This window comes from Vipera berus, assembly GCF_964194415.1.
Source record: "Vipera berus genome assembly, chromosome: 3".
In the NCBI taxonomy this organism is placed as follows: domain Eukaryota; kingdom Metazoa; phylum Chordata; class Lepidosauria; order Squamata; family Viperidae; genus Vipera; species Vipera berus.
The window spans coordinates 52341698-52413786 of record NC_138204.1 but is presented as its reverse complement, the minus strand read 5'-3'; the positions used below and the strand labels follow the sequence as shown (position 1 = coordinate 52413786).

General features: G+C 38.3%; 1 protein-coding gene across 2 annotated transcripts; it reads right to left on the bottom strand.

Annotated features, from left to right (window-relative positions):
• Positions 1–16349: 16349 nt before the first annotated feature.
• Positions 16350–67596, bottom strand: FKBP5 (FKBP prolyl isomerase 5). Of its 2 annotated transcripts, XM_081325213.1 has the most exons (12): positions 67532–67574; positions 45487–45616; positions 45133–45259; positions 44312–44456; positions 40284–40426; positions 35336–35450; positions 28063–28219; positions 27092–27182; positions 26161–26244; positions 25190–25375; positions 22799–23038; positions 16350–21776 (listed from the first exon to the last, which is right to left on the bottom strand). In XM_081325213.1, exons 2-12 carry the CDS (start codon positions 45504–45506, stop codon positions 21672–21674), a joined length of 1413 nt encoding a protein of 470 aa, XP_081181339.1. In that variant the 5' UTR covers positions 45507–45616; positions 67532–67574; the 3' UTR covers positions 16350–21671. The 2 variants fall into 2 exon arrangements, with proteins under 2 accessions (XP_081181339.1, XP_081181340.1); XM_081325214.1 differs by lacking the exon at positions 45487–45616 and having other exon boundaries at positions 67532–67596.
• Positions 67597–72089: the final 4493 nt, after the last annotated feature.

Sequence of the window (72089 nt, the reverse complement as noted above, 5' to 3'; positions counted from 1 at the left end):
CAGCAAGTTTGACACCCGTGCTTTATGGCTTCAAGGTCAAAATCTCTACCCCACCCACCTCCATTTTCTTTTTGTAGCATCTGACCCTTTGAAGAGATGTGAAGCTTTCAAAGGTTTACACTGATTGGGCCCTTTAGATGGATCACTGCAGGGTTATTGCTCCATTATGTGTTAAATGAGATTGTGAGACTATACAAGATGCTCTCAGACATTACAACACAGTTCTTCTGAGATTGAGGTCATTCAAAAGTCTTCACAGAGGAAGCAGATGGATCAAGATTACCTTACAGTCAATCTCATTAGTCATAAACTATAATTAATTGTGACTGATGAAATGCAGGTCATGTGGTTGAGAAATATATGTTTGAAAAGTGGTGCTAGTGCAGAATCTGCCAATAAGAGGTTGATGATGTGAATGATGTCTGCAATCTTCTTTTATGAGATTAATTTGTTCAGATTAGCAATATCAATCTTATGTCTATGCAGGGAGACAGAAGGTAGCTTATCCAATTAAGGCTAGATGTTGCAACAATGAAGGATGATAAACAGGGATTAACTGTGGGGATTGTGCCCACCTATCCATAAAAAATGTGTGCGTAGACGAGAAGGACAATGATCTCATCATAAAGCTGTGAGTTATGGAACAACCTTGTGCAAGTGCCTGTTGAAGGAAGGGTGGGATTGAAATACAAGAAATAATGATTGGGATGTAGATATTGGCCATTTCAACACCAATGATGTAAAGCCTGTTTAGTACCAATGTATCTAGCCATGGTGATGACATTTTAAGACATGATACTTCACTGGAGTGAAAATCAACATTCTAATCTCCGGAGCCACACAATGTGTAAGCCACGGGTGTCAAACTCGCGACGTCACGTGAGGTGTTGTGATGTATCGTGACTTTTTTTTCCTATTGCTGGCAATGGAATAGGTGCGTTTTTGGTGTGACGCATCCGGCCCATGGGCTGGCAGTTTGACACCCCTGGTGTAAGCAGAGAAATTCAAAATAGTGTAGTAGACGCATACGCAGTATGTGAGGCATACGTGAACAATCAAACTAAAGGTTGAATAGGGAGATTTTTCTTACCTGTTTATTAAGTTTCTGAGGTCCAGATTCCTCATTTGCACTAATAAAAGGGGAATAAAGAAAAAAACATGAGGAATTAGGAAGGTCTACTTTAAACTGGAAGCTAAAATGTTTATGGAAAAAAACTGGGTCACTGCACCCTATATATATAGTGAGGATTACATGTGAAACTTGAATGTGCCAGCAGATGGCAGTGCAGACATTAGTAATACAGCACACAAACTGGTCATGCATTCACACTGCAGACAGGCAATCATATAATAGAATCATTCCTCAATAATTACATTTGTACCATACTTCTTAGTCCTTCTGCCTTTCTGAGACATTGATTCCAATCCATGTTCTTCATCCTTGATGTAAGAATATTAGGAAACGGGGTGTGCCAGAATGAATAAGTCCATGTCAAACTCTGATATTTCCACCCTCTTCAAATGTTAGAATGAACCAGTGGTGGGATTCAGCCAGTTCGCACCAGTTTGGCAGAACCGGTAGCTAATTTTTTGTTGCCCAGGCCAAGAATGGACTTCTGGAAGTGGCATCCACACAGAGAACCGGTTGTTCACATATTTGAATCCCACCACCGGACTGAACCTTCCATATCTGATCAACTCTAGCTAGCATTATTTTTATGCCAGATGCCCAAAGTATTGTATGTTGCTGATAGCTTTACCTAGTTTGGAAGCAAGATACCTGAAACATTACTTTCCTCCACATAGACGTTCTCTGGATTTCAAACAACTGGATCTCTTTCTTGCCACTTGTTGGCCATGCTGATCTGTGCAAATCACTGTCACCTATGTACTCTGTTCTTCCTCAGAGGATCTGCATACTATATCAGTAGAAACATATTTGGTGGGGTGAAAACGTCTTGGTTATCTTATTCCAGCTGAGCAATCTTCTACCCAGGAGGCCAGTTGACCCTTTATGTTGGTTAGTGTTTGAACAAACTATGGCTTAATGCAATGTGTAAGCCCAGAAATTGTCTTGGATCCAGGTTTGAGATTTAAGTCAATCATGACTGGTTTGTGTTTTATTTTTAAAGTTAGTTTCCCTAAATATTATTAAGCCTGTTGTCCGCTATTGAAGAATGCTATACAGGAACTAGTGGATTCGAATTACCTGATGACAGTTTTTGAATGAATATTAGAAAAAAATTTCTACCAATAAAAGGAGTTTCACTGTTGAGCTGACAGCCCAGAAACATGGTGGGGTCCCCTTTCCTGAATGTGTGCAAGCAAAGAGTGGGTAGCCCTCTCTCAGGGATATGTGTCCAACTCTATGATTCTATTTTATTTTTAATAGTTGATCCTGGCAATCTCATTGTTGATTATCTTATGTTGCTGCTCTATGAAAGATAATTTAAATAATATTTAAGTTGCCCTGAGCGGTTCTTTTGCAGCAGAAGGACAGGATATAAATAAGACTTTGCAACTCAACTGATGGCCAATGCTATTGAAGAATCATGGGTGTTTTAGTCACAACAAGAGCCAGATGGGAGAAAACTGGCTTATATCATTAAATTATAGATAGAAGAGGGAAGGAGACATATTGTAGAAGAAAGAGGAAATGGCCTTGAAGGACAGGAGGAAGAGCTGCTATTAAGGCAATGGCTGGATAAATGGGGCTTGAGCTCTGGCCAAGAAAGTAAGGTGAGAAAACATCTTAGACAATCCCCTCCCTAGTTCACACAAAGATAAAGGGAAGGAAGGGAGAAGCCACCAGACTTAGTTGTTACAATAAAAGTAGTTCTGACCTATATAACTTTGGTTTCTTAGCCTGGATTGTCTTGTACGGCTTATATGGCTTATATTTATGAGAATATCATATTAAATAGTGCTCAGTATATTTATGTTCAAGACCCAAAATTACAATAATTACAACTCAGGGCATCTTGTTCACTGGGGCTGCAACAAATATTAGAAAAACCATAGTTTTCTAGGTGGAAAAATCTATTGTCATGGTTCCAACAGATGAACTCTTTAAAGAACTTCGAGGCATTGTTTACCTTAAAGAATCTTTATTCAAGTTGCATAGCATCGGCATGTACATGGTCGAAGCCAAAATCTGAATTCCCCTCCCCTAAACACATAGTATCAAAGCACAATTCCCTCCTCTAATTAACAGTCATAAATCACATTCTCCAATTAGTTTGAAATGCAAGCTTTCCCTCCCTTCTCCACCACACTATTTCTTATCATCTCTTATTTCAAAAGCCCCTGAATTGTTATGTCTAACTAACTCCCATTACATTCCTCCTCCTCCCCCAGTATCATCTAATTCTAAGAGTACAGCATAGGAGAGAAAAAGGCTGCATCTCCCTATGTTGTCAAAGCAAGAACATCCGATGTTAGCAGCATTGACACCTATGTCAACAGTTTTTGCTAGCATTTATAAAATGCATTTGAATGATCCAGAGAAATTTGCATCCAATAGAAACTTTTAATAATAACAAACCAGCAAGTTAGGTGAGTAATTCCATATTGCAAATGGGTGCAAACTGAGAGATACTATCTGGTGAATTCATAGCAGAGACAGGGGTCCAACCAGTAATCTCATATCCAGGGAGGGGCTTCTTCTGTTTTAATCCAGCCTTTCTAAACTTGGTACCCCTGAGATACGTTAAAGTACATTTCCCATCTCTAGCTGTCAGCAAAGAATGATAGGACTGATATTCAAAACATTTTGAAGCATGGATCATGGGCATAACACAAAGCAAAATCTGCCTCTTTGCAAACTATCTCAGTTTGCCATGGCTGCACTAAACCAGCACCCTTAAAACTGTACATATCAATTTGGCCTGAAGTTATATATTTTTCTCCCTGGAGTCTATGGAAGCTTATTTAGTAGGCAAGTCAAGTGATCTTTAAGTACCAATAAATGCATGTCCATTCTAACCCTTCTTTTGCTCCCTATAGCTCCAAGGATCGAATTTAAAATAAATCATATTCTCATTTTTTTAAAAAATAGGAGCAAAACATCACAGGATAGCCAAATCTTCTAAGATAATTTAATTTTTCTTAAGAACGTATTTATTTAAGTACTAACACCATTGAAAGAAATTGTACCATCATTGATCTTTGCTATAATCAATGGAAGATAAAAGTAGAGAGATTCTTCAGTCTATCAAGTTGCCTGTCTAGGAAATAGTTCTGAGGTCAGACTGTTAAATGGATGATGTGAAAGAGCAAACTTTCAGTTTAGAGACTGGAAAACTAAACTAGTTTTTCACTCATTTCTCTCACTTCACTCCCTTTTGCTTATTTTGAACTAGAAGAACACATAGAGAAACCATTTCAAGTTAAGATATTACTTATTGCGAATATAATTCATAACGTTGAAAATCTCTAAAATGTTCCTAGATGACTCTTAAAGAGCTTCCTTTTACTTTAATCATGAGAAAGGAGATGTTGAGAAGGACCTCAGGTCCAGTAAGCATCAATACTGTTTGGACTTGCTGGCCAGCTTGATTACTGTCCTCCCCCCATTCTTCCACCCCACACTGCCCCTGACTATTTACTTTCCTTCCTGAGCATACAAGCAAACAATAAGACAGATTTTTCCCCCTTTCCTTGTCCTTTTCCTTCTAGAGAAAGGAGATTGGCAAATTTATAGTACCATAGTCATAAAAATGAAGAGAAAATTCACCCAGAGATGGTGGGTCAACTGAAGCTGTCGTATCTAGGTCTTACTGCATTCCAAAACTGGAACCAGCTCTGAAAGACTTGATAAAATAACCTACTTTCACTTCCAATCTAGATTGCCAATGTCATGTCAAAGATAGTTTATCCTTGCTTAAGGAGAATATACATAGACTTACCCTTCGGATGCCCATACTTCACGGAGGATGTCTGACTGAAGGGGCATCGTAAACAATGTAGAGCCACTAATTCAAAAAGGGAAAGGCTTGGTCTTGGAAAGAACAGCCACTTTTTTTTGCAGTCGTATGGGAAGAATGAAACTTATTCTCTAGCGCCAGCATAAATAAAGCAACGTGCTATAGGATATAGGACTTCAGTGTCTTGTATTTCAAGCCAAAGACTTCACTGTCTCCATCCTGTGGGTGCTCCTTTTTCTGATATTCTTATCACTCTGTCTTTGCAGACCAGCACCCATTATCACATGTTGATTTCCTTCAGAGCCTGAATACACTTCACTGATTCAGAAATATTCCGAAGCAGCGTAAAACTTCAACTCAAGGTTCTTCAGGTAACTAGCGGAGATGTTGGTGGAAATGTAGTGAAGAAAAGGAACTGGAAAGCTAGGGAGATTATTTTTATTCCTTCAAATTACCTAATAGGATTTCAGGGGCTGATGGACTGGCACTAGGCGAATGGGACATCTGTCGCTGCAATTTATTTAAACAGGGCCAAGAGAAGATTATTGTAGCTTTGTAAGATTGTCTGTACTACACCTGTCAAATGCAAGTGTGGAACATGTGCAACTATCCACACTAGTGTTGCAGCTTAGAATATTTTTTTTTCCACATAAATTTCACTGGCAAATGTCTTTGGATGGTAGCAAAAGCAGTGATGGGATTCAGCCGGTTTACACCAGTTCGGCAGAACCGATACCTAATTTTTTTTCGAGTTCAGCAAACTGGTAATGATAAATCTGTGTTTTCCAGAATACGTCTGGTTTTCATTCAACTTCCCTCCAGGCCAAGGGGAAAAAAACCCCTCCCAGAAGTCCGAGAGAGAAACGACAGAAACCAAATGAAGATGCGGTGCCTTCGATCACGTAACTCAAGCGAAAACTAACTGGTGCTTCTCAGAGATAATTTCGGGAATAGACACTTCATCTCTCTAGCTTCCCAACTGGTGCATACGGGAAAGGGGGCGAGGTCACCAAGTACTACCTTTCGGTACATCGTTTTTTATACTTAAAATGGTCATTAGGGCAGAGGACCGGTTGTTAAATTATTTGAACCCTACCACTGAGCAAAAGTGATAGTTCCATAAAATCTAACTCAAATTTTATAGTGCTTACTTGGAAGAAAAAAAAAGCTATAATCTGGTTTAATTCCCTTACAAGTAGCTATCCTCACAATGTATGAGAACCACACTCAACATATAAATAAGATTGGAAGAGCCACTGCTTATTCATAGAAGATCTGCTTTGCTCACCAAAGAACCTATATAAAATACCATAATAAATATAATAATAAATATAATAATAATAATAATAATAATAATAATAATAATAATAATAATCCTTTATTGTCAAAGTACAACATGTGTACACTGAGATTAGCTGAGCCTCCCCCCCCCCGTGCTCTCTCCCCCCAACACACAGGCAAATTGATGTTTATCAAAATCCAGTGGGAGGCATGTCCTAAGATGTTGGAGAACCAATCTTTCGAAGCATTTCATGACTACAGACGTTAATGTAATAGGTCTGTAGTCATTCAGGCACTCAACTGCAGTATTCTTGGGGACTGGGACAATGGTAGCTGCTTTCAAGCATGATGGTACACATGCCGTTTGCAAGGAGATGTTAAAAATCCTTGTCAGGACCCCTGCTAATTGATCGGCACAATTCCTGACCACTATCCCCAGCACCCCATCAGGGCCTGCGGCTTTGCTGGGATTCACAGCCTTCAATACAGCTCTCACTTGGTGTTCACACAGGGTGAGTGGCTGAGAGTCAGAAGGCCGGCCAGCAAAGGCTACGGGGTCTGGTCTTTTAACCTCGTAGCGGGCGAAGAAGATATTCAGCTCCTCAGCCAACGAGGCATCGGTGTTTGCCATGCTCCTCGTGCTGCCCTTATAGTTGGTTAAGTGCTGCAGTCCCTGCCATACTTGCCTCGGATCGTTGTTCGCTAAATGGTTCTCCACCTTTTGTTTGTATTTGTATTGTATGATAGGCTAGGGAAAATTGTTCTGTACTCCAAAAATCTAGCTGATCATTGGATGAAGTTAAGAACTTAATAAGCATTCATCCGAACTTTTGCAGCCCACATCCAATAAATCTATTTTTCTGTCTCTGATTCACTTTTGTTTTGCCAGCTTCATCTCTTCTCCAGCTGTGTTTGAAATAAAAATGGACTATGAAGCAATTTTGAAATAAATAAACAATGCTTTGAGATGGTCAAAAGATATATATTGCAGACCCCATCAATTGAAGACCTCTGACTGGTGGGGTCTAGGAAGACAGCTTCCTCGGCCATTGCCCCTGCCCTGTGTAATATATTTTCACCCAGAAATTAGGCAAGTCCTCACTTTTCTGGTTTTCTGAAAAGGAGTGAAAAAATGGCTTTGTGGCAGTGCATGAGGAGCCCAGAGGATCACACAACCGTGGGGCTGGTTAATCCCCTGAAAGCCCTCCCTTCACTTTTTTTAACTAATTAAAACTAATTTTAACAGTGTTTGATCATTCTTGCCACCTTCTAAATTTTTAAAATTTTATATGCTTCTTTTATATGTTAACATTTTATTGTACAATGTGCAGAGTCCCCCTCTGAGGGATATATGTGGTTCAAATATATGAAAATAAAATAAGTCAATAATCCATTCTTGTGATGAGAGGTTTTCCCATGATCCTCGTGAATGGAGCATATGACTTCATCCTGTACACAAAAGGTCAGCTGCAAATTCTCTTCCTCAAGAAAAGCCATGCTTGCGAACAGAGATGATGTGTGAATTATACAATTACATGAATTACTTGTCATTTTAATTTCACTTCTAGATTATGGTCAAAGAGGAATGTTGCAGTAATTCTACAAAAGAGATGGATAACAATTGGCAGGTTGTCGGCTTTATATGATATGTGAAATTCAAGGCTGGATCCCAACAATAGGGCAAACTGGGTTAAAAGTAGGCACAGTCAGGACAAAAATTACCAGTTCAATTCATTCAGTTCAATAAATATACAAATATTATTGACCCCCAGGTATTCAATCATGCTTGGAGGGATGAGAGTATGCTCCTTAGCTTCCAACTCTCTCTGGGTCTCTAAATGGCAGCAATGGTGATGATTACATGGTTGGGTCTACTGACATTTCTACTGTGGTCATGTTGTGACTTGGGCACGCAATATCCTGAAAAATAGTATGTGGAAACCACAACGGATGCAAAATATAGACACTAGCCTGCTAAATATCTGAAACATATTAAGCCTGCATTTGAAGCTGTCTGGTAGTTGCTAGTTGCTTTTCCGAAATTTGTTGTTGTTGTTGTTGTTGTTGTTAGTTGCGAAGTCGTGTCCGACCCATCGCGACCCTATGGACAATGTTCCTCCAGGCCTTCCTGTCCTCTACCATCTTCTGGAGTCCATTTAAGCTCACGCCTACTGCTTCAGTGACTCCATCCAGCCACCTCATTCTCTGTCGTCCCCTTCTTCTATTGCCCTCAATCTTTCCCAGCATTAGGCTCTTCTCCAGTGAGTCCTTCCTTCTCATTTGGTGGCCAAAGTATTTGAGTTTTAGCTTCAGGATCTGGCCTTCTAAAGAGCAGTCAGGGTTGATCTCCTCTAGGACTGACCGGTTTGATCGCCTTGCAGTCCAAGGGACTCGCAGGAGTCTTCTCCAGCACCATAGTTCAAAGGCTTCAATTCTTTGGCGCTCAGCCTTTCTTATGGTCCAGCTTTCACTGCCATACATTGCAACTGGGAAGACCATAGCCTTGACTATACGCACTTTTGTTGACAGGGTGATGTCTCTGCTTTTTAGTGTGCTGTCTAGATTTGCCATGGCTTTCCTCCCCAGGAGCAAGCGTCTTTTAATTTCTTGGCTACAGTCCCCATCTGCAGTGATCTTGGAGCCCAGGAAAATAAAATCTGTCACTACCTCCATTTCTTCCCCATCTATTTGCCAGGAATTGAGAGGGCCAGATGCCATGATCTTGGTTTTCTTAATGTTTAGTTTCAACCCAAGTTTTGCACTCTCCTTCTTCACTCGCAACAAGAGGCTCTTTAGTTCCTCTTCACTTTCTGCCATTAGAGTGGTATCATCTGCATATCTTAGGTTGTTGATGTTTCTTCCGGCAATCTTAATTCCAACTTTTGATTCATCTAGCCCTGCCTTTCTCATGATGTGCTCTGCATATAAGTTAAATAGGCAAGGCGACAGTATACAGCCTTGCCGGACTCCTTTCCCAATTTTGAACCAATCAGTGGTTCCGTGTCCAGTTCTCACTGTTGCTTCTTGGCCCGCATATAGGTTTCTCAAGAGACAAATAAGATGGTCTGGTATTCCGAAATAGATTCTTACTTTTTCTCCTTATTGCTACACTAATTTTTCATATGCAAATATTGTTTAGAAAAGAAAATATAGTCCCTTTATTAGACATTAGAACACTTTCAATAATGAAGTTATGGGAGAGGCAACAAAAAGGCTCTCTTTTTGGTTGGTTAATTTAGTGTTACGGTAATTTAAAACTAAGAGATAGAATACGAATGGCTAAGAGTTGGCTCCTCATAAATCCCGTTACTTTCTTACCACTGAGGTTTTATGTTCATGTAAAATCTACAGAAAACTTTTCTATTCAGATGGATTATTTGCCAATATTAGGAGGTATTCAAGGAGAGTACCTCTAAAAATAATATGACCGAGCTTTGTTAACTTTGGCTTTTTCTTGAAAAGCTAAGAAAGTTCATATTAGGATGGGAATCTACCAGGAAATCCCAGAGCCATAGGCTAGGGCAAAATAGGGAAAAAAAATTGTATGGAGGCAACAGGCAACACCAACTTCCAAAATCTGGATTGTACCAAGACACCTACATGAATTTTTCTATAAGCTTGATTATTTATCTCATCTTCTCTTCTAATGGAACAATTCTGCACTGGGCTCAAAAGCAAGCCCATAATTAAAAACACAACCCTTGTCTCTGATTAAGTTATCTTAGCTTTGATGGAATGATACTTATCTCCTTGTTCAGTTAATTTCCTGGTTTCATTTCAGGACTAGAGGAATATTTTTCCACTAGGTGGCATTTTACTACTATGGTATTATCCAAATGGCTTTCAAAGAACTAGCTGCAGGCAAGAAAGTAAATTCAGGTTATGTTAGGAGAGGTGATGGAGAAAGCAAAGGAGCAAAATTCATCATTAAATACAGAATAATAATCCCCAAATCTTTGTTGACTGGTATAAAGTTTGTGATATCTTTCAAGCATGCAATCACATCTTTACAAACCTCACCAAGATCATTTTCTTAATGTAATTTGCAGTGCCACACACTCATCACTGTCCTAAATAATGGAAAGTATCTATGGTAGACAACATTGTTTCTTGGAAAAGTATACACTGGAGATTTATGGATTTTTGGCACACATTTTTCATGTTTAATACATAAGAATAAAAAAGCTTGCTTACTCAAACAAGCTAGATTGGGTATGCTGATCCACATAGTGTCATGAATTGGTGCTCTGATGTGCAAGAAATGAACTCTTCCTCTGTGATATCACTGAACTTAATACTCTGGAGCCATTTGCCCTCACAAGGTAGCAGAAAACTTCAATGTGTGGGAAATTAGCAGTTTTGAAGGATATTTTAATGGGGAGGCAAGATAGCTATGCAGTGGGTAGTGGTGGAGAGAAATAAAAACCCTTCCCAAAATGCATGGTGCCAAGTATCTTTCCACTGTGATCATATGTGCATTTTATATAGTTTTACTCTGAGGTCTGGCTTCATTGCCTACAGTTTGAGCAAGGAACAGTTCTATCATATACTACGTTTCTTCACATTAGTCACAATCAGGCATGCCTATTATTGCTTTTGTCCCCCTTATTCTTATGCCCTCACTTGCCTCTTGAATGTGCCACTATTCACAAGATGGTGATCTCACTGAATGATACAACACTCTCTCCAAACTATTCAATCAATCAATCAATCAATCAATCAGAACCGAGCTAGAAGGGAATTGGAAGTCTTCTTGTCCAACCCTCTGCCCAAGCCGGAGACCCTATACCAGGGGTAGGCAACCTCGGCTCTTTTATGACTCATGGACTTCAACTCCCAGAATTCCTGAGTCAGCTATGCTGACTCAGGAATTCTGGGAGTTGAAGTCCATGAGTCATAAAAGAGCCGAGGTTGCCTACCCCTGCCCTATACCATTTCAGACAAGTGACTGTCCAGTCTCTTAAAAACCTCCAGAGATGAAGGACCTTCTGAGGGCAAACTATTCCACTGGTTAATAGTCCTCACTGTTAGGAAGTTTCTCCTTAATTCATGGTTGCTTCTTTCCTTCATTAGTTTCCATCCATTGCTTGTTGTCCTGCCCTCTGGTCCTTTGGAAAATAAGTTGACCCTCTCCTCTTTGTAGCAACCTCTCAAATACTGGAACACTGCTATCAGTCCCCCCCCCAGTCCTTCTTTTCTCTAGAGTAAAAAGGTAAAGGTAAAGGTTCCCCCGCACATGTGTGCTAGTCGTTTCCGACTCTAGGGGCCGGTGCTCATCTCCGTTTCAAAGCCGAAGAGCCAGCGCTTGTCCGAGGACGTCTCCGTGGTCATGTGGCCGGCATGACTAGACGCCAAAGGCGCACGGAACGCTGTTACCTTCCCACCGGAGTGGTCCCTATTTTTCTACTTGCATTTTTACGTGCTTTCGAACTGCTAGGTTGGCATAAGCTGGGACGAGTAACAGGCGCTCACTCTGCTACACGGCACTCGGGATTCGACCCGCCAAACTGCCGACCTTCAGATCGACAAGCTCAGCGTCCTAACCCACTGAGCCACCGCGTCCCTTTCTCTAGAGTAGCCAAACACAAACCCTGCAATCGTTCATGTTTTTGTCTACAGGGCATTAATCATCTTAGTTGCTCTTTGCACTTTTTCCAAAGTTTCAACATCTTTTTTGTAATATGGTGACCCAAACTGGATGCAGTATTCCAGGTGTGACCTTACTAAGGCTTTATAAAGTGGTACTAATACTTCACATGATTTTGATTCTATGCCTCTGTTTATACAACCAAGGATTTATATTAGCTTTTTTGACTGCTGTCACACATTGCTGGCTCATAAAGTAAATGATCGTCCACTAGGACTCCAAGGTCCCTCTCAGAAGCCTTTCATACTAAGAAAATATCTGTTCTGGCAAACCACCAGAAGTCTATTTCTGCCAGCTTTACCAGATAGCCCAGACAGGAAACATGAGCAGATAAAACTAATTCTACTTTATTGTAAAGCTAAGTTAACAGAAACTTGCAAATCTGAAATTACAGTTTCACAAAGACACTTCTACATTGACTGCCAATAATTATGTGGTGTTATTGATCAGTGCTTACAATCACTTATGTCCCAGTTGAGGTTTCATCAAACATTGAGCATTTGGATTAGTTGTTGCAAAAGTGGCAGCACCTTTTGCTATGTGATGAACTCTAGAAATATTGGTGAGAAGCCAATTAATTTGGCATTTCCATAATTATCCCACTGCTTTCTGTTAAGAAATACCACTCTGGTGATCAGAGCCTCCTTTCCTTTCTTTGCTCTTATTTTACTCCAGGGAAAGGGGCTAAAACTATGCTATTGTCAGAGCTGCTCCATTTTGCAGCTATTTTAGCCTCCTATCTTGGTCCAAAGGCCAGCAATCTAAGTTAGGCAGAGCTTAATCCCCTTCCTGGATTTAAATGACACGCTGTTCTCTGTTTCTATAGAAATAACAGCTCAGTTCATCTAGTTTATTAGGCAGACAATGCATGTCGTGGCAAATTGACCTTGGTAAGGACAAAACATGATCTCTCCTCGCTCAGATAGGAGGAAATTTCACTTCTCATTTCAGTCTTACTTGCAGTTTGGGTGCTTATAATCCATGATGCTTTTGTTATTGCTAATGGCTACAAATGACTTTGATTAATTAAATTACATGTTTCAAAAGTACCAATATGCTATATATCAGAAATCATCACGTTCTTTCAGTGTCAAGTTAAACTGACGTCTTAATTTTCCAAAGCTGGTTTGCCTCGACTTCCCTTCTCTAATAAAATTCTTACTTCTGCTTCTATTAGGTCGTACACCGTGTTTCAACTGATGTCTGCTCTTTTTAAGAAAGCATACATTACCAGATTATAGTAGTGCCTTGTTGTTAAGAATTGGTAGATGTATAGAAAAGCAGAAAGCATGACATGCTGAGAAAAAATGGTCAGATTTTATTTTTATTATTTCATACAAATAGGGGTTAAAATGGTTTCCCCAAAACTTAAGTGCTTTAAGTCACTGTAACAGGTATTTTGGGAAGGTCTTACCTTCCAAAGATACACAGATTTCTAGATCATGCTTGGAACAACCCATCTGTGTGCAAGGTATAAACAGTATGCTAATTTAAGCACCACAGAACTCAGCTTCCTATTCAGTTATGGGTTTAATTCTTAAAAAAACATTCTTTTAAAGAATTCAGGTTTGTTAATTTCTACTCAGCACAGCCATATTCCACTAGAAAGATATTAATTTATTGTGCTATATTTTTATAAGTCTTATAGGGTGATGCTACTCTACTGCTATTTTATAGGTTAAAATTCTATTGGAAACATTCCTTTAGCCTCTCTTGCTGGACAGAAAATAAGCTAGCTAATTAACAATATGCATCTGATCAATTATTTTGGGTGGATTTCAATATGAAATGGGATAATATTTTATAAGTTAGCTGTTTTCTTTACGACATTGACTTCCATTTTTCAGCTAGTATATGATGAATTACAGATGGATATGAAAAATGACCAAACTCCAAGAATTATGAATGAAGAACCTCACAGAATGAAGACCTATTATGTATTTAAAGAGCAGGCATAGCAAATATGTCATCAGTAATCTAAGTCCAACTTCACAAGCTTTCGGTCAAGCACCAGTTCAACCATCACCCTTGCTTTTTCTCTCATACTTTGGGTGAACTCTCCATTTCCTTTAACGTGGCAAAAGTATATTTAAGTTTTCTTGCTCATCTATCTAAAAAGTAAATATTTAAAAAATAAGTGCCAAATAGTTCTGGGGCAATGCTCATGCACATATGTGGTGGCCACGGAGGTGCCATTTGACAGAAGAAATAGCAAAGTTTGCAATTTGCAGAAATGCTTTGCGAAAGATTTCCTTGTAAGAAAAAATAGATGTAGGTTCCTTATTCTAAAAGGAATCTACAAAAGGGGGGGGGAAACTTCCACTGACTTAAGGCTGTACTGTGGTTGTATTTCTTTCTTTCAACTACCTACAGGACAGCCATGTTATAATTTATCATTGTACGCTTCTATTGCCTCCAGCAGCATGGAAGAGAGAAGACTCAGATATCCCCTTGAGTAGCAATACCTTAAGGCCAACTAGGTAAGAACTAAATAGACTCTGTAAGCCTCTGCTTTTATAGGGAAAATTGGAGCGTGAGGGGGGGACACGACACCCAAATAGCAATCCATTGACTTTATGGTGGTGGTGGTGGTGGTGTTTTTGTTGCATTTGCATCATGGTTTGAGGGCACTTCAGAATAATATTATTTCCCACCTCTGTTGTTTCAAAAGCTCTTTGAGATTTTCAAGAAAATATTGGGTAGAATTCATTGCCTCACTAAAAGGTAAAGGTAAAGGTTCCCCTGCACATGCGTGCTAGTCGTTTCCGACTCTAGGGGCCGGTGCTCATCTCCATTTCAAAGCCGAAGAGCCAGCGCTTGTCCGAGGACGTCTCCGTGGTCATGTGGCCGCCATGACTAGATGCCAAAGGTGCACGGAACACTGTTACCTTCCCACCGTAGTGGTCCCTATTTTTCTACTTGCATTTTTACGTGCTTTCGAACTGCTAGGTTGGCAGAAGCTGGGACGAGTAACAGGCGCTCACTCTGCTACGCGGCACTCGGGATTCGACCCGCCAAACTGCCGACCTTCTGATCGACAAGCTCAGCATCCTAACCCACTGAGCCACCGCGTCCCTTCATTGCCTCACTAGAGACAGTCAATTCCCTCTGAAGAAAGGAGCTCTCTGCTCCGAAGTTAATAGCATATTCAGCTTTTTTCTCTAAGTGGAAATCAAAACACTGGTTATTTTTTGCACATGCTAATCCATAAACCATGAGTAACAAACAATAATGGCTGTGTAAATATCACAAATTAAGCCAACACACACACACAATTTAACATGATGCCATGATGCTGTGATTATAAACAACGCAGTAATACATCCTGTAAGCTTGATTTAATTTTTGTATTAGCTAGCATACTTGGTTAATCAGAGTTTACAGTTTCAATGCTGGGCACAGCTTTCAGTCTTCTCTCCCTTGAGTGGCCTTTGTTTTCATTTCTGTCCTGGAGACAAAAGTTCATTAAGGAAAAAGCTAAAGAAAAAGCACATCAAGATAATGTTTGATGGGCCACATCTGCATTCACAGGAGTTGAAAACCTCCCTCAGTGAAAAGGGGATGGATGAGGAATATGGTGAGGCCCACAGTTTCACTAGGCAGTCTTAGCAGATGTTTTACTTATTGTACCTTTGAGTTAGTGTTGACTCCTCGCGATTGTCCAGACAAACCCCTATAATTTCCTTGACGAGATTTTGGAAGTAATTTACCATTGCCTGCTTCCTAGGGCTAAGAGGGTATGATTGGCCCAAACATATCCAGCTGATTTTTTGCCAAAGGCAAAGTCTGCAACTCACAGTTTTTTCTGTTTCTAGATTGATGCCTTAACCATTATACCAAACTGGTTCTCTTCTTACAGTAGCAAATGTAAAGTAAGGTAAATGAATAACAACACAAATATAAACAGCCTGGCTTCTCAAAAAAAGCAAGCAACACAGAACATTGGCATTGTGTGTCTTCAACTGGGATTCAGCTTCCATTGTTACCCTGTGCTTTCTGTCACTGAAGTGTCAATTGTGTGATTAGCAAAGGAGATGTTCCACTTTAGCAGTTTAAACTGTGAAGGACTGTTTTATATTTTCCCCCCCATACGTTTATACTATTAAAATATGTTGAGGTCTCTCACATATCAATCTCTGAAACTTGGGTATTTTAAACTAACTGCAGTCTTCCATCTTGCTGAGCTCCAATATACAGCTTCTCTCCAAAATACCTTTTCCAATTAGTGGGGCAGAATCTACCAGGATTCAAGAAAAACATGATGCATAATAAAATGCCTGCATAATTCTAGTGTGCTTAGTACATATTTATATACAAGCTAAACTTTGGAGAATGAAACACGTAAAACATTGCTTGGAGAAATTAAAGCTAAAGCAACATTCTGTTGACCAGGTAAATGCTTTCAGAAGGATGACTCACAAAGCAAAATAAGACAGCAACTTCTCTTTATTTCCTTCCCGCTGTCTGTTACCTAAGATACGTTCTCTGTTAAGATAGAAGTTGCATCTTAGTCAGTAGCTTTATTTACAGACCTACCCTTCACAAATCCATCTGTCTCATTTGAAAACTCTTCAAACTATTAACTTGGCATTCCACTTTACAAGTAATTCAGGATAGGTGAGGACTGAGAAAGTAGGAAAATAGACACAAGAGACAATACATAGTAAAAGGATAATTGACCATTTCTACACATCTGTAATATTTATAGAGAAAACACTCAGCAGCAATATTCCCTTGGAAGGACAGCCTATTTTTTCAGGCTTTATGTTCTTAAGACACTAACAGGCATTGCTAGGCCATGCTATCCAGAAGATACTCCACGTGGACAGCAAAATCAGGTTGCTTTGGACATAATTCTGTGAAGTACTATATAGATCTGCATTTTAGTCTTGAGTGTATCATTGAACTTAGCATGGCTAACAGGCACAAAGTGAGAGACTGATAGGTGATGGTAATCTGCAAAGTTAGGATTGAGAGGCACTTTGAAACAGTGAAATATTTTCATTCTTTATGAATATCTCTGAGAGTCCATCCGAGTTATAGGCACAAGTCCTGGTCTTTTTCTGTGATCTAAGAAATAGGCAAATAGCTGCATGTTTTGCTAACTACCAAGGTCAAATATAATTTATTGATCCTTTAGATATGGGCATCACAACAGGAAAAAGAAAAAAGGCAATCAGGAATAATGGGCCAGATTAGTTTACCTATTGACTGTGGAATTAAAGTCTAATGGAAATAGATGAAAATATGTTAGGTATCATATAGTTGTCAAAGTTTGCCTCCTTTAGCAAAATGGAATAGAAAAATGAAGACTAGAGAGCAACACAAAAATTTAAGTATTTGGTATTCTCTGCGTAGATCAGAAATGAGCATGAAACTGTGTAAGACAATAGATTATTAGTGGTAATGTAAAATCTTGAAACTGATTTAATGTACACTATGGCCATTCAACTCTTAGCAGAATACAAAGCCCATGTCAGTCAGTAGAAATCAAAACATACTAAGATTGCATGAATTAGTGAAGAATTCATCTATCTCATATTATATAAGTTCCATTAGTGGAGCATTGATACTGGCAAACCTGCTTCTGGTGAGAGCACTATATATTAGCGTTTCTAAGAGTCCACAGATAGTAAAAACATTTGTTCAATCCAGGAGCAATTTAAAAGTTGTACAAAACAATTATTTTTTAAAAATAATTGATATATCTAAGTAAACAGTTCCTGAAGTTGTGTTCCATACTGCTAATGATTATACTTCTCTCTCTTCAACAGGAGATCCAAACAAAAGTAGCTTTTGGGTACTTTACTCAAGCAATTACATACAGCAACTTCTGGGTAGCAAAGGATAATTGATTCCTATCAGTAGCAATCATTCAGCAAGTTACAGGAGGAAAATATGTGGTCATCTTTTAAAAAAAAGTTCAGGAGAAAAATCAGATAGAAATCTCATTGATGGCTGAACTGAATTATTTCATTTTTTTTCTCTGTACTATCCATAGCAAAATATAATCCAGATATATGAAATAATATAACTGAATTTCTCTTCAGCATAGAATAGTTCTGAAAGAACTAACTTAATTTAGAACAAGTAATCAAGCATCAAATGGCTGAGTTGAATAACAAAAGAAAAGCCACATTACTGAGGTAGATGTAGTTATCTTGATGTTCCAACAGTCATATAACTAAAAATAAGCTAAGAATCTACAGGATGCAAAACAGGAAATGTTGAACATCCACCTTAGAGGTATATATTTCCAAGCCACATCACACTAAAGTGATGCCCTCCACAAAGTTGTGAATTTAGTGTTAATTTAGTGAGAAATGAGAGTGATGGTACAGATATGAAAGGGAAGATTAGTTGAAGCCCAGGATCCCCTGTTAATATTATGACAGATAGCATAAAAATATAGGAACTGGTACAAGTGGAAAGGTTAAAACAACTGTGACCTTGTTTCAGTCACAGATTTTAGGACCACAGAAAGTAACCTTTCTAAAAGAATTGGAACACATTTTGGATGCCACATAATATTTGGAGGGCAATAGCATATACTAATCCTACCTAGCTGGGAGAGGCCTCTATTCATTAAAGTTTTATCTATTTCAAACAGAAAATCTTTCTTGTAGCTGAAGCGTTCATGGTGAAACTGAAAACATGGCTAGCATCAACATCATCTGGAAGATCAAGCTGAGTCTTCTCAAAATTTGCGGTTCAAACAAGGCAAAATAACATATCTATCTATAGTCTAGGTCTGACATTCCATTTGCTCATGTTCCTCTTTGAAAAAACAAATACCAGACAACAAGACACATTACTGCTTGTACTAAATTCCGTGTCAGTGGTGAAATATTGCAACATAAAAAATTATTCTTTTGCTATTGTTGGATAATTTTCATCCAGAACGAATTTGTATCTTCTTTCTTGTTTATTGTGGATGCTTATTATATTAAGACTTTCAATAATTCATACAGTTTATGAACACAGAAAGCAAAAATGAGAATTACGATTTGCAGTCTAAATCTGAAAGAGTTGCTCCCTACTATGTCAATATGGCTCATGAAAATAATGTTGAAGGCTATAATTTGGTATAGAAATATAATATAATCAGCTATGTAACAAAATGAACATTGGGACATGCGTCCGAAATTGCTGGTCAGTGTACTCTAGATAGCCATATTATTCCTTCCATCTCTTAATATCCTGTACAGAAATTTGGGTATATATGTGGAGAGGTATATAATAATTCAAAAGGTAGTATTAACTGTGGTAAATAAAATTTAGTTTCCGCTAAATGAACAGAATAACCAACAAGAATCTACCATTCAAATTTCAGATAGCACCATCAGAAGATCTGCCTAGTGCCAACAGATACTGCTTTCCTAATCAGAAACTGTTTGGGTATATCTCTATTTATTAAAACAGAGGAAGCCATGCTTCATTTAAAGTTTAAAAATAATGCCAATGACATTTTATCTCTTCTCTGTTCATGTTAACACAGGTAGTCCTTGACTTACGACCACAACTGAGCCAAAATTTCTGTTGTTAAGTGAGCTTTGCCCCATTTTATGACCTTTCTTGCCAGCATTAAGTGAATCACTGCAAGTCATTTAGTAACAAGGTCGTTAAGTGAATCAGGCTTCCCCACTGACTTTGCTTGTTAGAAGGTCGCCAAAGGTGATCACATAACCCTGGGACACTGCCACCGTCACAAATACGGGTCAGTTGCCAAGCAGCTGAATTTTGATCATGTGACCAAAAGGATGCTGCAACAGTTGTGAGTGTGAAAAGTCGCAATAAGTCAATTCTTTCAATGCCGTTGTACCTTCAGTCACTAAATGAACGGTTGTAAGTTGAGGACTACCTGTATATGATTAAACAGTGGAACAGTAGCAGAAAAAAGAGACAGAGAGAACAATAATTTCAATGAGAAAAGAAAGGAAGAAGAAAAAAAAATAAAACTGCATTTTATCAGAGAAGAAAACCACCAGGAAAAAAAAGTTAAGTGTATGTTAAATTCCCAGTGAAATTAACATTGAAAATACTAAATTTTAAAATATAGCAGTGTTGCCCATCTGACATACAGGAAAGCAAAATGCCCTATATATTCTGTAATGGAGGTACAGCTCTATGCACAATGAAATGTAATGTTCCACCACAGATCAGTAAACATGTTGATCCAGACCCAGAGAAAAAATTAGTTTCATAAGCCCCAATGAAAGCAATGAGGCAAACATGCTGCCATTTCAATGGGGCTTAAGTAAAATTATATTTCCCTAGGAATGAACACTCAACTGCATTTCAGTGCTATTAATGAATGTTTGAGATATAATGCAGACTGATATGAGCCATCTGCAGCAAAACCTCACTGCTTTATCCTGAAAAAAATATATTTAAAAAATATTTATTAGGACTGAGTGGTGTTTTGGATCTGAAGGCAAAATGGTTTGGCACTTCAGATTCAAAGCCTTTTTTCTGAAGCAGCCTCAGCTTTTCCAGGGATCTCCTGAAGATTCTAGAAAAAGATGGGTTTGGTTTAAGGAGTTGCAGATAGGTGTTGTTTGAATTTCTGTGCACTGTGAATCAACTTTTTCACCTTCATGCCCAAAACACTACCCAGTCCTACCATTTATAGCATTCACTTTGTTTTCCAAAGCATTCAAATACATGCCGACATCTTCAGGGGGATCCAAACAAGTTTAAAGAAGGATTCCCAGAATGAGCAAAAGGTTTTAACACCTAATTATAAATTTAGTGTCCAAAAGTGTTTTTAATGTTGCAAAACATGTCACCATAGTACTGATAAAACTAATCATAATGATTTTTTTGAAAGAAAACGTTTTTCTTTCTTTTTTTAAAAAAAAATCCTGATTGCTATCATGCTATAAACTTGAGCAATGCATTCAATAGGTCTCAAGACATAATTCAAGTTGATTACTGCATACATTTGACCCACACTGCAAGAAAAATGCATAAAAAGGAAAAAGGCTTCTGTCCTTGAGCATCCCTATGTCCACACCCAACTGATCCTGGAGAGGGGGAGAAAAGGGCCTGGTTCAGTCCAGATTCCTTTCCCTCCTCTTGCAGCAGCTAATCAGCGCTGTTTGATGCTGATTATATTACAGCTCAGTGGGGAATGAGAGGTGGAAAATGCTCATGCTCAGAAGCTGGCATTTCTGCTGTACTCGGTCATCAACACACTGGCAACCTTGCCAGCAAGCAATCATTTAATAACAAGAACCACAATAATAGCACGATTTGGACTACTCAGTTCCCTGAGAAACTATTGTGCTACACAAACCCATTGGAACTACAAGACAGAGAGAATAAAATCCCAGGAGTCTGACTTTTAAAACTGTTTTCCACTTGACTCTACTAACATGAGAGTCGTACCTTGAATTGGCAGCACTTGGGCCTTTCTTTCTGACATACGGAATAAACCCATGTAGTGCTACCATAAATACAACCAAATGCAATGCCAAATCTATACAACTGACAGCTCTTGTATCCTATCAGCATAGGGCCCTATTCTGGTCACTGTCTAGCCATCTATAATCAAGAACCATTGTGGGTATTTGTTACTGAACCATTTGTTCCACTTGATGTGGTCCCTTGCTGTCCTCGGTTTATGGTGCACTGCTGAGCATGGTCACAGCAGTGGCAGTAATTTTATCCTTTCTTGTGAAGCTTCTGGATAGGCTTTTGCTTCCACAATAATGCCTATTGAAACAAACTTTACATTAAACACTGTAGAATTTCTGAGCTCTTCAGAAACCTGTCTGGGTGCAGGCTAAGTTCAGGACTGTCCTTCTGCTGCACAGTCATACATGGCCCTCTGAGTCACTGCCTTCAGTCACTGTCTTCTTCAGCTCAATTTCTGAAGACGGCTTTTCCTCCTTCTCTTCTGTAGTTTTACTGGCCTCCTCCTACAGCCAATAACAAATGCCCCGTGTGGGAGTTAGGGGAGAGGTACAAGCATAACTTTGAAAAACAATAGGTCTTTCAGATTAAAACAGTGATGGCGAACCTTTTAGACACTGAGTGCCAAAAAAACAGCCCACCTACGGCCTCCACAGCCTGCCGCAGATCACCCAGGCGGCCCTGCAGCGCCATGTTGGCCACACCCTCTGCCCGCACCCCGCATCATTTGTGCATGACAGTGCATGAGGACAGAGTCTTGTCCCTGCTGCCCAGCTGCCATGTCCTTGGTTGTGCTGCTCTGTGTGGGCCACGCCCGGGGGCGACTCTCCTCTGGGGGGGCTGTTGGTGAGGAGGTGGCCGTGGGGGGAGGTGGGGCTGGGGCGACGGCACACGTGCCCACAGAGAGGGCTCTGAGTGCCGCCTCTGGCATGCGTGCCATAGGTTCACTACCACTGGTCTAAACTGATCAATGAAAAAGAAACTACTTTCTAGGAACACTTTAACATTTGCTAAAACAAAGATGGGTATGAATGGAAAAAGAAAGTTGTTTAAACAACTTCTGAATCATACAGTAATTCACAAAACCTCTGAAACTCTAAATATATATCTGGTTATAAATTGAAGTATATAAAATGTGTTATGTAAGTTCTATATTACAAAGCTGCACTTTGAGCACATGAAAAAGTATAAAGTGATTGAAGGAAAAATACCTCACTGTTCTTTGCTAACTATTTTGATTACCATTACATATAAATAAACAAAAATCCTGTAAAGGTATGAATTTCTACTGTCATAATAACATGACTGCAGTTATTTCATTCCTACTTTTGTATAATGGTTACAAAAATTTTAGCAGTGCTACCAGATTACTGGAAATAGTTTATAATAAATTATTGTGACTGAAGCTCGACATTTTGTATGCATCAAACAAAGGAAATTGTATTATTACAATACTTCTGTACAATTCCATAAGAACCCCTGTAATTTAACAATGGTTGGAAGGGGGCCATACTGGCAAGGTGCAAACCTTTGCATCTCTCTCTGCAAATTTCTTGAACATGTTGGCATATATCTTTCGGTCCCGTTCATTGTGTTCCTTTGTCTTCTTCTGACACATGGTAATTTGTGACTTGGCTGCTTTATTCTGTGGATTCACTTCTAGCACTCTCTGAAAGTCACATTTTGCCAACTCAAATTCATTCATAAGCAGTCTTGCCTCTCCTCTTCGGTACAAGCCCTTTTCATTGGCTTGGTCCAGTGCTAATGCCTGCAAGCAAGCATTCTTTTAATTAACGCAAATTAAAGGTGGGAAATTTCCCTCATAATAAAAGACATTACTAATGCTAGTAACAAAACTATGAACTTCAGCTATTTTTAAAATAGGAAAGTCAAACTAAAGCTTCATACTGCATATGCTAAAGTTTATAGTGTAATTAACACTTGTATATCAAAAACAGAAACCAAAATTCAGAAGTAGAATGTTTTTACCAGATTATTTTACAATGTCACATATCCTTCTAAAGAAATAAGAACAATATTACTGAAAAAGTAAAGTATTTAAAAATCAATCATGGCAATCTGTCTCTCAAATATTCTGTCACTAAATTATGAAAATCTCTTACATTGAACTTCAAAATGAATTTTTTTTGCTCCAAAGGCAACTGGATATTTAGATATTGTGGAGTACAGGCTTTTTACAGCTACAAATGGAATATTCTAGAAATAGTAATGGGATACAATGACTAACTGTAAATGGATATAATGTTTAAAACTTCCAAATGGAGGCTCTACAGAAAACTTACAGGCAAAGTTTGGATGATGACTCATAAAGCCCAGATATTTATAGTGTTGCCCCAAAACACATGCCTTTCTTTTATATAATTATCTTAGTAACATAAATGTTCTGTCTCACTTTTAACACATTGTTCTAGCTGTACTATATTCAGAAATCTGTATACTTGAGGAATATCTTGGGAGAAAAAACTTTAAGCTTGTAATTTTGAAAAACAATACAGAACAAGAATCAAGATAATTAATACACTGTTCAGAGACATGATACAAAAGTTAGCCAGGAGTTTTATCAACATTTTAATCAGTGATTTGGATGAAGGAATTGGGACATCACAAACTATACAGATGAGAAAGGACTGGGTGAGGTGGCTAATAATTTAGATTAAAGAGACCTTTTAAAAATATCTACTGTAAACCTTCAGCAAAAGACTGGTATGAATAGGATAAAATTTAACAAATAAAACTTTAAAGTTTTGTGTCTAGGTAGGAAAAATATAAAGTACTTCTACAACATAGAAGAGATCTGGCTTAGCAGTAGTATATGAGTGTCCTTGTCAGTCACAAGTTAAATATGAACCCAACAGGGTGATGCATCTGCAATATAGCAAGTGCTATCTTGGAATGAATTAATGGGAACAGACTCTACATCACAATCCCCAAACTATGGGCCATGGTCCACTACCAGGTCGCAGTCTCTTGGCCAGTGGGCCACGGCAATTGCTGGCTGGTGTGCGCACACGTACGTGCGCACTCTGCCACTCCCACAGCACCATTTGTGCATGCGCACAGGCGCAAATGGTGCCACTAGCAATTGTTCCATTCAACTCTGCTTAGGTCAGACCCATTTGAAGTACTGTCTCCCATTCTGATTAGCAAAAAGGTCATGACAAATTGAAACAAGTTCAGCAGAGGTCTACAAAGATGAGGTAAGCTCTGGAAAGGAAGCTCTTTAAGAAACAATTCAAGGGTCTGAGTAGATTAGCCTACGGAAAAACAATTGATGGGTGATCCAATAACAATCTGTAATGGGATGTGGAAATGACCTTGGGAGATAGGAGGAAAAACCACAGACTAGAGCACTGTCAGCCAAATAGCAGCCAAATCTGCAGAAGAAATGGGGGCATATATAAATATCTTAGAAGGGACCTCCCTGGTTTCTTGGACTATAAAGATGAGGGGTGAGAGATGTATTTTGTCAATGTACTCTTACAATAAAGTCAGTGTTAGTATTTCTGGGTGTCTTGTCTGGACTACCTCCCAAGGCTGACACAAATCTATGTTAAAAATTATATAAAATTATATAATACAAATGTATAAAAATAAAATTATAAAGTTGCCTTTAGCTCCACAAATGCTACAAAATTATTGTGTTGTAATTACATAATATGAATAATTATCCAAGAACTTTAAGAACTTAAGTTATCAATATTTCTACATTTAATAGATATAGAAATATCTATATTCTTTCTTTCTAAAGCTTTTTTTTGCATCATTTTGATACTTCTTTCTAGTACATTTAATTAACTGGAGCAAAAAAAGAAGAAGGAAAATTAAGGAGATTAAGAAAATACTGTAATCCAACATCAATAGTGCTTCCCCAACTCCATGAGGTTAGATGTGTCTTTACCTTATTGCAGTACTCAATTGCTTTAATGTATTCCCGTAGCTTTAAGTAGCACATAGCAAGGTTGAGGAAGGCTGCCAACAATAAAGATTCTGAAGCTTTAGATTCCCTTTCTGATAAGCCATATTCCATTTCTAACCAGGATACAATCTTTCCATACTGAATTACTGCTTGCAAGTACTTGCCTTCCTAAGAATAAGATTAAAAAAGGTTAAAGATGACTATTACATTGAAAAGTGGAACATATTTATTTCTTAAATGTGGGTTATAATTTGAACAATCAGTAATAGAAGAATGAGGGGAAAGAGGAACATTTCAGTAGGAAAGAACTGGCCAAGTTGCAATTAAAAATTTTAATACCAGAAAGCTGTAATATCAAATGCCTCTGTTTTGGCTATATTATGACAGATCAACACTTACTGGAGAAGAATTGTTCAGAAGCTCTCCAAACCAAAGCTTAGAGGCAGTTTTACTTTTAGGTAAAGGTTCCCCCGCACATGCATGCTAGTCGTTTCCAAGTCTAGGGGCTCATCTCCGTTTCAAAGCTGAAGAGCCAGCGCTTGTCCGAGGACGACTCCATGGTCATGTGGCCGGCATGACTAGACGCCAAAGGCGCACGGAACGCTGTTACCTTCCCACCATAGTGGTCCCTATTTTTCTACTTGCATTTTTACGTGCTTTCGAACTGCTAGGTTGGCAGAAGCTGGGACGAGTAACAGGCACTCACTCTGTTACGCGGCACTCGGGATTCGACCCGCCAAACTGCCGACCTTCTGATCGACAAGCTCAGCGTCCTACTCCCAGTGAGCCACCGCGTCCCTTACAGTTTTACTTTTAAGAAAGCTACAGTATATATCATTGAAAGGTGGATGTTAAGAAAGAGAGATTCTCTGAGCAAATAAATAAACTACAGATGGCTTATCAATAGAAGACATGTTTTTTCATGCTAGCATTGCTAGAATACTGACACATACCTTAAAATACAGAGTCCCTTTTTCTTTGACAATGGCAGCCTTTTCTAGTTTCTCTTTGGTGTCCATCTCCCAGGATTCTTTGGCCTATAACCAAGTATTTATAGGAATAATGAAATAACAGAAAGCGACATAATATTGGAAATCTAATTTATACTGTGTGATATAGTAAGTTTTGTCAACTCTTGCTAATTTCAAATTTAGTGTTACTTAATCCCAATAAAGAGTCTTTTTAAACCACTGCAAACGTTAATAGCAAGCAATAAAATAATTATATATAAAAATATTCACAAACTTATATTTGGCTTTAGAAGTAAGGCAGAGTGAAATTTGAAGTAGCCCCATATTGATATCATTGATATTTCCTTTCCAGTCCAAATTATATTCGGCTCCACTTAAATCTGTCCTGAAGACAGAGGAGTTAAAAAATATGAAATGATAACCCAGAATCACGAGAGCAGCCTATACAATCCTCATGAGGGTAGACAGATTTCTTTTATTTAAGTTTCCTTCCTGTGAACACTTCCCATTATAGATTGGCATCAGTGTTCCACCTTATGTACATCTTGTTCCTTCCCTGTACTTTACAGAGATGGTACATTCTCCATCACCCTAAAAAGGGCACAGCCTGTTCAGCAATTTTGCCCTTCCCTCCTTTCAGTACTGTTTGGCAGGATATTTTTTTTTCTACAACCAGAAAAAGAAGTACAAAAGGAACAAGCCTAGGACAAGTCTTGGACCCCACCCAAAACAATAAAACACACACAAGAACACTGTGATCCTAGCTGACATATCTTTACCAACTTTTGTGACAAACATGCCGGATGGAGCTGGAAATGGGTCTTCCTAAACATATTCACTGCAGAAAAGTTCCTGTGAGTAAACATCCAATGTGTACAGGATGGTTTGTTATTTGAAGAAATTCCATTCTCACCTTTTCAAAGCTTTTCAATGTAACTTCATACACAAGTTCAGCATTTGGTTCTATGCCAAATACAGGCTTTCCAGCTTCACCAAACCCATATCTAAAACAAAGCATGGGGAAAAATAATAACAGAAATGACACAGAATAAGGCATGTTATTCAGCATTCTGGATATTTACACTCACAAGGAGATAATTGGTTAGCTACATATCAGGCCCTGGAGACAAAACATAGGTTGCCTAGGAAACCAACGTCTGAGTAGCTCATTTGGGGCAAAACACTTATATACTATACTGGACTCAATGTTATTACTTTGTATTCAAATTGGATGCATTCTAGTTCATTCTATTCAATTTTTCATACACTTATTATCCTTTAATGTTTTTTAAAATCTTGAAATTACACTAAACACTGGATATGCAAATAGTAAGGATATTTGAAATGATTGTTTAATTCTATCTACACACTATTTAAATATCATTTTAAATATATTTAAAAAGAAACAGTTTATTCTAAAACAATTTACGTTATATAACAATCTTACTGTCCAGGTATGGTGTTAAGTATAAATGGGATCTATATAAAAGCTATGTAAAAATAGAATGAGAGCCAGGTTGTTGTAGTGGTGGGAGACTGGGAAATCTAATCTAATCAGCTTACGATTTTGGGCCACTCACTCAGTCTAGGAATGAAGCAATGGAAAGCCACTTTCAAAAGTCCCACCAAAAAAACCTGTATAGGCTTCTCCAGGTCGACACTGGAACCCAAGACTTGAGTTAAAGGCAGGGCTTTTTTTCCTCATAGAACGCTCAGAACGGAGTTCCAGCACCTTTTTGGGAAGGAACCTTGTAGGGTAGGCAAGGCGGGTTGTATGACATGTGTGAGTTCCGGCACCTTTTTCTTTTACAAAAAAAGCACTGGTTAAAGGTGCCAAATAAATAAATGGGGGAGGGAGACAAACATCCCCCCCACATTTCTTACCGTGTTCCTATATGCAAGATACAGTGTTCTCCCCTTTGCATCTTCTCCAGAGCTTTGTCAATTCCAATGGGAATGTCATGGTCTTCCCCTTCTCCAACAGTGAATGCTACATCTCTACAATCAAACATTCTGCCATCACAAAACCCTTTCAAGTGGACTGTATGGGACAGAGCAAAACATTGTAGACTGTAAGGCACTACCAACAACATTTCAATATGCATTAAACAGCATGACCCAAACACATTATTTGTTGGCATTCTTGTCTTCAGCATGGCTGGCATAGCAGAAGAACTTGGTCCCAAAACAAACCTCAAGCCATCGATTGTTTGCTTTATCATACATACTATAGATTAATATTACAATGTATAAATATTAATAGTTTCTGTTCGTGTTTTGTTATTTTGTAATGGAATGACAAATGACAAGATTTCAGTAGCATTCTTAAAGAAACCTATGTGCAGATTCTAATGGAATAATTCCCTTTCCATTATAGCTCATGAAAGAAAAAGAGAAAATGTATGTATGCTACCTACAGTATCACTATGAAGGTCCATGCTTCTCTGGAGTATGGTCAGGATAAAAGAATTTGTTTTGCAAAATTAGCACAAACTATTGCAAATGTCTCAGACATCTTTACAATTACACTTGCTAAGTAAAAGCTAGATAAAATGATATTAAGTTGTAGAATGCTGAAGAATACCACCCAACATAAATATGATCCTAGATATAAAACAAAGTTATAAGTTTAGTAACAAGAAATTAAATGGTTGAGAATTCTGGTGTTCACTGATCATTAAAGCTGAGGAGAGTTGGACCTGATTAGAAACTGATTATAAGACTATCATGAAAACATCAAGGCCATAGGCTAGACTGGAAGTAGAAAACAATTTATGGAAGAAGGCAATTGTAAAATACTTCTGTTATGTTGCCAAAAAAAATAACAATAATAATAATTGGAAGGCATCCAAATAGGGAAAGCTAAGCCAGATTGTTGTTGACAGAAGTTATGCATCTGTGTATACGCATATGTAGGAACTGGCATTTATATGTGTGTGAGAATGACTGGGCATGACCTCTCTCACCAACCCTTTCTACCCTCTTTTGCAATCTCCAAACACTTGGTATAATCCACCAATCCCCAAATTGGGAGTGTTAAATTATTCAAAGAACACAAATCATTCTAAGTCAATAAAGATGGGGGCTATAAAGATGGGCAAGTTGTCTCTCAATGACTGTAAAGGGAAAAGCCCAATGGCACACTGGCATGACATGTTGTCAATAAAGCTTAAAGCTCACGTCAAGTAAACATAGTAATTACTAACTGACATTGTGCTCTACGATGGAAGTACATTAAGAAACTTGCAGTTATGTAATGGGCATACTCAAGGTCAGGCCACCATAGGAGACTTACCTATCCATAAAAATGGTTTTCTTGGCCAATCGTAAAAGATTCATTTACTAAAAGAGGAACTATTCCCTTCCTCACCTGAGAATATAGGGTGCATTCTACCATTCTATTGTGATCTTGGTGGGTACAAATAGATATAATAGGATATTTACTTATTTATTTTGGCAGCATTTATTTATCTGTTTGTTTGTATTTCATATTTCTGAACAATCCATCTACCGCAGAGAGGGGCTCTGGACGATGTACAATGTACTGTAATACCATCTCTCTAAAAATCATTTACAAAGCAATAGAGACAGGAAATCAGAAGAGATGCCTGGGAACATTCCAAAACCCAAGGCACCAATTGCCTATCTGTGCACAATTCTGCTCTAACTTATCACCAAAAGCAGGCCACATATGAAGTCTAAACTAGAGATTAGTCTATAGACTAGAATCTGCAAACAAATCCAGAACTGTATTTAAGCAACACTGTTCTAAATACCTAGCACATCATCAAAAGTTTGTTCAATTGCCGATCATTCAATGTAATATTTGTACTCACAGTGTATTCCATACTTTTCAACCAAGGAATGCTAAAGACAGCTATCTTACATAAATAAAAGATTCAGATCAATCAGCATGGTTTGAATTTAAGTGATGGAGTTTTACTCTGTTCCTTAGCTTACCAATGCCAGAATGTTTCATTATCATTAACATTGCTATTTGAATGGTCCATGGATTAATTTTACACACACTGAGCATTTTTTCATTTTATTTATTTGCATTACTAACAATGTCCAACCTTCCCCCTGAAAACTTCACTAGCTTAAGCAATGCTTCAGGCATTTCATGAAAAAGTTTCTAGTCCAAGAATATTCATAATACAACATTTTTATTTGTCTTTTAAGGCCCTACAACCTCTTGTGTTTGTATCCCGCGTAAAAATTAGTTGAACCCAAGTAATCCTTTGCTTCTCCCTTGTAATTTCTGACCCTTGGCCTTCACATACTGAAGTAAGTATTTTGTGTTCTAACAAAAACAATTGCCAATCTAAATATAAAACAAATATAAAACAAAACAATCCTCTCTTCTTAAAAGCCTTTTGCACTGGAAGCCAACATTACGATTTTTAGGTATCTGTGGATCATCAAGTATGCATATCATGAAAAAATTGAAATGTAACAAGATGCCAGAAACTTAGCATAAAATGCTATAAAATAAAATTGGATGGGAATTCAAAACCACTTTCCACCAGAGATTTTGTTCATATAAACAAAGAGCTCGAGTTCTTTTGAAATGTGAGCTTCATTCCATTATTATTAATATACATTCTACATCTTGCATGTTTCTTTCTATTTGACAATCTCTTGAGTACAATCTCTTACACTGCTGTATATCAATAGAAAAATATATTTTCTGGATGGAAAACAAGAGCAAAAACCATGTCCATCTAATTCACTACTGTCTGTACAGTTTGGTAATATAATAAAAAGAATGTGGCTCTGAATTCTAAGAGCTCTCTCTTTATGTCTGAGAAACCACACTTTTTGCCACAGATACTTAAGATCCTTGGAGGTATGCTTTTCACTTTCCAAGTCCTGCCCTATGACTCTCCAACTGCTGGTAACAATTGATTGTCTTTTGCAACAACATACAAAAGAAAATCCAAATAGTATTTTCCTTTTGTTGAGCAATGTGAATCTTCTTTCCAGGCATCCCATCTGAGGCAACATTTAGGTGTTGTGTATACTTTTCTGAAGTATGTAACGAGTGGCCTAAAGCAACATGAAACCAATCTACAGTAATACATGAATGTCTTGCAGTACTAAAGTTGTTAGTGGCTGTATCACTGGAGCTTAAGGGGTCAGAAATACTATGGCATCACCTTACATGTTACAATATGATTGACCAGTAGACATGTATCCAAATTAATTAATCGCCCTGTATTCTTAGGCAGCATATTGGGCTAGTGTCCAAACAGAATCTACTGGTAGCTGTGAAGGAGTTTCTAAAGATTGTAAATCTAGTATTTTAAAGACATTTCTATTTTCCGGGTACAACAATCTTCCTGATGTACAGTATCACTGTATATTATTGTTTTTGTAGAATTTATACGAGCTGTCCATTGAAAATAAGAGAAAAGGCAAAGTATTTTGTATAACTGTAACTGGGCAATAAAATATCATCCTAATTTAAAAAGATAGAAGTTCCATTCTTTGGCATTTAGAGTGAACTTTGAAGCTCCTTTTCCAGATAATAAAATGGGTTTTTGGTATTTTTTTTAACTTTATAGTTTTCACTCAGTATTTTTATCAGGGGGATTTTGGCTAGGAAAAAGTTTTATGTACAAATTTCAAAATAATTAACTCATATGTAAATATAATATTATATATATACTAATTTGGGGGTGGTACCATTCTGTTCTGTGACTACAATCTTAATCACCTAAATTTACTCTTTGCAAAATGATTCTGCAGGAATTATATAAATATAATACAGGAAATAATTCCATAACATGATTATCAAAGCTTACTTAAATACTATCTGAAAGAGATCACTTGGGTTGAATTACACTTGGATTGCACAGTAAGAAATTCCAGCCAGACTAGGGAACATCAGTTCAGCTGTTGAGTTGACTTATTGTTCTCTCTGTGCCTAGAGCAATTTTGTTTTGAAGAGCACAGAACATTGTGTTCTTAATGTGGCTGGCACATGAACTCTGTGCACTGACAGCAATTTGTACAACTTGATTAAAACAGCAGAGGGCTGCATAGTAACTTGTAATGCAAATATCCAACCACAGTGTTTTAGGAAGCATAGCAGTGAAATATGCTCTATCATTGAAGTTAATAAGACTGTCTTCATAAATCCTACCCTAAGATTTTAACACAACTACATGCATATCCTAATTATAGTAATGTCAGGAGTCTTTGAATTAGCTTCCTGGCTAATACTGGGTTTTACTACAACTCAACAGAAACACTATCAGTTAATGATTGTTGTACAAGTTTAATGATCCACTTGTCTTCAAAATACAGTCAGAACTACTTTTCTGGTTTTCCGCAACCTGCTAGATTCATATTAAATCAATCAAAACATTTCCACTTCACTAGAGTTGACAAGAAATCTGAATTGGGCTTTCAATCCAAAGACTTTTGTCTCCCAGAATAGAGTATTATAACAGATATATTTATTTATGTAGAAAATTTATATAGTCACCTACTCGCTCACCTTGACTCTAGGTGGCTTACAAACAATAAAAACATACAGTAGTATAGAAAACAAATAATTTTTTTTAAAAAAAACAATGCCCCCCCCCAAGCCTGGATGACAATATGCAGTCAAATAAGCCATTTGATGGTCTCCATCCCACTCTGGGTTCGCTGGCAAAATATATTTACTTCCTTTGGAGCATCTTATTTCCCTGCCATTCACGACTTATTTTTAGGGTTGTTATCATAATTTTTGACTGTACAGATACAATCTAGGTCAGAAGATGTGGAAACAATACTACTCAATATGTTTCTCTGAATTGGCAATCCTGAGATAGTGAATGACAGAAAACAGGGAGTTAGAATAGAGATGAATAAAACTCCAGTCCTACAGGGATAACAGCCTACATGATCAGGGAAGTAAGCAAATGGGAGGATGGGGGAAAGCTTAATAACAGTGCATGGAGGACAGGCAGTCAACATCACCTCTTCTCTACAGTAATTTGTTTCCAAGATAAAGTATTTTTTTAAAAGATAAAAAGGTAAAGGTTCCCCCGCACATGCGTGCTAGTCGTTTCCGACTCTAGGGGCTGGTGCTCATCCCCGTTTCAAAGCCGAAGAGCCAGCACTTGTCTGAGGACATCTCCGTGGTCATGTGGCCAGCATGACTAGACGCCAAAGGCGCACGGAACGCTGTTACCTTCCCACCATAGTAGTCCCTATTTTTCTACTCTGTTACACGGCACTCGGGATTCGACCCGCCAAACTGCCGACCTTCTGATCGACAAGCTCAGCGTCCTAACCCACTGAGCCACCGCATCCCCTAAAAAAGATAACCCCCCCACAAAAAAAGGAGAAAGCTAGCAAGGTTGTGGAAGCACAATGCCTTGCCAGTTGTGGATGTGTGCACATGAAATTTATTTATTTATTTTTATTTTAATTCCATTTATATCCCGCCCTTCTCCGAAGACTCAGGGCGGCTTACAAGCTTAGCAGTAGCCTTCATTCTATGTATATGCCTGCTTATTAGGGCTTTAACACACACCCCAAGCGGCATTATTACAAAGTCAGCTTAATGGCCCCCAACAATCTGGGTCCTCATTTTACCTACCTCGGAAGGATGGAAGGCTGAGTCAACCTTGAGCCTGGTGGGATGCGAACCTGCACTAATTGCAGGCAGCTGGTGTTACTTAAGGAGGCATTAGCCCACTGCGCCACCAAGGCTCTTATAAGCTCCAGGAGGTTGATCAGGAGAAGTTGACGGAGACAGAAATAAACTAACAGTGAAAACTGATAAAGATGTGATGGAAGCATCCCAAGCTCAATCTGACAGTTCTACTGCTGTTACAGAGAAAGGATACCACTCTAAGGGAACATAAAATTATCCTTGAAAATAAGCAAATCCCATGGGAGATGGACAAACTACAGACATCTTCATCTGGCAAGAATATGTCTGTCAGAAGCTTCTATCCTGGGATTCAATATTAGAAGCATAGTGTGATGAGTGTGATGTACACACTGCTCCTACAGGCATGAAGCCTGTTGATCATTACATGCAATCTAGATATTCTAACATAAGGAATGAAGAAAGCTATCCTACAGCATCAGTAGAATATTATTTTTTCCTAATGTCAATAATGTGTTACCTAATAATTCTTTATAATTTAAAGAACAAGTTTATAAAAAGATAAAACTATATTTTCCCAACTTTTTTTTCACAAGGGGGAGAACAGAAGCCCTGGGAAACTCCAGATTGATTAAAAAAAAAGTGTGTTAGAAAATTCAACTAACCTACACTACTGTGCCTGGTTCTTATCTTTTAGACATACCGGTATATCTGAAATTATTCAATTGACTTTAGCTCCTATTTTTCATAAGCCTCATCATTAATAAAGATGGGGGAGATGAGGTAATTGTTCTCTTAATTAATGGAAAATATAACAGGTGGCTGACGTGTGCTTTTCATTGGTTTATGTAATTTTTTTTTAAAAAAAACTTTTGTGTGTGTCATTCGAGTTGCATGCTTCCCAAAGAATGTAGTTATTGGACATTTCTGAAGAACAGGCAAACAAACAAATTTAAGATACCAACAAATATGTCTATCAGTGATTTGTGGACTGGATCATATAATCAGGAAGAAAATATATTAAATTATAATAAACTTGCAATCATAATCTAAACAAACCAAAAGCCATAATGGTGGGAATGATTTGCGATATTAGTATCTTATTTTCTGCATTAAAAAACCCCAGAAAGTGTGTAAATTGCAAGTATATGCTTTAGGGACCATTGTAGAATTTGGAGTTGATATACTGTACAGTTGTATCCAAAATCACAGGACGGGAGAACTTGCAACACAATATTATTATTACTGTAACTAAGATGACATATCACCAAACTTTTGCCTCAACCTTTCCCTTTTTAATATTTTAACATGTACGCACATACAAACAGAGAGAAAAAGAATTTCCACCCTTCCAACTTTGTTATTCTGTTATATAATAGATTACAAATCAGAAATACTATTCATATACTATGGGGGTGACAGGATAGAGAAAAAACAATATTGCCATGGATTCTACTTTTACTGTTATAATATATTTTAATAAGATAGTACAACTATTCTGTGCAATGATCTCAGTATTTTATATAGGCTGAAGAAGATACTCACTCTGAACTGCTGCTCCTTCATTGGGGTTAGAATATCCTTCACCTTTCTGCTTGATTCTACGAATGATGCCTCCATTATCAAATAAATCCTCCCCTTTGAAATCAAGCAGTTCAATCTAGATGAATAAACAAATAGCTCAAACTTTAAATAATGTAACTTCTGCATATAAAAACATATTGACAAAACACAGATGCATAATATCTAAAGACAAATCCATATGACTTTTCCAGTGAGCCTGCTTTCCTTAAAAGAAATGGGATATATAAAATATTTAATTCAGCTGTTGTATCCTTTTAGTAATAATATTTTTTTATTGAAAAGTTTTAACATACATTTTATCTTTAACAATCCCCCCCTCCCCCTCCCCTACCCATCCCTCCCTACCCCTCCCCCCCTCCCACCCCTCCCCCCCCCCGACTTCCCAGAGCTAAGTACAAGGTATAAAAACAAAAAACAATCATGAACATCCATATGCTAACAACAATAAACTCTAAAATCTATCGCTCTCTAGCTCATATAAGATAACTACAAGCACTATTAATATTAAATATAAAATATATCAGGCACTATAACCAGAGTAATCATGGGAATCAGTATTACATCAGACTTTATTCAAACCAATGATATGCCAAAGTTAAGTCACTATAATCTAGAAATACTTTTTCCCAAAAATTTAGGATGGTTTTTTTTAATAAAGCACAGTTAAGTATCAGCACCTAGTCAAACCTGACTGAACTTAAAGTATTAGATAAAGTTGGATAGGAAGCTACCAAAAAAAATTCAGGGTTATAGAGTGTAGAATTTAAGTTCTAAAAAACCCATATTAAAAAATTGTAAATCACTTCCATTTTGTTACTGAGAAAATCAATCTGTTGAATTAACAGAGTTTATTTAAACTTTTTTTTCGTTTATACATATTTCACTGGTTTTTTGTTCATTAAGCCTTGCCCAGGGTTCTAAGCAAAATCAGTGCATTCCTCAGGCTCTGTGCAATGCAGTTTTAGGCATAGCCCCCCATATTCTTTCTCAGTCTGATTATGCAGAACTGGTTTGGAGTCCCTGGTTGCATAAACAGTATTTAAATGATACATTTGCAACAGTTATGCTATTTAAGGGACAAGAACATATCTTTTTCAAGCCTGCAACATGATGTTTTACAATTCTACCTCTGCAACATAACATTGACAGACTGTATAACAACAACAACAACAACAAAAGTTGGAAGGGACCTTGGAGGTCATCTAGTCCAACCCCCTGCTCAGGCAGGAAACCCTGGCCTATATCATTTCAGAGAAATGGCTGTCCAATCTCTTCTTAAAGACTTCCAGTGTTGTAGCATTCACTGCTTCTGGAGGCAGGTTGTTCCACTGATCAATTGTTCTAGCTGTCAGGAAGTTTCCCCTTAGTTCTAGGTTACTTCTCTCTTTAGTTAGTTTCCATCCATTGCTTCGTTTTGCCTTCAGGTGCTTTGGAGAATAGCTTGACTCCCTCTTCTTTGTGGCAAACCCTGAGATATTGGAATGCTGCTATCATGTCCCCCCTCATCCTTCTCTTCTTTAAACTAGACATACCCAATTCCAGCAACTGTTCCTTGTAAGTTTTAGCCTCCAGTCCCCTAATCATCCTTGTTGCTCTTCTCTGTACTCTTTCTAGAGTCTCAACATCTTTTTTTACATTGTGGTGACCAAAACTGGATGCAGTATTCCAAGTGTGGCCTTACCAAGGCACTGTAAAGTGGTATTAACACTTCACGTGATCTTGATTCGATCCCTCTGTTAATGCAGCCTAGCACTGTGTTGGCTTTTTTGGCAGCTGCAGCACACTGCTGGTTCATATTTAAGTGATTGTCCACTAGGACTCCAAGATCCCTCTCAGTTACTACTATTGAGCAAGGTACCTCCTAAACTATACCTGTGCATTTGGTTTTTCTTGCCTAAATGTCAGTGGCGTAGCGTGGGTTGTCAGCACCCGGGGCAAGGCAAGTAATTTGCGCCCCCTAACCTGTGGATTTTAGCACTCGAGTCTCTTCCACTAGCTCAGGAATTCTGGGAGTTGAAGTCCATGAGTCATAAAAGAGCCAAGGTTGCCTACCCCTGAGTTAGGTTCAAGGCAAAAAAGGGTCTCTGGAGAAGAGGGAAAATGCTAGTTTAAAACTGAAACAAGGCAACTTTAAGGTGCCTCAGCTGTGATTTAGGATGAGACAAAGAGAGGACATGGCGTTGAAAATGGTTAATGGGGCATGTTTGTTCCACTCTTAGTGGACGTCAGGATAAACCCCAGGAGAGAATGACCTTACAACAGATGTGAATAGGCTTGGACTACGTTTGTAGATTGAGTGCATACATCACATGGAGCGATGATGGGCTTCCTCAAGATTTATGATCCCACAATTGGCTAGTTTTCTCCATCTTGTCCTAAACCCTGGATACCAACCACGGTTTATGGCTTAGCATGTGGCGTGGGGTTGACCCAACATGTTAGGCGACAAACAATGACTTCCAATTTACAATGCCTCAGCTTCCCAAGGTTATTCCAAAGCTGGAAAAGCCAACCAACCCACCCTGCAGCTTTGCCTGCTTAGGCTGAACCCCAGGAATTCATACTTGCTGCGGCGCCCGACCTATTTTCTGCCCAGACGCTGCTTATCCAAGCCAAGCCGCCTCCTTCTCTTTGGCACCTCACCCCAAAGATTCGCCGGCCTGGCTGGAAACTCTCGCTGCTGGCGACGTGTGGCGGGGGGGTGGTCCCGATCGCCGATGCACGGTTGGATCGGCAACCTGCCGATGCAGCTTTCGTTCCAGAGCAGGGACCCCCGGAGAGACGCTGCAGCAATCCTCCCCCCACGGGAAATCCACCCTCTTTCAAGCCCCCCCGCGCCCCCCCCGCCTTTGGCAACCCCGGGAGCGCCTTGGGAGAGCCTCCGCAGCGGAGCCCCGGGGTTGCAGGAGGGCCGCGCTCTGTGCACGCTCAGGAGCCGCCTTCTCCTTTGCGGGGGGGGAGGAGGGAGAGAAGGCTTCCGTCCAGCGCCGGAGCGAAGGCGGATTCCAGCCTCTGGCCCTCCTGGCGGGAGCCGTCCTTACAAACGGCGGGAGTAAATAGGCGCCAACCGCGGCTGCCTGCGGCGGCGGCGGCAGAAAAGGGGGGGAGGGCAGGCGGGAAACAAGCCGGAACTTCAGCCAACCCGAAGGCGAGAGGGATTATGCCCTCTCGGGGGAGCGGAGGCCGCCTGGCAAAAGTTAAAGGAGCTCCAGCCGGGCCTGGCTCCCCGGAGCCTTCTAGGCCGGGCAAAGAAGAGCGCCTCCGACTTGTGGCCTATGGAGTTTCCGGTCGGAGCGGCCCGAAGGAGGAGTCACGCTGTGTGTTTGTGTGTGTGTGGCGCGCCGTGGGGTGTCAGGCCCTTCCCGGCTGGGGCTCCGGTGCCTCCGCCCTGCCGGATCCCGGCGCCGTCGAGCGCGCCCCCCTCAGATGTTGCGCCTGGTGCGGCCGGCCCCCCCTGCACCCCCCACGCTACGCCACTGCTAAATGTAGAACCTTACTTTTTTCACCACTGAATTTCATTTTGTTAGATAGTGCCCAGTGTTCAAGTCTGTCAAGATCCTTCTGTATCTTAAGCCTATCTTCTGGAGTATTGGCTATTCCTGCCAGCTTGGTGTCATCTGCAAATTTGATGAGTTCCCCATCTATCCCCTCATCCAAATCATTGATGAAGATGTTGAAGAGCACTGGGCCCATACAAGAGCCCTGGGGCACCCCACTACACACTTCCCTCCATGTAGATGCAGTTTCATTGAGGATAGCTAACCAATTCACAATTTTAACACAAAGTAGTTGGGGGCATAATTTAGGTCACTCAAACTTCCCACTAACGTAAATTTGTCTCATAGTTTTTGTAGAACATTAACAGAAATTTTATAATTAAATAAAAATCACAAGTCCAATGCAAGATAAGAAATTCATAATGTTTCTTCCTGTGAAGGCAACATATTTTTATTGGCAACCCTTTCAGCAATTTTGGAAACATTTTGTGGACTGCAAATAATTTTGTGGCTAGTGTCTTTTATGTTACAAAAGTTTGAAAGATAACAATAAATCAAGTTTTTATTCACATTAGCAATATATACAAGATTTATATGGCTGGAAAGGTAGTTTTTATATCTTTAATTATAAGATTGTTTTCAGAAGGCGGTAATTGTATAAAATTTTTTTCAAAAAGTTCTGGAGCTTTAAAGCTACCTAGCATAAATAACTGGTTCAGATTACTGTTTTATCCATTGAATGAAAAAAAATATATGGAGAAACAGAAAACTGATTTTAAGTACCCATTTCATCTCAGAAATTATACTTCTGTTTATACAACCTAAAAATGCATTTGCCTGCCTTGCAGCCACATCACACTATTGGCTCATATTCAATCTGCAATCAGCTACTGTGCCAAGATCATTTTTGCAAGTACTGGTATCAAGGCAAGTATTTGGCATCATATATCCGTGCACTTGATTTTTGTTTCCTTAAGTATTTTGCAAGTCTCTCATATTTAATACTATTATTTTCAATCAACGTATCCCACTTTACAAGATTATTTTGATTTTTATTTCTTTCTTCCAGTGTATTAGCTGTCTCAGCCAATCTTTTCTCATTTGCAAAACTGATTAAGCGTTGCTTCCACCTCTTCATGCCTCATTTTATGTGTAAGACTGGATTGCCTGCAGACTTTAACTTTTTCAAAAAATATTCTGATTACCTTCTGCAAGTACATTTTCCCAGAATAAGAAATACAAATGTGAATGTTATTGGTTTTATTGAATTATTTTAGCAAATCGATGTATTAAGGATATAAAAGCCTAATTTACATAGTTTTTATACATTTATATTTTATTGTAGTTCCTTTAGAACCATGAAATTTGAATACCTCTAACAAATAAAAATAAATAATATTTGATAAACTTACCTCAAAAAAGAGGGTTGCATTTGAGGGGATCTTTGGTACACTACCAGCAGAGCCATATGCATATTCTGGCCTACATAGCAAGTGGCAGATCTCTCCTCTTTTCATGGTGGCGACCCCAATATCCCATGCTTTGATAACCTGACCTAACATAAGGAAAATTTCAATTTAATAATTTTGTTCAATAAGCTTTTCTTGAATCATTTAGAAATACACAATGTCATGGTCAAGTGACAAAACATGGCACTGTACTAAGCTTTAAACTGCATGCCTCAGTGACTTTTTTATCTGACAGTTTAAATAAAGTGGAAAGTGCTTTATTGAAGTGGCACTCATTTCAGCAAGGACGTTCTGCATAATCATCCAATTCCGACTTTACACTACGCTGGACTTTAGCATGATCTGCAGAAGCTTTTCTGCCCTGAAGTCTTCAGCTGCTTGTCTTCCATGTATGAAGTGGCTGGAAAGGAAGACAGCTTAGGAAATATTTTTCAGGGTTTCAACTCCTTCCTGCATTTTGGTCACAGTGAAAGCCACGTATTCTGTCCAGACTATGGTCAATGTGATCTCTGATTAGGGAATTCCCTCCTTCTTTTTGCTCCCACCCATGCTATGAAAGCAAGTGGTAGTTACTTTCACTTCTCTGGGTATGGCTTTGGGGGGGGGCAAATGAAGCCCCCACCCCCACCTGCCCCAGTTTTACACTTCTATTACTTAGGCTAAAAAAGGATCCTTGGCAGAATTCTTGTCAATTCTGCCTAGTTAAAAGAAAAAAGAAAAACAAACTTGGCATTTCACTGGTCCTCTGCTAAACCTGTTCAAACAATAGTGTTTTTTTTTAAAAAGGGCACAGCCAACATTTCAATGTTCTACTACTGAACCTGAAGAAAAGGCATTTCTTGGCAGGCAGCCCAGTACAAAATGGCAGGCAAAGGCAAAGGCAGAGGGTGGTGGGGGTGGTGGAGGAGGGCATGATGCCCATCAGAATAAAGAACAGCCAATTGCAAAAGAGGCATTTGTGTAAGACAAAGTGAAGCACAGCAAAAAGAATAGACTGTTAGGTTTATGGCAGAGGAGAAAAACAATTACTTTGGATGGAAAGTAGAGGAAGTCAGGTAAGGTCACCTTCCTAGGAGCCTAAAATGGCTGAAAACAATGTAATCTGTTTTTGCCCTTGCCGAGGTGTGGGTAATCTCTATTCTAACTGGGCCAAGCAAAAAGGGCAGATCAGCCCTTAATCTCACATGTTCATCTTTCCTTTAAGTGTCAGTACTTCAAGGCAGACCAGACTACAAAACCAAATGTATGCAGGTCAATAAAACTTTTATTATAAGGATACAGTAACAGAATCTTGCCAGTCTGGATGTGCTCTCCCACCCCGCCTGCCCCCCATCTTTGTGAGAACTAGGGAGTTTTGTTTGAGTCATTTTCTTAGGCTACAAGTCTACCCTGGAGTCAGGCTTATTTTATCTGACCACTCATTTGGTAATGGTTCTTCCTCCTATCCCTCAAGATCATTCCTTTATCCCATACATATGACCTTTGCTTGTGAAATCAGTATCCTACTTCATCCAAATATAGGAAAATATGATTTGTACTATATCAGCAATGATTAATGATTTAAAACAGAGATCCCCAGCCTTTTGGGCCGTGGAAAAAGGTTTTTCCACAGACCAGAGGGGCGTGGTTTTGTGTGCTGCCTGCATCCCACAGATGGGGCTTTCCTTGTTCATGCAAACCGGTTGCTGGCATGCCACAGCCTGGTACTGGTCCATGGATCGGGGGTTGGGGACCCCTGACCTTGTATAAAATTTGCCAGTCTTATAGTGTAAAATTTAAGTTTCATGGTTCAATGGAATTCCACGTCTTCACTGAGAATGGTAATCCATCCACGTTCTAGGGCAGAAATGTGTATTACAAAATTTATACACTAGAAATTCAAGATCCATACATAATAAACGTACAATTTTAATCAAGCCTTTATGTTTGCCAAAATCAAAGATCTCATTGCAGTTAAAAGAAATTCAACTTCAATACTTTTGAATTATCTACTGATGGAGACCTCTTCTTAGCAGGACATAATCACACAGAAAAATGGCTTTGAAATTAAAGAATGTAGAACTTAGTATTACTGCTTTTGCTTAAATTTAATAGGCCAAAAAATCAGTCCAAAGGTTGTATACATTGCCAATTATAAATTACAAAAAGCTATGCTGCCACAAGAAATTTGTTAGTGTTCAAAATGTATTTTTATGTGTATTGTTTCAGATGTACCTTACTATTTAGCTAAATATTATCTTTCTCAAAAAAATATGAAAAGCTACCACAGTTAAAGTTTTCTTATAGTGCTTAAGCAGATTTTTTAAAATTAAAAAAAACCAATTAAAACTATGTTGCTTTATTACACTTTGACACATCACAAAAAGAAAGGAAGATTTCAATGGAGCTGCAACCTGATAATCTGCAAGCATTCCCAATATCCAGGAATTAGGGCAGAATCATTTTCATATGAACGGAAATAGCAGAATGCCCTTCTCTCTTCTTGCCCAGATTCTCCCTCCATGCTCAAATATTCCTTTAAAATGTTTGTTTCTTTCCATTGTTAAACACATTTTCAGTTAGGTGCATTAACAGTAGAAGGTCTGATGAAAACCTCTAGATTAGAAGTACTACGGTTGAAAACAAATCCTGAGCCTTTGGAGAGCTGATTTTATTCATATGACAGCTACATGTGCTCCAATGCTTACAGCAGGCATATAAAACTGCTGGCCCGTGGGCCGGATGTGTCACTCTGAAACCGCACCCACCCCATTGCCGGCAATGGAGAAAAAGTTGTGATACGTCGTGCAACGTCACGAGTTTGACATGCCTGGCTTAGAGGGCCATTTGACACAAATCATTATAAAACAGCTTTATACATCCACATAGGTTGAACAATGAACTTCTCTTCCTTCACAGTTTTGCATGCATGCTGCTTGGCAGCTATGCCAAAATTCCATTATTGCCATTAGCCAAAGTATTTTTCCACAGTCAAAATAAACAGTGACATGCAGTTTTATATAATGTATGTATTTTTATTAAACTATTTCAGATTGTAACTGATGCAAAAGGAAGACATATTTTTACGTTCCCTCAAAACTGAAAAACATATACAAAACTAGCAGGTCAGGAAGAAAGGTCAAGCATTTGATTCCCCACCCATAATCAGTAACAGATACATCGCATGAGGTCACTAATCATGTAAATTTTATTCACATCTGAAAACTCCAGGCTTGCTTTAAAAAGTATTTATAAACCTACAAGAAGCTGGCCATTGCACAATGGGTGGATGAAGATTTCACCATCTGATAATTCTTAATGTTTACAAATAAAGCAAGATTCGTGTTAGCCTTGATGATAAACTGGAAATTTAGTCCCTGCCTGGAAAAAGAAGGGAGTGAGAATTTTTTTTTGCAACTCACGCTTGCACAAAAACATTAGGAAGTATCTTTTTCAATTAAATATGGCAGCATACTTTCTGCATTATAGGAGTGATGGTGCAGCAATATATCCCATTTTTACAAGAACTGCTAAGGGCAAATCTACCCTACAAACCTGAATTATTAGAGCAAATTAGTATAACAACTTCATTCAAGAAACTAAGGACTTGAACATTATAAACACATATATAAAGAATTTTCCTCTAAAAGGCCTCTAATCTTATGACAGAAATATAATTTTCAAGTCTTCCAGCTTGTGGTGGGAAACTGTAAGAATTAAACCATTTTGTAATGTTTGCATCTTCAAGGCAGCCAAAAATACCATCTCAAGTTAAGGTCAGCACTTCATAGTAATATTATGAAGGAAAAAATACAGAGTGCCTGATTTGCTGGATAGTGACAGATACTTGCCAACTCTTAAAGAGTTTTTTCTGCTCTTATAGTCTTTCTGAAAACAGGATTATATACAAATATATTGTAATTTTGTTGGAAAAAAACCCATTTACATCCCTAAAGCTCTCTTTACCTTTCTCCACCTTTTCCACTCTTTACCTTTGCCCAGGCTGAAGATAAATGGCTCATTCCTGTCACGGCTGGAATCAAACTTTTTTCCATTGGCCAGCTTTCCTTTGTAATGGACATAAACTTTGTCTCCAATCATAGGAGATTCATCCTTATTTCCTGGTTTCTTCACAATCTAGAATTAGGATATGAAAACAGGTAAGGTAAGAGGGAATGTCCAATTCCTGGCCAATGTACCATAATAAGAACTGAATGATAAACAAAAACTTGGTGGACAATACATCAGCACACATTAAAAGTAACTATAAAAATGTAAGGTATTATAAACTTGAATCTCTAAAATACATGGGGGATTTGATGTTTATTTCATTCATTGTAGAAATGCTATAAAATGCTATTTATAAAAAAAAACCTGCACATTTTGCTGTAGTATCCAAACTGGTTCTTTTATTTTATACTGTATTCAATTACAGTATCCGTTTACGATCTAGAAAGCCCAGGTAATTTGGCCACAAAATACTGAAAAGTCATATGCAATCCTGTATGTCATTGTGGCTTCTACCTCAAGCTAAATCCCCCTTTTCATATTTATCATAACAAGATTAAATTTGAAATGTAAAGTTACTGAAATATATATTTTCCAGGAGCTACTGGTAGTTTTAATTCCTCTCAAACACTCAAAATGGTATAAATGTGTTACACAATATCCTGTACTTATCCCACTTTTTTTTGTTGTTGCTTATGTTAAACTTTACTACAGACAAGCTAGGAAAAGGGTGCTGCCATTTGAGTTGGAATGTTTCTAAACTGTTATGCTTGGGAAAGAACATGAATTTCTCCTACACTCTCACCTTCAGAACTCCTCGATCTTTATTTGGTGTTATATCTTCACCTTGTTCAGCAAGAGTTGCCGCTTGGACCTCGCCTTCCTTCTTTGTAGCCTCATCAGTTGTCATGGTCTCATTTGACAGGCAGGGCCTTTGCAAACAAATACAAACCTGAATGATTTAATCAAACGTTACTCCAAATGCTGCCACCTATTAGATGACAATTTCTCCATATGTTAATAATAAATGAATATAAACAGTACAATCATTTAAAAATATGTGGCTGGAGAGTCTTTTTAAAAGAGCCTCACTCCCATGCAAGAAACTGATAATGACAGTGGACAAAGTCATTTTGCAATCTCCATTTTTTCCTCTTACCATCTTGTTTTTATTCCCATTCCAGTAAAGCCTGGGAGGCATGTTTTGTTGTTTTTAACTGGAATAAGAAGTAGGTCGAACACATATGTAGCACAGGTCACCAGCTGTAACCCCAAAAGGCTACTTGGTTCTTGACACAAATGGATTAAAAGGTGGAAAGAAATAGATTACAATTCAAGAAGATCAGACATGTGAAAATGGGACAGAATTTTTTAAATAAATAATAAATTTATTACCACCTGAGTCCTAGATATTGTTATATGTACATTTAATAAATAAATACTATTATTTCTTATTAAAGCATCAATATGATCACTTAAGAAGGTTAAGGAGATTGTTCCAATGGTTGGAAACTGATCAAAGAGAGAAGCAACCTAGAATTAAGGAGAAACTTCCTGACAGTGAGGACAATCAACCAGTGGAACAGCTTGCCTCCAGAAATTGTGGGAGCTCCATCACTGGAAATTTTCAGGAAGAAACTGGACAATCACCTGTCTGGGATGGTATAGGTTCTCCTGCTTGAGCAGGGGGCTGGACTAGAAGACCTCCAAGGTCCCTTCCAGCTCTATTCTATTCTAATTTTGTTTGAATTTGGACCTATTTTTGCTACAGTTGGATGTGAGAAAATCTTAAGATATTTCATTATTTACCTAATAATGAATAAATAAATTAGAACAGAATTTGTATAATTTCCAAAGTTACCCAACTACCTCTAACTTTATCCTTCAGGACAACAACATTTATCTCTATTTTTTCATTCCTGCCTCCCGAAAAAAAGAGAAGGAAGAATGGGCGAGAGAACAAGAAAATGCAAAAAGTTTCATATATCATAGTGGAACTTTCTTTAAAAAGGACACTTTGGAGAGACATTTGTTTTCCTGAATGTGACACAGAGAATGTATTTATTGATTTATGCATTTATATCCAGCTTTTCTTCTGAGAACTCAAGATGGTTACATGGCAGTCACCTTTAAGGTTTATCCCCCCCACCTCCTCCCCCCCAAAAAAAAACCCACTGCAAAGGCTAGGCTGAGAGAGACAGTCATTGGCCCATCACCAGTGAACTCTGTGGTCAAGTGAATCATATTTACATCCACACAGAGATAGTACACTATACTCCTGAAGCGTATTTCTTTTCTACCGGTGGTTCTGAAGTAATTAAAACAATACAGGAACAAGAACAACAGAAATAACTGATGAAGTAAATCTGGAAGAATTGAGCTAGATCTTGGGATGGATAAAGCAGGATCCTAGGTTGGGAAGACCAGCAGGGGAAAACCAGTTCCTGGAATGAAAAAAAAGAATGGATTTAGGGAGCAGATAGAAGGAGGCGGAGGGATATATCCTGGATCAGGAGGTAGGACTGATGATTAAAAAAAAAGCAGCAACAACGAGGACAGGAGCAAAATGGGTAGAATGGGATGAGCTGGTAGAAAATAAGATGGGGGGAGGGGGGGAAGCAGGAGGAATGCCAGGGAGAAAAATGCAACCAAACAAGACAGAAAGGGGAAAAAAAGAAAGAGAAGGGAGCAGGAATACTTTGTGAGGTGAGGGAGGAAGAGTAGATGTCGTTGTTTGATGATATTAGAGGTATCATTGCAGGATGTAAGCTGTTCCAAGTACAGTAAAGCTGCCTTTTACAAATGACCGGTAGTGATTTTGTCAAGGCCAATGGTGTTCAAGTGCTGCCCCAGATGTTTTGGGGTTGCATCCAAGGCACCTATTACCGTTGGTAATATTTTTGTTTCTCTTTACCAAAGCCCTTCAACTTCTATTTGCGTGTATTTGAATTTTATGGTTTTCTCCAATTCTTTTTCTTCTATTCTGTTGTCTCCAGGTACCGCACATCCACTATCGAGACTTTTTTTTTGTCTTTCTTATTATTATTACAAGACAACACTATATTTGTGAGTTTATTTTGCCTGCCCAGAACGTCTAGAGCTAGACAATTCAGAAATGTTAATCAATAAAAAGATAATAATAAAATAATCGAGCTCCACAAAAAGGGAGTTTGGAAAAATCAAATACAATTTTGTTCTAGAAAGCAAGATTTGACAAGGGTTTAAGTGGAGAATCATGTCTGATCTTTAATCAAAAAGACAGATAATTACACTCAGGCACATATTACTGACCATCTGTAGCTATGCTTTCAACTCAACTAAAGAAAAATATGTTCAGTAAAGCTGAAGAACATAATTCTAGCATTTTAATTGTTCCAAATCTGTTATTTGAAAAACACAATCCAGCACATTAGTGGAAGACACCGAAAATATTGACAGTCATTTAATATTTTATTTTTCCCAGATTGAGATGGCTGGCAAACAATAGATGCTAGCAAAATGAAGCATCCATCTGTGTTACTATTATCATAACCCAGACTTTCAAATACTAGAACATTAGGCCACTTTTTTTCTGAACTATATTCTATAATAGAAGTCACAGATGAAGAATCTTTTTTTCTCGTTTGTATAGCACTTACTTATAAAGTCACCAAATCACCAAGAGTCAGACACAACTAAATGGTTAAAACAACAAACATGATAGTTTATATTTTAGTATCAGTCATGTGATTTCTGCTGCTCCCTGCCAGCTTCCCACAGGCAAGGTAAATGGGGAAGCCTGCAGAAAGTCAAAAGTTCCCCCCACTCTGATTTTTTGCTCACCTATGATCACCTTTGTTTATCTATTTAGATCAGAAAATGCTGATCCAATGGGTAATCTATTTTAAAAATAGACTTGATGCCTTTTTAACACTATCATAATTTTCACTGAATATGACACTTATATTATTGCTTATTTTGTTTTCATTCAGTCCAATAAAAATTGCATCTAAAAAGGACATTAAAGCTGAATATCACTGAACATGAATCTTGAACTATGGAATAGAGAGAGAGGGAAAGAGAAAGAGAGAGAGAGAGAGAGAAAAAGGGAGGAAGGGAAAGATTGCTCGATTTAATAAATGCATACCAATGCTAGTAGGAACCAAGGCAGAAGAAGCTAAAGAGTAAAAGAGCTTAAGGACATTGAGAAAACAAGAGAAATTAAAAACCCAATTACAAATACCGTATATACTTGAGTATAAGCCGAATGTTTCAGCCCACTTTTTGGGCTGAAAAATTCCACTTCGGCTTATACTCCAGTCAACAAAAAAAACTTACCGAGGACTTGTGCGCGGCCGAGGCTTTGGTGCTTCCGGGATCGCGCGCACCTCTCCCAAGCCACCGCCGTCCGGAGACCTGCCGAAGTTTGAGGAGGTTTGGGCGCCTCCCCAAACCTCCCCAAACGTCGGCAGGTCTCCGTTCCTCCGCGCCCTGCCTGCCTGCTTCTTTCTGCTGCGGAAAGAAGCAGGCAGGCAGGGCGCGGAGGAACGGAGACCCGGCGACGTTTGGGGAGGTTTGGGGAGGCGCCCAAACCTCCCCAAATGTCGGCAGGTCTCCGTTCCTCCGCGCCCTGCCTGCCTGCTTCTTTCCGCAGCGGAAAGAAGCAGGCAGGCAGGGCGCAGAGGTCCGGAGACCTGCCGACGTTTGGGGAGGTTTGGGGAGGTGCGCGCGCACCTCCCCAAACCTCCCCAAGCTTCGGCAGGTCTCCGGACGGCGGCGGCTTGGGAGAGGTGCGCGCGATCCTGGAAGCACCGAAGCAAGTCCTCGGTAAGCTCCGGGCGGTCACTTGCTTCGCGTCTCCTGAGGGAAGGGGCGGCGACTGGAGCGGGCGTGTTTCCTCGCCTGCTGGGCGCCGCGATTTGCCCGGGGAACGCGCGGGCCCCGAATGGCAGCGTGGAGCGAGGAAGCGGACAGCCAGGGCTTCCCCGAGAGCCGCGGCCACACAGGGTATTCCTGTGTATTCAGGCTTGCAAAATGGCGGATCGAGCCTCTGCTGGCGGCAGAGGCTTGCAGAACGGCGGATCGGATTATACTCGAGTCAACAACTTTTTCCAGTTTTTGGGGGTGAAATTGGGGGTCTCGGCTTATAGTCGAGTCGGCTTATACTCAAGTATATACGGTACTTCCAATGAAGAAATAAAATGAAGGACAGCTATCTCAAAATCTCAGTGAATTTCTGAAAGCAAGGACATCTTTTTTGTTTAAATGTTAAGTAGTAGAAAGGAGGACAGATCATCAAAAAAGAAATACACTAAACAGGAACAGTAAAGACAATGTCACAAAACGTTCAGAATGAGCTGAGACTGGCCAACAATGTTAAGAATAAAGAAAGGATTCTTCAGGTATGTTCAAAATAAAGAGAAAATAAAAGAATAAAAATATAGTACCAATTGCTCATGAAGATGGCAAGATGCTAACAGATAACAAAGAGAAAGCAGAGCTATTTCAGTCTTCCCCAATAATTTCAGTCTTCCCCAATAATAGGAAGTTCAAGTTCATCAGAGAACTTGAAAAGCAAGATGAAAGGATAGGACTGAAGTTCAAAATTGGCAGAAGCATAGTCAGAGGATATCTATTTATTTTAAATGAATTCAAATATCCATTCCAAGAAATTAGAATGCAACCCTGGTAATGGTCAGGCGAAAAGCTTACACATCGTTAGGATTATCTTGAAGTGCAAAATGACTGGAGAGGGCAGATCTTCAAAAAGAGCAGCAAGCAAATTTCAGGGATTTAGAAAACAGTAAAATCTTAAAAGTCAGGAAGGCTCTAGACTAGCTCATGGAAAGTTTAATAAATATACTAAACACCTTGAAAACAATGTGATCATTATCAGAAATCAGCATGGACTTGTCAGGAATAAGGCTACCACATATACGCTACAAACATCTGCAAAACCACTATATACAGCAAATAGATACAAAAAATTGTTTATCTGGTAGCTGTCCAGGCTTTTGCAATGCAGATATAGAAACCTAAGTCAAGAACAATTCTTGCCAGGTTAACATTTCATTTTTTGATTCTGGAATTTCCTTATTGGATAATGAGAATACTATAACTATAACATAACTTGATTTCAATAAAGCATTTGCCAAAATACCCTTATGGCATTCGAATAACCTAGCTACTTAAGTATGGGCTGGATTGCATGATTTACTACCATTTCATTTTGCATAGTTTTTTCTATATAGTTCAGAACTTTTCTTTAACATCATCTCTTATTCTGGATCCACTATAGGAAAGTTCAATTCTAGTTCCACGTAGACCGCCCAGGACAACACCTAAGGCTGTGCTGCCACCAGTTCAGCTCATTCCCTTCCCCCGCTACCACTTTTCTAGGATGGTCACGAACCACCTGCCAGGTGCCAATGTAACACAGGTGGTACCCGTACCACTGGTTGAAAAGCCCTGTTATAAGAGATTAAAAGATTTGGGTAGGACTCTAGACTTAAGGGGAAAGAAGAAAATAAAATATGATAGCATTCTTCTGTTAGCTGAAAAGTTAGCATACAGAAGGTCAAGACGTCCTCTTTCATTCTAATTTGCAGATGGAATAATGAATTTAGGTTATAGAAAGCATTCCAGTTGAATGTTAGAAAAAAACTTCTCTAACAATACATACGTATATAGCCATATCATGCCACTCTGACTCATGGAAAGCAACACTGTGAAAATTGCAGATACAAAGCAAAAATAGAAAGCAAAAGAAATTAAAGATGTGAGATAAGCAAAAGGAAATATTAAATCCAGTTTACATAATGCTTGAATCATTTTTTAACTTCCACTTCATCCACACGTAGATTTCTACACTACAGTTTTTCAACTGAATCCTTATCATTTTCTTAAACCACCTCAACACACTTTCATATGTGTATTTGTATTCACTCCACGTTAATAATTTACTCATTCATTCAACATAGTTTTAAATATCTCTTGATATAATAATTTTTCCAGTTACTCAGAAAGGTGGTAGACTACCTATAAATGTGTTCAAGTAGAAGCTAGATGTACACAGTATGTACACAAATACACTGTGTGCACTTGAGGAATGCTAAAATTAATAAGTTAAATTTTCAGCTGTTTTTTCTGTCCTAAAATCTAAACAGTGTAAGGGTAATATATATTACTGAATTATAATTAAAATATAATTAAAATGTTCTTATTAAAAATTCCAGCTAAATCTTTAAATGGTAATTATCAATTCTACTTGTCTAGATTTTTTTCAATTTATATAGTATGAAAAATGTTAAAGTGTAACTTTAATAAGTAGTAATGAATATTATTTTATATGATTTAAGTTGTAGTGATTTGTTTAAAAATTGGCTGAATGGCATGCAATATAACATTCTTTTGCTATTCCTTTTTCCATGTTTTTCATTTTCTTTAATCATCTTTGGAACATGTAAGTACACATACTGTAGATAGAGACTCCAGCTCTATAAATGCAACCTACTACTATTATACTGTAGTTGCTGCTGTTGGGAAAAAATCTGATTTTAAACTAGTTTTCCATCACAGCTTTCACTTAAAATTGTATGCATTATGTGGGCTTAATGGCCAAGAAGCCTTCCCCTCATACAAAGAGGTCCAATAATGACAAACAATAAGAGATATATTCAAAGATGCAATGATATCATTGGTGGATTTTTTTTTATCTGGAAGGGAGAATTTAAAGTTTATGGAAACAATGGGTCTTAATAATCTATGTCATTTATTTTTGCTAAAAAGGCAAAATAAGTTGCTTATGCCTGGCATAAGGAAATATCCAAGTACTGTGATGACACATATAACTTTTCCCTATAAAATTAATATATGCAGCATGTAGGGATTTTTATGTATATAATACTACCAATACATGTATAATGGATATGAAGAAAAAGAGGGCAAAAAGTAAAGAAATTAAAGCTGCAAGTACATCTTATCTGCCTACTGTAGTTCTACTCTGCTCACAAAATGATTTATGATCAGCAATATGCCTGCTGTCCAAGAAATGTTTGGCAAAGCTTTATTTGTTTTGTATGTTACAAAATCCTTTCCTTCAGGCAAATATCACATTTTAATCTTAAATACAAATAGCCAAGACACAAACAATTAAATTAAGAAAGTGCTCTCAATCTCTCATATATGCATGCACATATGACTGGCCCTAAATTATGAATAAAGCACATAAGCTTGTTCCAGGGCATTGTGGGAGCAACTAGAAAAGCTAGCCCTGCCCAATACTGGGTACAGAAAAGCCAACTATCCAAAGGCATGCATATATTGTCAATACATGTTTTAAATATGTTGTCTGCTACTTGAGTCAATTTTTGTGCCAGAATTCAACTGAAGTCAAGTTTCTCTATATTTTACATTACTTCTAAGTCATAAATGATAAATCAACATAGGTTCCAGCTCGATCTGCAATGGAATGGATTCATTTTTTAATTTAACTTCAATGTGAATGGCTTATGTCAGTTCTTAAATGAAACAGAAAAAAATGCTCAACCTTTGACTGAAAGGAATACTGATGCATTGTGTATCAAATATGAGGCATGAATCCAATGTAGTTTTAAACTTTTAACCTAGAGGCATCACTTTAATTGTAAGCAATTTTACTAAAGTATGTGGAATGGGTTGATATACTGTATGTATCTTCTAGCTGGTGGGTTACTAGACTGGAGGCAGCTGAAGTTTATGGGTGTGATTTGTTTATCAAATGGTTGTTCAACTTGTCCTTGACTTACGATTGTTTTTCGACCATTCATACTCAGGAATGCCTAGGAATGAGTGCTTTATGGCTGTAAATAACTTCGAGCTGCTGTAAAACAACATGCTGGCTGCCCTCAATCATAGATCACATTTTGAGTGCTTGGCAACTTATTTACATTTATTACAGTTTGCCAAGTGCCCTATGATCACCTTTGCAATCCTCTCTGCCGGCTTCCCCAGAAAGTCAACAGGGAAGCTGGCAGGAAAGGTTCCAAGTGGAGGGGACATTGGATTTCAGGTCCATTTCCCCCAGTGAGTTGAGGGATTTTCCCTCCCCTGGAGGATGAGACCTCAAACCTGGTGAAAACTCTAGCGAATAACACCATTCTGAGCCTTTCAAGAATGCTCACATTCAGTATCATTTTCCTTCTGGAGAAAAAACATTGATTTTGCTCCTCTGGAAGTCTGGAGAAATAGACCTCAAATCTGGCAAAAACGCAAACGAACACCAATATTTTGGAAGACTCAAAGCGTTGCATTTAACGGTGTTTTCTCCTCACAAACGCCAGCATTCTAAACCTTTCGGAATGATGGCATTTATTAGTGTCCTGAGACTCCAAATTTGATAGCAAATGTCATCATTCTCATGACTATTCTTCCTGGTGGGCAAATAGATGGTCCAGGCCTCCTGAGTATGATGCCCCACCACATCCGGAAGGCCCAGGCCCTCTCCCAGCACTCCACTTAACAACTGTAATTGAGAGAACTGGGATTACAGTCATTAAGAGAAGCGGTCACATGGCATCTTGCTTAACTGCCGCTTCGCTCAATGACTTATATTTTGGGCCCAATTATGATCATAACTGGAGTTTGTGAAGACTCCATCTGCGCCTGATCATTGGAAGAATGCTATTACTGTTCTCTTATACAAAGGTAACAAGAGTGTGCCTGGCAAAGTGTTTGCAAAAATTCTTGTTGTAAGAGTATAGATTCTAGAAGATGGCAGTGAGCAAAATTGTAGTAGTAGAAACAATCTGTAGTAGAAGTACATGCAACCAGATTTTTGTTCTTCAGCAGATAATTCATTTAAAAGTTTCCTGAAAGTTTACAAAAAGAGCACATTAATGAATGGGCTTGAATTATAAAAAATGAAGTTGAAAATTGATTACTTAATGTCATAATATCAGTATATAATGAAAGCAAAGCATGAATAAAAATAAATGTAAGCCTTAATTAGTGATTCAACAAATGTATTAAAATATATATGAAATAAAGTATGCTTGTGCTTATATTAGAAGTGTTGGTTGGTAGGTGTTGATAGGTGAATGTCTATGAATTTCTATGCAAGCATTGCCATGACATTGATTGAAAATCCAAATGTTTTGCAATGGGTATTAAATTCAATAAAGCAATGAGTATGGATCTGAAATTTAATGCACTAAAATCAATGTAATTATGTTTAATATGGAAAATGAAGAGAATTGAAAATCATACATAAATGGTATAAAATTAGACCAAGTAGATAAATTTCATAGTATTCAAGAGAAAATTGATGAAGTAGATCAAACGCAAGTAGAATCATAGTATGTAATATATGTTATGAGTAACAAAAGTTTGATAAAAGAAGCAAAAATAGCTATGAATAAACATGTTATTATAAGAATTGGGCATATTGGGAGAACATTTGGACTTGATTGATTTAAAATCAGGTAACAGGAGAAGGGTTATAAAGGAATGTTGAAAAGGGAATGACCAGTATAAAAAAATAAATACCGGTACTTTGGTCATACAGACAGAAAAATTGCAAAACAAAGTATATGAGGAATACATGAATGAAACAAAGGGAGTTTTGCTTGGCTAGAGTTAATGTGTTTTTTGTTTTGTTTTTGAAAAGAGAGATGAGAAGTTTGAAAAGGTGTGCAGAGATATAGTGAACTGGGTGAGTTTTTAAAATATGTATGTGTAATGTATACTGTTACATATTCATTGTTTCCCACATGGGGAGGCAAAGGATGTTTAAATTACAAATTAATCATTCCACGTTCCGTCAAGTTTTAATTGAAGTTTCAGGATATTAATGATTCCCAGTTCTAATAATAGTTACAGATATTCAGCAAATACATTGTTCATTTAATTTAATCATATCTATTTCCCTGGCAATATTTTCTAAACACCAAAGCAAGTTAACTTTTTTAAAAAATATGTTTTGTAAATAACCATTTTGAATAACTGAAGGAATCTGGGTCAGCTCAAAAGGCTATTGTCTAATAATACCGTTTCCTTTCTACCACTTCTTTTTCAGAACATATTAGCATCTCTTCGGGACAGGAAAAATATCATCTTAACATCATGCAAACTGTACCCGCCAATTGTTTAGGTCATTTGCAGATGTCTCCCTATTACATGTATGCTTTTTCATTCCATTCTTTTACAACATTTAAAATAGTTTAAAATGTAGCCCAAGATTCAACTAGTATTTTAATATTTTAATTAGAGTGTCGGCATCTAATTTAATGGGAAAACTGCAATCCTGTACTTATTTTAATACATAAGTAAGTTCCACTGAATTCACTGCTTTATCTATGGGTAAACTATTTATAGTATTGCTATCAGACCTAGCCCTTGTAAACATTCTCAATATTTTTTCATGTAAAAACCTTTGGTGAAATATATATGGAATGGCTGAAAAATGCAATTTAATTCTCACCACTATACAGAAAGAAACAATGGCACCACTGCACTGCACTATACTATGTAAAATTAAATTTTAGTTAATATTTAACTAAATTTAGTTAATTTTCACTAATTCTCCAATTTTATTGATAATTCTTAAAATAGTTCATGGTACTTTAAAATCCCTAGAATGTAATACATTCTAAAAACAGTAAAACCTCAGACCCCGGTTTATATTTTCACCATAAATATAATTATGGTCTTTAAAATGGAACCGCATCTACATGGAGGGAAGTGTGTAGTGGGGTGCCCCAGGGCTCTGTTCTGGGCCCAGTGCTCTTCAACATCTTTCATCAACGATTTGGACAAGGGGATAGATGGGGAACTCATCAAATTTGCAGATGACACCTAGCTGGCAGGAATAGCCAACACTCCAGAAGACAGGCTTAAGATACAGAAGGATCTTGACAGACATGAACACTGGGTGCTATCTAACAAATGAAATTCAATGGTGAAAAAAGTAAGGTTCTACATTTAGGCAAGAAAAACCAAATGTACAGGTATAGTATAGGGCACAGGTCTGCAACCCGCATGCGGCTCTTTCAGCCATCTCCTGCGGCTCCCAGTCTTCTGTTGTGTGTAGTCCCCCCGAAAAAGTGGGACTAAAAAGTTTAACCAATCAATTCAAATATGGCTCCACTCTTCAGTCAAACCTTGTTCTGCGCATGTACGCGCATGCGCACGCTTTTTTTGCGGCTCCCAGTTTTTCCTTTTGTGAGGGAACTGGTTCCGAGTGGCTCTTTCACTGTTTCAGGTTGCTGACCCCTGGTATAGGGGGTACCTTGCTCAATAGTAGTGACTGTGAGAGGGATCTTGGAATCCTAGTGGACAATCACTTAACTAAGAGCCAATAGTGTGCTGCAGCTGCCAAAAAAGCCAACACAGTGCTAGTTCTGCATTAACAGAGGAATAGAATCAAGATCACATGAATACCACTTTACAATGCCTTGGTAAGGCCACACTTGGAATACTGCATCCAGTTTTGGTCATCACAATGTGAAAAAGATGTTGAGACTCTAGAAAGAGTACAGAGAAGAGCAACAAAATGATTAGGGGACTGGAGGCTAAAACATATAAGGAACGGTTGCTGGAATTGGGTATGAAGAGAAGGATGAGGGGGGACATGATAGCAGTGTCTCAGGGTCTGCCATAAAGAAGAGGGAGTCAAGCTATTCTCCAAAGCACCTGAAGGCAGAACAAGAAGCAATGAATGGAAACTACTCAAGGAGAGAAGCAACCTAGAACTAAGGAGAAACTTCCTGACAGTTAGAACAATTAACCAGTGGAACAACCTGCCTCCAGAAGCGGTGAATGCTCCAACACTGGAAGTTTTTAAGAAGAGACTGGACAGCCATTTGTCTGAAATGGTATAGGGTTTCCTGCCTGAGCAGGGGGTTGGACTAGATGTCCTCCAAGGTCCCCTCCAACTTTATTATTATGTTATTGTTGTTTACACACACAGACACACACAGACACACTATATATATATATGTATGTATATATATATATATATATATATATATATATATATATATATATATATATATATATATATATATATATATATATATATATATATATATATATATATATATATATATATATATATATATATATATATATATATATATATATATATAAAAGGTAAAGGTTCCCCCGCACATGCGTGCTAGTCGTTTCCGACTCTAGGGACCGGTGCTCATCTCCGTTTCAAAGACGAAGAGCCAGCGCTTGTCCGAGGACGTCTCCGTGGTCATGTGGCCGGCATGACTAGACGCCAAAGGCGCACGGAACGCTGTTACCTTCCCACCGTAGTGGTCCCTATTTTTCTACTTGTATTTTTACGTGCTTTCGAACTGCTAGGTTGGCAGAAGCTGGGACGAGTAACAGGCGCTCACTCTGCTATGCGGCACTCGGGATTTGACCCGCCAAACTGCCGACCTTCTGATCGACAAGCTCAGCATCCTAACCCACTGAGCCACCGCGTCTATATATATATATATTTAATTTTAATTTAATTTAATAATATTTCTATACCGCCCTTCTCCCTGAGGACTCAGGGCGGTTCACAGGGCAAGAGTAAAATACAAAATACAAATATTAAAAAGAAATTAAATGATTGAAATTAAATGATTGCCCAATTTTAAAACAATTGATATACAATTATAAAACCCCAAAGATAAAATTAAGAATACAAAAAATAAAAAACCCCACCAATCCCCATCAGGCTAGGCCGGCTTGTACAAACAAAAACGTCTTGAGATCGCGACGAAAGGAGCGAAGATCGGGCGCCATCCGGAGCTCTACCGGTAACTGATTCCACAGCTTCGGAGCGCCCACAGAGAAGGCTCTCCCCCTGGGGGCCACCAATCAACATTCTCTGATCGGTGGCACCCTGAGGAGGCCCTCTCTGTGGGAACGCACTGGGCGCAGGGAGCTTGATGCCGGCAGCAGGTGTTCCCTGAGGTACTCCGGCCCCCTGCCATGGAGGGCTTTGAACACCATTACTAGTACCTTGAATCTCACCCGGAAGGCAACTGGTAACCAATGCAGCTCACGGAGCAAAGGTGTAACGTAGGAGTATCGGGAGACTCCCAACACAACTCTCGCGGCTGCATTCTGTACCAGTTGGAGCTTCCGGGTGGTCCTCAAGGGCAGCCCCATGTAGAGAGCGTTGCAGTAGTCCAGACGAGAGGCCACGAGCGCATGAGTGACCGTGCATAAATCATTGCAGCTTAGATAGGGCCGCAACTGGCGCACCAGGCGAACCTGGGCGAAAGCCCCCCTAGTCACAGCTCCTATATGGTCTTCCAAGGTGAGTCGTGAATCTAGGAGGACTCCCAAGTTGCGAGCCCTATCTACGGGGGGTAATAGTTCACCCCCCATAGCAAGAGGTGGAATGTCCGAATAAACCCGGGATGAAGGTATGCAAAGCCACTCAGTCTTGTCGGGGTTGAGTTGAAGTCTGTTCCTCCCCATCCAGACCCGAAACCGCCTCCAGGCAACGGGACATCACGTTGAGGGCATCACTGGGGTGGTTTGGGGTCGAAAGGAAAAGCTGGGTATCATCATTTATATATTTATATATATATATAAATTTCCTCAAGTTGATCTTTATGTAGTTTTCTGGGCAATAGTATGGAAGTATCTTCTCCAGAGATGGTTTCTGATTCTGATAAACTAACTTGTAGTCATCATTGACAGTGTCCAATCCAATATCTAACCAGGATGTGACTAGTAGACAAGTTTGGGCAAATCCTACCACAAAATTTCCAAAATTTGGAAGAGTGGCAGATCGCTGACAGACCAGAATAAAATAGAAATAAAAAAGTGACTGTGCAGCTTGCCAGTCTTAGCCAGGTACTATGGATCCTCTCTTGGTTTGAGAAGAAATTACTTTGAACCAAGGAATGCCAAGTTTAAGGTATATGCATTCCTCACATTGCATTTAGTCACCTTATGACAAACTATGCCACCACTGAAGTTCTTCACTGTTTGTGAGACTGTCAGCTACTGGTACACTGTCAAAGGAAGCAAACAAATTGGGAAAATGATTTGAGTTTGAAAGTCATGATTTAAAAAGTTTTAAATAATTTAAATAATTGAAGTCTAAGATAGTCTATAGTTTGGGTTATCGTTCATAACCAAACAATGGTTTTTCCTTTTAAATATTCCTAAATGTCATTCTTCGGTGACCTCATAAGAATCAACAATGTACAGTGTACATATAGGGGTACCTTTAAATATCAAATTGCTGAACAGGTCAATTGTCATTTGTCATATGTTGAGAAAACTGTTAGCAATTAACTAACAATGTTACATACTGCATGAAGAAATCAACTGTTACACGAAATGGCTGAAATTAGTGTATCAAATAGACTTTTATTGTAACATTACTGCTGATTAATTGCAGCAATGCAATTAAATGCAGTCTCTGGCCAAATTTCTTATTGAAATTAGGCATATTGGTCTTAAAGGTTTATTAACCAAAAATTGAATTTTCAGATTTTTTACAATTTCCAAGTTATTTTATAAGCCATTATAAATGTTAAGTAATTCATAAATTTCTTCCCACTTGTTTTTCCAAATTCCCTATCAGGTTTAGCAAGATTCACAACAATTTGGAATATAAATTGTCCTAGCTCCCCCAAGTGGCAATACTAATTTTTCAAAAATATTTGAAATAATGTTTTAAACAAAACATTTTTACTATTAATCAACATTACATGTCAACTTTCCCTAGAAGCTAGAAGCAGGGTGGCTGGAGATGGAAATTATTACAAAATAAATTTCAATCAAAGCACTACTTGTTTCTATTCTGAACCACTGAAATAAGAATTTCTGCAATAATCTACTGTAAATGTTTAAAGGATCAGGTGTGAGGAGACTGTGGAACTGAAACACTTCAATATCTTCATCTGTTGATGAAGCCAATTAATATAATATACAACACTGCCATAGTTTTCTTGTACTGCGTAAGATCAGTAATTTACTAAATAAAAGTCCAGAATATTCTAACAAGACTAGCAGTTACAGGGAGAAAACTGTGTATCAAAAATTAAAAGTGCTAAAAAACAGCAACAACACAATACTAAAAATACTTCAATTTACTGCTAAGTCATAGATATTCATAACTGGAGAACAAAGCAAATTACCCAACTGAGTTAGATGACAAGAATTAGGGCTTACTCAAGAGGTCTAAAAATACCTCTTAATTTAATTTTATTAATAGAATAAAGAGTTTTTCACACACACACTGTTCCATTCACTGGTTCTCAAAGTATTCAAGAAACAGCATTGGAAGACAATACATAATAGATAATCCATTTTCAATTTACCGTATTTTCTGGCATATAAGACGACCCCTGACTTTTGAGAAGATTTTTCGTCTTATACGCCGGAAAATACTTACATGCCAGTTGCCAAGTGTCCGACACAAGCCTGATTCAGCCCCGTCTGATGCAAATGGTGCAAAGCCACGCGCTCTTCCAGGCCAGACTCTGCAAACAGCATGCCAGAAGCCACAACCACCACGGGAACTCTGAGTCCCTGCCTTTCGGCAGCCTGCACGGCCAAGTGCGATCCAGCTTTGAGATAGCATTTGCAGATGGAGCAGCTGCCGCGTCTGGAGCCAAGCCCCACCCAGGAGACGGTTGGCCAGGCGGGCCCGGAAGACACGCTAGAGAGCCGGGCTTGGGGCGGCCATGCCGAGGCCGGCTGGCGAGGGCCGCTGCATGGTCTGCGGGCAAGAGGGGCGCCAAGTACCGCTGTTCCACACTCTGTGACCGGGCAAGCGATTCTTCCAGTCGGGGCGGGTCAGGCGGTGCCTCGGCAGGAGCAAAGGTGCTCCCTTCCTGTCGAGCAGCGTGCCTCTGGGGACCGCCTGCCCCTCCTCTTTTCGGGGACCTGACAGCCAGCATTGGAAGCGCCAGCATGGCCAGTCCTACAGAGAGCAACGGCGGCGGCTGCAGTAGCCGCCCCAGGAGCTGACAAGAGTTTGCCCTCCATCACCCGTTCGCCATCAGCCGTTTAACCACGGGTCGCCATCGCCTACCTCCATTCACCCAGCGATCCTGCCGTCCAGCAGAAAAGAGAAAAGATCAGAGAGGTGAATAGTATTTTCCGGCGTATAAGACGACTGGGTGTATAAGACGACCTCCAACTTTTGAGAAGATTTTCGTGGGTTAAAAAGTCGTCTTATACGCTGGAAAATACGGTATATGTCATAATTTGTGGGGAGAGTAGTAGTTTCACTATTCTTTATACTCTATGCTGAAAAACACTATATGCAGATGTCACAGATCCTATCTCTCTTTAATATAACTTACTTTTAGCTTTCATTCTTAATTCACATTTACAAAATTATAGGCAAAATACTGCCATGTAGAGAAAATATATTTTCTTGGATAGTAAATTCCAAATCTCTGCTGTATGTGTTGGTGAGTAGATCAAGCAATTAGCATGCACATTTCTTTAAGAAATTTAAAATAATAGTATGTGAAGGATTGAAACCTCTTATTTTTATTACAATTCTGTAATCTTTATATCATTGTAAATTGATAACAATGTAATAAATTCTGACTATCTCAGGTGGAATGAATGAGAAAATGTAAAGTTTTATACTTGGAAATAAGACAAATCTGTGATCTTATCCTTATTACCTTATAATACTCCTGTTCTTAGCCTGCCATGCTGCTCAATATTTTCTTGTACTAAGTAATTGACACAATGATGGAAGTAACCACCACTTTTTTTTTAATTTGCCACCTTTATATATCACTTTTTCTTTGATCTATAGGTCTATAGATTAAAAGCATTTAGTAAAACTATTTTTATTCATTTGTCTGAACAACACAAAATTAACATGCAGAATTAAACTATACTATTTAGAAACTCCTATAATATTCTCTACTATGTAAATATCAAAGGATTTCTATCAAAACTAGTAACAAATGCACAAATTGGCCTTTAAGCATTTGCTGCTAATTAACTCATATGCATTTTATTTTATTACACAGAATATTGATACTCATTGCAGTATGTTTTATGATAGCACTTCTCTTAACCTCATTTTCAAAGGTTTATTAGTGAGCCACCAAAGCTGAAACCTTGAAGGGTTCTTGTTTAGGCGCTCAATTATATGACTTCTTTTATGTCACTAACCAAAGAGACTTTGGAAACTATCTGTTTATAAAATCAATTTGCCTGCTATTAGCAAACTCTAAAAATCAGATTTTCTACATTTTACAGACCCAAATATTAACTTAAAAGGCGTTTAGTAAATAAAAGGCAGGGAGTTAACTCCCCTTGTCATTAAATAATTTAATAATTCTATATCAAAACCAATTATAGACATTTTATTTTATAAATACCATTATTATTTAAAAGCAACACTAAAATATCTCAACTTTCACGACTACTACCTTAAAAAGACACCATAACTAGATATCAAGTCAGATGCAGACTTTTGTGAAACTGATAAAATATTTGTATCAGTTGCAATCAGTCTGAGATTATAAAGAAACAACAATCCTAAATAAATGCAAGGCTCTTACCACAGCTTTTGCTATTACATAGACAGACATTTAGAGGTATATTTCATTATTCATATTTAATTTTACAGCAATATCAGGAACATTTATTGTATGAAGTATGAAAAGATAATACCCATACTGCATTTTACTATTCTGCAATAATTGCCTTATAGTTAGTTCATAAATGGAACTAGAGATGACAGTGAAGCAATTCTTATTAGACATGGGACTTACAATAAAATAAACACCATATCCGAAATTAAGAAGCTTAAAAAACACTACCAATGTAAGACTTACGCAGTTGAATGGAAAGGCAAGGCAATGCCCAAAGACTACCAAGAGATTCATTTTCTAGCTTACAGAATAAAATGCAAACCATTTTTAAATTAAAAAATCATGATGGATGAGTATTATAGACTTAGATACCAGCATCTATGAGTAGTAACAGAATTCTATTCTAGGTACAATTCTGCTCTGGAATCTGATACAGTTCCATTATAGGTTCGAGGAGGCTCCCCATTGTAGAAAATAGGACACCTCTGGAACAATTTATAAAGTTCATTATTGTAGAAAATCCTGTTCTATAAAAAAATATTCTTGACTTGTAGTAAACATGTATTCATGAGAATGTGCAACATCGTTTGAAAGTTTTTAGATGTCTCATTCACAAACCGAAGTTCCAGACTAGGATTAAACTTGTAGATTCCATGAAATAAAACAGTTAAGAATAAATTTCATCTTCACTTATAATGCTAGATGACAGTTCATACTAGAGCAAATGTCTGCCTGAACTATTTTCCTTCCACAACAAGCATACTTGAGTCATTACTTTTTAAAAAATGAAAAAGTTATATTCATCAAACTGTTCCGCACATCATTCTATGCAATAATTCACAGTGGTTAATTAACATTTAGCATGCTGTGTTAACTTTTTATAGTTTAATAAACAATGATTAAACAAAACATGGTTTAGGATATCCAACCCAGATCAGTGCTCTTTGAATGACACTAGCAATCCAAATTAAGGGTTTTTAAACTTTTCTAAAGAACATTTGTGAAGCTTACTACAGTATTATCAAACACACTTTTCTTAATACTTTTTCCTTAATTTGGTTATATTGGGAGTAATTTTCAATTTCTCTTATTCTAGTCTTTGTCATATGAATATTAATGAATACTGACAATACAATACCAAAAATAATTTATTAAATTTGTTTGACAGAGATATAAATTTATTCTCATCTAATAGATTGAGACTTAAACATCAAAACAGAGCCAAATCATGTTACGGTTTCAGTGGTTTTGTTGCTATTGTTAAATCATTAAAAGCACCAAATCCAAGATAATAAACCTATTCTATTTCTTTACAATGGAAGCTAATGGCATGTTGAAGGCTCCAACTATATTCAAGTAAAAGCACTTATGATGTGAGATTTTATTTCATGAAGCAAACTTTGGTCCCTGTTATTCTTCAAGATGATACAACTGGTATGAGAGGTACTGTTCCTTGGCCCATATTAATTAAAGTATTTTTAAGGGAAAATATTCCAAAATATGAATAATTAAATGTATAGGAATTGGGGAGAGAAGCAAACAAAATCAGCACTGGAAGGGATTCTAGAAGCTGCCCATAACCGAAAGAAATGCTGCACGACTACTTGGGGAGGACACTTAAAAAGATGTGCTAAGCTTGGTAATGAGACAGCACCTAAATAAACAAAGTATTAAGTCTCACCAGCCAAACTATCAACAACTACCCAGACAGGGATTTAAGAGACCATAAATCAGATATAGTACACCTTGTGCCTCCTGAAGCTAAAAGAGGACAAAAGAGGAGATCAAAGGCACTATAATTACAGATAAATACAATTAGATGTCAGATTCATGTGAGATAAACAAACAAACAAATAAAATGTTGCAAGCTATCAGTCTAAAAACTATAGCCTTTTTATCTAGACTTTCACCTACATTGTGCTAATCACTTCTGAACTTTTACTATAGGGGAAGAACTGTACTGAGTTATATAGTTTTTTTATTTCATCTGAGTAGATGGGATTCTTCGCAATATTTTTTTGCCTTGCTGAGGTAGAAGAATAATGGCTAGTATAATATGCAGAGTGAGACAAGAGTGATGTTTGCAGGTTTACATAAATCCTAAATCTCTCGTACAATCAATATTATGAGTTCTCATGTCTGAACAAAGATTCTGATGGTTCAGTCATTAAATATGATTTAAATGAGTAAATTCACCTGTAGTTTGCTAAACAGAATGAACATAAATTTATACAATTTTTCCTATGTATTATACCTTAAGCAGAAAGCAAACCCAATGAAATGCCCATAAACCAAGTTTGAAAATAAGTTACAAGAAAATATTTTTCAAATTTTAAACACTTTGTGAAATTCCTATTGCTCTAAACTGCAGTCCTTATTAATACAATATTCAAGCAGTATTCAGAAAAGGAATATAAAGTTTAGTGAAAGATAACTGGAAGCACTTATTCTCACAACCTTAAGTTTCCCTTCAGCCATCTTTACTATGTAGGCATTCTTGAAAAGTGGTACTATGCAACATGAAAACTATAAGGAAGTTATGCTTAAAAGATTTTTCACTCAAAATTCTGCATCAACAAATTTCTACCTTTCAGCTGGTTCTAGTAATGAACATTTAATTTTGCAAAACAAAAGTACTCTTTAAGTGCAACTGTAACTCATGTCAAGGCTGCAGAAAAACTTCTGGTATTTTAAATAAACCTGAAATATGTATTTTATCAAAGAATCCATTTGGTATAGTGATTAAGACATTGGACTGGAAACTGGGACATTATGGATTCTCGCCTTCCCCTTAGGCGTGAAGGGTTTTGGATAAGTCATTTTTTCTCACCCCAACTCACCTCACAGGTTGTTTGTTGTGTTGGGGAAAATAGGTGGGGGAAGGAACACTATGTACACTGACTAGAATTGTAGAATATAAGGGCAATATATAATTCTAGTAAATAATTCTACTTTTACTGCTACTTTTTGACAAATGAACATTTTATTATGGTGTCTTTACCAATGAATAGGAGGGGGGAAATAAAAGTATCTGGTTGCTAGAGCTTATTACAGACATTATGATATTTTTAACCATTGTAGTTAGTTATCACATAATTGTTCATGGCCCAGAGTCACTGTGTCAAGAGAGATGGCCATATGAATCTAAACAAACAAACAAAGTATAAATTTGTTTTCATGGTTCAGGCATAAATTTGGCAGCAGTTTCTCATGCATAGCCCTACTGAAAATAAATAGGAACTAACTAAGAGGACAATTGTGTTTTCACCCTAATTTTTTAGGATTGCTTCTTGCTAGTAAGTTCAATGGCACTTGTATCAAAAACTTTTTGATCATGGGATTCATTATTTTGTTCTTCTACATGTCAGGACATTTTAGGCAGGTTCTGACAAATACTTTTTTTGGAAAGCATATAAGCTTGGGACAATACTGTCTCTTGTCTCTCTATCTGACAACAAAGTTTCCCACTGATTTTTGTCAACTGAGACCAACATTTATAGGAACACACTCCTTGCTCATTTAAATATGTTTGGCTATTTAGAATGAAAATGACAAATCTGCACAACTTGTTGCCCAGACTTCATTCTTAACCTATAAAAACAAGCACAAGAAACCAACCCCAAAAGGTGCAAAGGCAGGAGTCTGCCAGGTAAATTGAAAATTCTGAGAACTCGGGGACAACATCTCTTTAGCAGAGAGTGGTTCAGAAGAAAACTGTCTCTATGAAGCCTTTCCTCTAGTCTTCTTCGTGTTTAACTTGGGCTGGCAGTCTAGTTCCAAACCAGCCCAAAGCCATGATAAGAAGGAAATAAGATGAGAGTTTAAATCTCTCTTCCCCTCCCCAACCCAGGATTCCAAATTATCCTTGCACAATTCGAGAAAGGGGAGAGAGAGAGAGAGTGGCCACAAAAAGACCTTTCCCCTTCTTTCTGGTTGTGTGCTAGGGTAGTAACATTTACTGCCACAACTGTGTTATTTATAAAAATGGACCCTACAGTCTAGGCTGCAAACGCAAGGTGTGTCAACATCTCCAGAAGCCGTGACTGCTGCGGGGTTGCTGCTGGGAGCAAACTGGGTCTTCATTCGCGCCTTCTCCCTTTTCTCTCTCTCTCTCTCTTTCTATTCCCGCCCTTCCTATTAAGACCAGACGCTGCATTTGCAATCATTCTTAGGCCGGCTTCCATGTCAAACTGATGGTGAGGGACGTGTTATTTCTCGTTTTCTTTTCGTGTTTTAACTACAAATGTTCCTTTTTAAAAGCCAGACCCGTTCCACTCAAGTCTCTGGCAAAGAAACGGAAAGCTTGGCCCAAGAACTGGACCTGGAAAGCAGCGGCGGGTGGGGTGGGGGGGTGGGGGTGGAATGAGTGGCGGTTGTTACCAGGATGAGAGCAAGTCGCCACCAAGCAGCAAATAGCCCGATCTGCTGAGATTTCCCTGCAGGGAAGAGAATGAAAGAGGCCTCTCCAATGGGAAAAGATAAGGGGGCCGAAGGGTGGCTGCAAAGCTCCCCGTACGCAGACTGATGAGGCTGGAGTCTCCCCGGCCAAGAAACCTCTCCGCTTTCTGAGGAGACGAGGCACTGACTGGCAGGGCGCCTTTTTTCTCTTCACAAAGCCAAGACGCCCCCAACCCGAGAGCCAATGCCGGGTACCTGCCCTTGCCGCCGTCCGCTCCGGCTCCGCCGCCACCACCGCCGCCGCGTTACCCAACCAGAAATGACAACGAGCTACCGGCGCTGGCCGCGAGTCCCCTTCGTGAAAACCCACCTTCTCGTGCCTACTGGCCCTGGCGCTTGCCAATCAGTAGCCACGGCACCTATAGCGCTTTCTCATTGGCCACGTCTCCCTTCCCGTATGTAAATAACTCCTCCTTCCAATTGACAATTAACCGCCCGAGGGGAGTCCGAAGTCTCGAGTTCCCAGCCCCCCCCCTTGCTTCTGCGAAATTATTATTTTTTAAATAGAGTAACGCAGAATAAAATCCCAGGTATTAAGTCTCCACCCGATGAACTCCACTACTTAGCTCAACTGGCTATAACATATCTACCCCCTCCCCCAACGCAATCTTCAGGGATGCCCTGGATGGGCAGCATCTTTAATTGAATGCTGTTCAAATCCCACAGGAGGCTGTGTTCTGATTCTTGTTATTGTTATTTCCCCCCCCCCCCGTTTTGTTATCTTCTTGTTCCTCTTCTAAATCCTTTAACCTGGGGATGGATGGGCAGAACCCTACCCGTTTAGCAATGTAGCGTAAACGGTATTTACGCAATCCCTATTCTGATGTTTATTTAAAAGGCAGGTAGAGGGCAGACTCTGGGGACAAATTTCCGTCAAAGATCACAGGCGACTGTTTTGCCCAGGGTGTAATTTGATCTTGTATATACCTATCCCCACTCGACCCAGGTATAACTTTCTCGGCACCCTCTCGTGATAAAAGGAGAGGTGTTTTCCAACGCCCTCTCTGTTTGGAAGGTAAGAGGAACTTGCAAAACCATCTTGCAAAAACGTGGCTCCGAAGAGTTCGTTTTTCCAAAAATAGCATTACTATTTTACCGAGCCGTACGAGTACGATAGATGATCCCGTTCCTAAGAATTCTTGGCTAAAATCGTGGCTAGGAAAGAGATCGTTCTTAAATCGGCGCCTGCGGAGAAACGCTGCTCGAGTAAAATCTACCCCCAGGCAAATTGCTACAGGTTCTTTCAACTTGGAATATTCAATAAATCCTGCTTGAAACCTTCGGTTTAAAATAATGAAAAAAGGCTTTCCTCTCTAGCTGTATACCTGGCTCACGCACCCGTAGATGGAGCCATCACGTTTGGGTTTTTCCTTACTACTTGTACTACCGTACAAGTCGATCACTGATCGTGCATGTTTTTGTTTTTCTGAAAACGTCCATAATGTTATGAAATCTCGACCCTTTCTCCTGGCCAAGATTCTTTCGCAGGAGACCATTTTATTCAATCCAGCCTCTCTCTGTCTCTCTCTGTGTGTCTCTCTCTCCCTCTCCCCCACCCCGCCCTCCAACATTTGTGATCAGAGCTAGAAAAAGAAGAAGAGAGGTCAACAGTGGCTGGTTTCTCCGCTGGAAAAAAGGCTCGGATGGAACTAAGCTAATCAGTGATCTAGGATGCGGGAGGTTATTTTGTCAGTGGCTCTAGAAAGTTGGGCTGAAGTATGTGGGAATAGCTGAGGACAATTATGGAAGCTGACTTTTCGAAAACCTAGATATTTCTCCACCAGTACAGAGAATTAAAGGTGAAAAATTGCCCACTTCCCAAGTAAATGAAGGTAAGCATTAAGTCAAGACATAATTTCACCATGGTCTGATCACTCAGCAACCCCCCCATCCAAAAAATCCCTGCCTTCAACTCACCCTCTATGTCTCCATATTATGGTTTTAATTGCATTTCAATATTTGTTCATTTTGCAGGCAATAACAAGGGAGGAGGACAGCGTTAATGCTATGGAATCTTTATTTTCTTCAATTTTGTGATGTGAAGATAAGGACTGGCAGCATACTCTGAACAACATCTTCTTTAGTTTATATTTTTTGTGTGTGGTCAGCTCTCTAAGGGGGAAAAATGTAAGAATTATACGTTCAAGATAATATATATTACAGTATATTGCTCAAAAATAACTCAAATGTTTAAAAAAGAATGACAGGACAATTACAGAGATGGCAAATTTCTACTTTTATTCTTAAATATAAAAGGGACATTGCCTAATTTTGGGGAGGGGTGTAATTTTCTTTTTAAATTAGATAAGGCTTCACTTTCTCCAATCATTTGATGCTCTTTATGCTTTTGGATTACAATACTGATGGGAGTTGCAGTCTGTGCCTCTCTAATACATAAAGGATCACTCTTGGAAAAGAGAAAGTGAGAGAAAAGTAAGAATGCTTGTAACATAGTCAGAAAAAGAGGAAGGAATTACTCAGAAGCCTGCCATACTCCTCAATGGCCTCATCATGTCATCTGCCCCTTGCGTTTTTGTTATGTTAATAATAGATCTTATAAAATAAGGGAGAACATTAATAATTAACACATATTGTCCAATGTATCAGAAGAACCTTTTTAATTTAGCCAAGGATTTTTAATAGATGAGTCTAACTGCCTACAAGCCAACTATTGCAGTCTTTTTTCAAATATTCTGCTGACTATTCTATGAACTCTTTAGTAGAGCCCAGAAAAGTCATATTAAGAGAAGACTGGTTCAAATCAGTGTGTTAAGTTAGTCATAACTTAAATCCCATTAATTTAAATGGGTATGTGATAAGTATGTCTAAACATTAATTCACTGTATTTTTCTCACCCCTTAGCGACCAGAGATAATGAAACTAGCTTTCAGTTTGAATAACTATAATACTAATGTTCATGAACATGAGGGTTTCATTAGCAATGCACTTGCTAAGTTTGTAATGTCTGCTATGCAGCATAAAATGTTTATATGCACAGCTTTTGTAAGAACAGTTTACAGGATCATTTACTATTGCTGGTTTAAAAGCTTGAGTTGGATATGTGGTATAATAATGGATGATTGTTTTGTTATCACTCAGCTTGCTACTTAATATAAGTTTCAGTATGCTGAAGCCAAAAATTAGCTTTCTAAATTCTGCACAGACATACTGAAACTATATTTATAGCATATCATTTTGCTTTAACCAGTATCTATCATATTTATGCATCTATTATTTACTTGCTACCAGATGCAGAAAGAGCTAAGAGAAGAAACAGAAATCAAGTTTTCCCTAAAGACTGTGTAGATGGTCTGGGATGTCATGATTAGCTACTAGATTGAACTGAATTTCAACCAGTATCCCAAAATGTGCAGTGTTCACTTTCAAGAAGCACCTCTTAAAGCTTCTATAACCAAAAGCCCCCTAGATTCATTGGGACTGTAACTCCCAGATATCCAATTCTAAGAGTTGCAAGATTCACTTGTGTGGAGTATGCCAGATTTGAGAAACAATAATTCATGCTAAAAGGAGGCAGGCAATGTCCATTTAAATTGGGAAGGTACTCTGGATATGTAAACAATAGTACAGGATACTAGCTCTTTGCCTAAGAATGTGTAACAGAGAGTGGCTAAAATAAAATCTGTTTAATCTGCATAATTTATGAACATTACAAAATTCTTCCTTTTGTGTCGCAGATTGTGGCTTACTCTGTTTCAAAAAAATTTGGTAAAGAAGAGTCATTTCATAGTAGCATGTTAGGAACTAAGAAGCACTGAATAGCTATTTTTTTCTTTATTTTATTTTGTATCTTTCCTTTATTATTTATATAAATAACTCAAGGTAGGGAACATACCTAATCCTCCTAGTTTCCTCATAAAACAGCTCTGTGAGGTGAGTTGGGCTGAAAGAGAGTGATTGGGTCAAGTCACCTAGCCAGCTTTTTTGGTCCATTTTTGCTTTCCTAGGATATTTAACCCAGTCTTGTCTATCCCAGTTCTATTATAAACATATCAATAAACAAAAAAGTATAACTAGCAATATGCAAGTGTAGTTTGGAGTTCTAGGCAAGAGTTAATCCTAAAACACATATTTTCTGCTTTCAAGGACTGTGTCAAGATACTGGGTCATTTCTCGGTTCCTAACCTTGATTTGATGTTCTAAGTGCCTCAGAAGTAATTTCTTCTACTTCATGGTGTTCAGGAACAGAAAACACAGTCATACTATATAATATTGACCTTAGGACAGAATAGTAAATAACGTAAAAGAGAGTTGCATATATTTCAGTTTCTAATCTAAAATGCTATCTCTAACAGCAGTATTGTGAGGTCCCAACATTCATTTCATCAGAAGCAACTTATAACACAACAGAAGTTATGTTAGTATTTTTATTAAACTACTTTACCATGATTCCTGAATCATTTTCCTGATCAGTCATTACTAGGAAAGTCCCCATTCAAGTGCATAAGTGTGGGGTGGGTGGGGGGGTGGGTGGGCATTTAAGACCAGTATCTATCAGTTTTATTTTTGTAACACCAAACTGAATTTGATATTATTATGACTCATTTACCCTATTTGGTAGAAATATTTTGGAGTTTGTCACAGTCATGTTTTGATTTTATTGCTATAAAGAAATTGATATCATTTGCAAATTTGTCCATTTTACTACTGATGCTTAACTCTAGATCAGACATAAAGGAGCTGAAAGATATGGGTATATTTTATGATGCTGATACTGAGTCAGAATATTGATTTC

Coding starts and splice junctions, on each gene's coding strand:
- FKBP5 (XM_081325213.1), bottom strand. CDS start 45,506: ATGGGAATAAAAACAAGATG. Junction 44,457..45,132: donor AAGATCGAGGAGTTCTGAAG/GTGAGAGTGTAG, acceptor TCCTAATTCTAG/ATTGTGAAGAAACCAGGAAA. Junction 25,376..26,160: donor AAGGGACTCTGTATTTTAAG/GTATGTGTCAGT, acceptor TCTTATTCTTAG/GAAGGCAAGTACTTGCAAGC.